Source organism: Lampetra fluviatilis, chromosome 3 (genome assembly GCF_964198595.1).
Source record: "Lampetra fluviatilis chromosome 3, kcLamFluv1.1, whole genome shotgun sequence".
Classification (NCBI taxonomy): Eukaryota; Metazoa; Chordata; class Hyperoartia; order Petromyzontiformes; family Petromyzontidae; genus Lampetra; species Lampetra fluviatilis.
This window is the reverse complement of record NC_136277.1, coordinates 26,631,895-26,701,907: the sequence shown is the minus strand read 5'-3', so window position 1 is coordinate 26,701,907 and position 70,013 is coordinate 26,631,895. Positions and strand designations below refer to the sequence as shown.

The window sequence follows — 70,013 nt, the reverse complement described above, 5'->3', positions numbered from 1 at the left end:
ACAATAAATGTGTTTGCCCTCGATTTGGAGCACCTGCCCACGTCTTTCATTTCGAGTGTGCAACATGTTACCCCTGTTGTCCCTGCTGATGTTGCCTCTGTTGCTTCATGACAGGGATAGAGATGATGCAGAAGAGATAGTGTTCCACAGGAAGCATCAGCAAGCCTAAGCACTCCATGTTACTTGTTTGGCAAGCGAGAAGAATCTGCAGCACTCAGAAGAAACCCAGGAGTAGAGCATATAACACTTTAATGATCATCCTCACAGCAACGGTGGTTTGGGAGTTTCATATATCTTGCAGCGATTCACCAGCCTATGCCTGCGAAGTGATCGATTACAAGCACCATGCGTACACTACACCAGGCACCCATTAATGGCTGAGCCGACCGAGCAAAAGGTTCAGAGTAACTCTCACGCACGCACATTAGCATGTGCGGATACTTGTGTGTGACATGGGAAGGAGGCAGATTGGTCGGCTCACAGACTGTCCTTGGAGTGAGTGCACTAACGTGAGCACCTGCGGTTCCAATTCTCCTCGGAACTCCCCAATTGCTGTGATGGAGTATTTGTGTGGCTTTGGGTCTGCACCCCAATCCGCATAGAGAATCGGACCAAAAAAATCGGACAAAAAAAATAATTGGACCAAAAAAATCGGACGAAATGTTTTTTTACCAAAAAAATCGGACCTACAAAATCAGACTCTAAAATCGGACCCGAAACTGCTTTGAAAAATAGGCGCAGAAGCTTGGAAACAAAAAGCTGCACAAATACGGTGCGAGGTCTTATTGGAGTAATTGTGTTGTCCACTACTCCCAGACGAATATTTTTTAAACAGTGCTTTACAGTCGACACTTTGTTAAGTCTAATTTCACAAAGTTTACATTAATCTCACGTAAAGTGAAAAGAGGCCGAATGGGCAGGATGCACCATAACACTTTAAAGACAGGCAGCTAAACAAATAGAGAGCTACCAAATGTCTGCACGTAAGCAGACATATTTGGCCCAGTTTTTACTCAGCAAACTGTCTGGGTATTTTAATGTAGTAACCGTCTAAGCTTTACTTGGCTTAATTTCATCCACTTCCAAGCTTGCCAGATTCAAATAGCATGAGAGAAAAAATACTAAGTTACAATGTTTCCTGGTACCTGTGTATACATGCGCAAATTAAGTAAATGTTCATCTACTTATTGAAAGCAGTGGTGGATTACATTTTGAATATTGAAAGAACACACTTGCCTTTAAAAAATATAACAATATAATTAGTTAATAACCACTAACATTACCGTTAGTCTTCTTGGTTATTTCGGTAAAGTCACGTAGAATGGAAATAACAAAATAATAAAAATAAAACATAATACAATAATTCTCACGACGTTTCGGCCACAACGCAAGCAGCCGTCCTCAGGTGAAGAACAGGTCTGTCATTCAGACTCTGTCTTATCGACAGACCTGTTCTTCACATGTGGACGGCTGCTTGCGTTGTGGCCGAAACGTCGTGAGAATTATTTTATTATGTTTTATTTTTATTATTTTATTATTTCCATTCTACGTGACTTTACCGAAAGAACCAAGAAGATGAATCCCTGCAGTCACGAAAGCTTTAAATCGAAATATTACCGTTAGTGTTTCCTCTAGGCACAAGATGTCATGACGTGCAGTGGCAATGGTCAGCACACTGTCCAAGATGCCAAGGATTGACACTGGACTTCGAATCCAGAGGTGGCTCGTTCGATCTCGCACCGTGACCGTTGAAACCGACGCGAATTTCACAAATACATCCGCTCTGTCCCACAAGCATAGACGAGTAAACCGCAGTTCGTAAATCGGCGGTGGTAGTGTATGGGTGGTATAATGTGTTACGCCTTCTCTACAAGATGGCTTGGACGTGTGGTCGGCCAAATTTATGAAGCTCTCCAGGAGCTCTCTAAAAGCTCCCTCTATTGGAGACCCTTCCACCAGCGGTGGCGTGAGCAAGCAATAATGAGGGGAGGTGATTGACTTGTATAGACGCAAAGTGGATGCGTAAACAATTATAACCCGTAAAACAAAGTTTTTCACTATAGAATCATTTATATGCGTGGCGGCTAGAGTCTCTCGTCTATGTCTTGAGAGGTTGGCTGCACATGTGGGTCAGATGAGGCATTGCACCGTTAAGCAATTGGTAATTAAATGATATTTTTGTCATAAAAGTGTAAATTTTGGAAAAATGTTCACGAACATTAATTGTCAGCTCGTTTGGATCAGGGAGTGGGTTAAACGAAGATTTGCCGGTCGTAAGGCAAGTGGTTTAATATAAGGATTATAATATTTAGGTTGTGTTTGTGGTTTTTGTAGATTTATATAAGGATTCTAAAGAGGGTAATAGAGCTTTCTGTAATTTAATTCGTTAGGGAAGTTCAACAATGTATAATTTAATGTTTTTGAATTAGGATTGAACAGGATGGTAATGTATTTGGTGAGGGAATGTGGGGTTATTGGTGGAATTAATTTGAAGTGTCATTAAATGTTCTCAGTGGGCTCGTGAATGGTTTGGAGATTGGAAGTTTGAATTATTATAAGGTGAGGGAGTTAGCTGTTGCCAATGTTGTTCACGTGACAGAACATGGAAAACATGAATGTAAAGGATATAAATTATGATGCTGGATTTTTTTGGAGGGTGGGGGGGGGTGGTAGGGTTTTTTTTTGTTACTTGTACACTTGTCAGGACAGCTGTAAGGAGCTGTATGCAGAGGTGATGGACTCGAGTCATGTGACTTGGACTCGAGTCAGACTCGAGTCATGAATTTGATGACTTGCGACTCGACTTGGACTTGCATAACAATGACTTTGTCCCACCTATGAAATGTGGACTCGAGTCATGTGACTTGGACTCGAGTCAGACTCGAGTCATGAATTTGATGACTTGCGACTCGACTTGGACTTGCATAACAATGACTTTGTCCCACCTATGAGATGTGGACTCGAGTCATGTGACTTGGACTCGAGTCAGACTCGAGTCATGAATTTGATGACTTGCGACTCGACTTGGACTTGCATAACAATGACTTTGTCCCACCTCTGCTGTAATGTTCCACGCCCAGTGGGTATAATTAACACTAACGGCTGGCACAGGTCTACGCAAACTCGTGCCCAGTGTGGGGGCCATTTCCCCTCACGGGCTAGTCGTGCGATTAACGTGCGAGTTTGAAGCCACCTCCGGACGCACTCGCCAGCCTTGGCGCCCTCTCCCTATTTTGTGTGGGCCCATAACCAGTGCCCCCACACTGTAGTAATAACGTAGGCCCTTATATATAAAAAAAAAAACCCTGAAAAACAAAATTCGTCCGGGTTAATCGTGCTCCTTTTTTTCAAATGCACTCGTTGAAACAAACCGTTTTGGTCTGAGCCCCCTGCTAATTTTGAGACGGAAAGCTAGTTTGACTTGGATGAGAATAACCCCCAATGTATAGATTAACTAGGAAAACACTTGTTGAAATCTTTGTTTCCATAAGTGTGGGCCAAAAAGAATAGTGCTGACTTTTTTGTTGTTTTGAGAATGGAAACAACTTTCACTGGCTTTGAGAATTGTGCTGGATCATTTAAAATGTTCACACAAAATTTTCAACACATAACCATATGAAGAAAAGTACGTTCCGCAGTTTGATTTAGAAGCCCAAGTCATACGTTACAATTGTAATAAATAATAGTGCATTTCTCAAAGTAAAACTGGCAACAATTAGACACCATGAAGTCAAGCAGTAAAACGCTCAAGCACATACATCACGCAAATATTTTTCCCGGTGATGGGAGTCTACCCCTCGGTGTGGGCAATGCAGCAAACAAACAATCGCAGCTGCTATGTCATGGAGTAATCCTCGACCATCTTTGCCCGAATCTGCTCGCATGTCATGCCAAAAAAAATCAGGAAGAAAAAATAATTCTTATCCGCGTATCTTGCGGCATTTGTTTCCTGGAGGTACAGTAACTTTCTCAGCCTTTTGAGTTCGGCTATCGGCGTACGTTGGAAGAAAACAAAAGAGGAGACGGTGGCGCTTTCATCCTCCAGACCAAGGGGGGCCTTAGCGCCGTGGCCAGCCTTGCAGACGGGACGCTGAAACTTGAACCACGTGAGAATGCGGACGCATGGACCCTCCAAAAGCATCCGTCTCCTCCAAAAGCCAGGGGTTGTTTGTTGGTCACTATCCACCAGCGTTCGGGCAGGAATGAAAGTCCTGTTCCTGATTTTCAGCGACAAACCACGTTTGCCCTGGAACGACGGCGGGTCGGTGCTAACGGTGGAGTATCCTGCGCGAAACCACCTGCAATTTTAACCCAGAAAAAACGGCTCATTGTGGAAGATTTTTACGAGGCGGACATGGTATGGGAAGGAGCTTCGCAGTTCATTAAAAGAAAACATCAGACAGTTGGCAAGCTTTGCTCGTAATCCCCTAGTTTCTAATTTAGCAGGTGGTCGTGTCTACCGCGTATCGTGCGGTTTCAAACGAAAGATACATCAAAAGGCATGCGATGCCTATTTTTACATTTTAAAAACACATTTGTAGGGCTTTAATATATCCCCTGTTGATTCTCCGATACATGGCACTATGCTGAACTACAATTCATTAACTGTGCCGATAAACTTACAGTGGAGAACCTTTCAGGGAATAAACACACTATTTGGTTATATCATAACTGATACAAGACATATGGGAACGAATCTCCTCTCTTTCTACATGCTGTAAAATTAAACCTCTTCTGGCAAACGATGCAAGGTTAAAGAAGAACTAAAACCAATCACTTCTGAGTTGGACCAACATTGCCGGTCTGGTTTCTGGCAAAAAAAAGATCGAGCCAGCCACGGTTCCCCCTTGGGGGGCTGGCGAGATGGGATTGGGAGGGGTGGGAGAGGGGTGTGTGTGCGTGGGAGAAACTTTTTACACATTAACATCAAAACATAGGCTAATACCCCTGGCAGAGACAATGCGTCCATATTTGGTCAGCCTTTGTTCTTTCGTTCACAACTTGGGAGATCTTTTGTACTTGGTTACTTGCAATCTTCATCTTGACAAATTTCATCACATTGGGTTCAGTGTTAATTCAGGCATTTTATTTATTGTGATTATTGTTATTTAAAAAAAGAGAATCTAAGATTGTGGATAAAATAAAAAGAACAACAGATGTTTTTGATTGAGATGTTTGCTTCCAAAAACCTTGAGCATCGTAAAGTGTAAACTGCGCATCGTTTTGTTTACAGGCATTTTGCATATTTTCCATCTGTATAATGCAGCAATTCATCATAATATACATTAAGTTGTTTCTAATAGGACAGATGAAACTGGAGCCTAAAGCTGTTTTGGGGGCCAACCTGTTTTGCAATTCATTGCTGCACATATATGTATGGATCCTGCACACTGCTTTTCAAATAAGAGTCTAGAATTTAATTTATTTTAACCTGAACATAAACTGTGGGTTCTGACCCCCGCTAATCGGAATTGGTAGAGAGGCGATCAGACTGTGACAGGTAATTATTTCCACGTGTGACCGGAAACCAATTTCATCGACTCCAGAATGATGAGTGGATTTGTTTGCTTCACTTGGCAAGAAAGCAATTAAAGAGGGGACAAAAAGGGAAACATCACCATTCCTTGGAATTTTATATGGCCCCTTCCTTTTCCGATGCATCTGCCATATCTTACACGAAACCATACTTTTATTGAAGCATTTAAAGAAGTGTACTTTCTAAAACAAATATTTCAAATGTCCCCCTCTAGTGGTGCTTCACTGGAATGTTTTCCATTTAGAAAAAAATGACCAAAACATGTAAAAGTGTTAACATCAGTGCCAATTCACTGCTGGATGAAGACCTCCCCACGTTCTGTGTCAGTCATGGGAGTCGATTTTACTATACTTCATCACACTGGTGGTTGGGGAAGGGGATGGTGGAGGAGGGCCCAAGACCGGTTTCAGCTGTGTGACCAGGATTCAAACCAGAGGTCGCAACCGGGTACCCGATACCTGTACCCTACCCGATACCCGGCTACCCGTACCCGGCCGGGTACGGGTACGGGTAGGCGTGAGTCACTGGTGAGTAACCGTTTGTCACTCATTTCGGTTTAGGGTACGGGTACGGGTAGGGTACGGGTACCCATTTGCGACCCTGGTGCGGCCAGGTACGGGTACGGGTAAGGAATCAAAACCCGTTTGCGACCTCTGATTCAAACTGAGGTTCACAGTGCACAGTTTACATCACTCCAGTCAAAGCGGGTTCACGTTCTATAGATCTCTTTACGTTAATTAGGCTGCATGGCGCTCTAGCAGAGTTTGACCCGCTCCTTCTGAGGCTGCGAGTTCAAATTCCAGTTGGAGGTCGACTAAGTCCATCGTGAATCCCTCCACGGTGGTGGTGAGCACAGGCCCATAGGCCCTACATGCGAAGGGGTCGGAAAACAAACAGCACGATTGAACGATTGAATGTGTAACATATAACCGTTGAATGCTTTTCTTGATTTGAGCAAAGTTGTAAGAATGTGGGAAAAGAGATGGTGGGGAGTGAATTCCAAATTAAAGCAGTGTGTGGAGAGAAGTTGAAATATGTGTTTTCGCCTGCAGTATGGTGGTCGAACAGAGTATGGGTGAAACAAAACAGTGATTCTGTTAGACCAAGTCCTCAACATCGGTGTATGGATCAACTATTAAAGTTCATGGCAACGGTGACGATGGCAGTAGCGACAGAAGAGTGAACAGGAGGCGACGACTGCTGGCGAGCAAACGACTCAAGTGAATCTTTGAGTGCTCGTTTATTAATCAACCTGACCACGAGGTGTCTAAAGCAAGCTCCCGGCCACAGGAATGTGGACATTCTAAATCGCTCGCCCAGAATCTCTTATAGAACACGGACACCGTCGAATTGAAATGAACACCGCTCATTTGAGACTGTGGACATACATATTTTTAAACATTAAAATATCGCGTTTCCCCGAGGTTACCCTGCCTTCTATTAAGATGGCTTTTTTTTTAAAGCAAGGTATTACAGAACATGGGTTTCCTGTGGACAAACTGTGCTCTCCTAATGAGGATACAACCTAATTGCAAACGCAGCATGACACTAATCCTTTCATGCATAGCAAAAACTTACCGCCCGCAACATTTTTTCTCGTTTTGTTCCAAGAGAAAATTCAGTTGACCACATCAACTTTGTGTCGACACATTTAAGGTAGCAGATCCAACGACAACAACGCAATTGTTTTAATCGCGCGACAAGCAAATACAAAAATAGAGTGCTTGGCCGTACAGGTAAGGCGCCTGTCCAGTCGATGTGAGAAGTGGTTCCCCTGTTGTCAGCAGGGCTCGATCGGTGCCAACAAAAACATATCTGGGTTTTCGTGGCCATGCTGGAAGAGACGTGAACACGTTTCCATGGTGTTGGTAAAAACCGAATAAACGCACGTCATACTTACTGTTCACACCATATAATTTGCCACGAATGCGTCTTTAATTATTAGACTAATTAAATGTGCTAAACTATGTCACGAGTTGTGCAAAGACTATATTTCATACTTGCATGGTTTGCGCTCGAGTGTATGTGTGTGTGTATATATATAAATCTCTGCAATGTAGAGGGGGGAATTTTTTTAATCCAACTAACATCTTGCAATACTTGCAAAGCAATTGCGGTGATCGAAAAAATGTACAGACGGATCATGAAAGGCTACGTTGCCAGTAAACACATGACAACATTTTTCTCATAGTATTCGCAATTATAATTTACATCCCTTTGCGAATCAGTTTCTGGATGAAGATCTCTTCGTCTCCGATTAGCACGGTTGGCTACGTATGGTGTGAAAGAAGTTCAACATACATACCTACCTATCTACCTCCCCATTCCATGTTGGTCCTGGTGGTTGTTTGACCATTTTTAATCACACTAATCAGTGAGGGATGGTGATGGCAGTCTTCAGGACTGGTTCAAACATAATTTGCCACGGATGTTAGCTTTGGCTCCGAATCAAATTCATATAACCGGGGATGAGGTTACAATGTGCTAACAACTGTGCCACTGCTACACTCCATTTTTACTTTTATATTTCATTTGATTCCAATGTTACTCTTTGGCCACTACTGAAACAGTTAAATGTGTGCTTAGTAACATCTCAGACATGATTTAAAGCAAACTCAATAAAAAGCAACCATAACGCAAATAATTGTGTATTCCTAATTTAGAAGCAAAAAAAAATGTCAATCAAAATATAACATTTAAATTAGAGTGGTATTTAGACAAAATGGGAAATTCACCTAAATGTTCACACATAGTTTCATGTAATTGTCCAATTACACAGTATATGCCTGAGCCATGTTTTAATGAACAGTTTTGTTACAAAAAATATATGATGTAAAATTGAATATATTGTTTACATGAAAAATGTCCCAACCATATTGGCGGCATTGCTACATACGTGGCTAAAATAATTTAGAAATTTTGTTTTGTTTAACATCAACCACAATTGCATACCATGTAAAATTACGTCGCATAATACATTCATACACATCGCATTCAGTCAATTTTTGTCTTCTTCTTCCTCCATTCGAGTCGACGAAGAACAGCTTAAATTACATAAAATGTTGGAATGCTTTGGCAAAAAAAAAAAAATTTGCAAAGAAAATACATAAAAATTATTTCCAGATTAGTGTGAGGTAGGTAACAAATCCACAAGAGCTTTGTGGGAGACGAACGTTCTGTTCTTTCTCACAGGCGTGCTTGAGGCCCCCTCGGTGTTGGGGTCGAGTGCCGGGTTGGCTGGCCAATCGTCAACGCGGCATCAACAAGTCAGACGCGGTTAGCGTCTCGGCCAAGTCTCTTCCCCACACTCGTTCGCGTAAAACCAAACATGCTTGTGGCAGCTCCCAGGAGCTGCCCGCAGCTCAAACGCGGCGGACGTCGATGAGCGCAAATGTTCATGGAGGAGCAGCGTTCCAAACTTTATTGCCGTGTCCGACCGTAATGTAGTGCCGCCTGCCTACCCACTCACTTACTGCTTCTTCCTTCGCCCGAAGCAATTTTTTTTTCCAATGGTGCTTATTGCATAGTAATATCGTAACGTCGTGCACATGTAAACACTTAACGCGCAGACATGCACACACCCATGGGCTGGGCAACAGTCTCATTCTTCAAATAGAAAATAATGACATAATACATGCTTTAATGACAAGCACTTCTTGATGACCGATTCGACACAAAACGGGAATTGACAAAATATGCCTGGCCTTTTTCAACAGAGTACCTCACCTTAAATTACGTCACGTAAATATTTAAATGGGGGTTATGAACACGGTCTGGTCCTTTTTTTATTTTCTTCTGGATGAAGGCCTCCCTCTTACAAGATCGGGTCATAGGCTGTGTTTTATGTAACACGCCCTGATTGTTCACCTCATGACATTAATCGTGTGCACACAGTATCACGCAGCTTTTTACCCACATTTCTAAAAACAGTTTTTTTTACATTTAAATACAAAGCGGACACATATTTCGCTCTACATTATTCTGATTGTTTAATTAAAAAAAACTCAGTCATCTTCTATCAAGAATGCATACTGCATCACAATGAGCGATTTCGTGGATGAAGCTTTACACCAGCTGAGATAAGTCACGTAGCGACACACACATCGGTTGTCATGCTTGGCAGATAGAGTCTATTGTCTTCCACGACCCCGAAATCCACAACCCCCCCCCCCGACAGGATCTGGTTACCTGGCAACCTCAGCCCTAAAATATCAGAATCAGAATGTTTATTAAGACTGGAGAAATACGATGAGCTAACAAGCTCACAAGGAAAGCCATTGAAAAGTTTCAGTTGTGAAAAGAAAGTGCCCGATATTACACACACGCTTGTGCATCAATCTAGAATTGTATCTACTTGTTTATTATGATATTTAATCGGTTAATGGACTTATGTACGATACTATTTAGTAAACCACTGAATAGCTGTAAGACCTTTTTCCCACAACCTAAATAATATATTTGGAAGCATGCCAGGCTGAGTTATGTCAAACATGGTGAGATAATAATCCAAGAACCTTGAGAACATGTTGGAAGGTTTGGGGTTCTACATATACTCTGGGGTATTTGTCAAATATATTTATATGTAAAGGGATTTAAGATTACTGTGAATTAGAGTTAGGGGTGAAGTTAAATAACAAAAATAAAATGTTTACACTGCACGCATTTGAGAAGTGGTGGAATCATTTTGCTGGATACTTGCAGATTCACGATTCAATAGTTTTATAAAAGATAAACAATATTAGCTCGAGAGTGATTATTTAAATCGTTGTTGTTGTTCTCAAACTCTATGTTTTATTTTACCAGGGTAAGGCCCACTGAGATACACAGTTCTTTTCAGAAGCGCCCTGGCCACAAACGATAGGTCAACAAAGTGGCTCATCATGTGGAAATGTATAACAGGAGCCACATACTCTGAATGCATGTTTATTCTAAATGTGGAGGGGGAAAACAAAGGACCTGGAGAAAAATAAATGCGACCACGGGGAGAACATGCAAACTCCAAATATACAGGCGTCAGGATTGGGATTGAACCCACAACCTCCTCCATAGCCGGCGATGTAGTTAACATCTCACAACCGTGGCGCCCCATTTTATCAACTCGCTGCTGGATGAGGGCCCTACCATGCCTATGCAGCTCTTGAAGGGTTATTTAAGCATTCTGGTCTGAAGGCGGGCAGTATGGATCTGTAAAGCATTGAAGTGCAGTACAAAGATTGATTGTTTATGCTTCAAAAGTTGTTGTTTTGGAGATTAAAAAATAAACGAGAGCCTTCAGAATTTTTATTAGCCCCTTCATGCAGCGTGATTTTGAGCCCTTTTCTTGTATTTGATCAAATCAAGATGGATAACTTTTCAACCAAAATTGACAACCTAAATGTTATCAGAAAATTCACGATAAACAAAATGTTTACAAATAACAACATTCTCAGCAAAAGCACCCCACAAATCATGTCATTAAAATACAATCTATCCTACCAGGAAATTAATTGCAGACGTACAATAAAACAACAAGCTCCAAAGCTTGCTCACAATACAAAGGCAGATGTTTAGAACATTTCACTATTGGTAACAAATAAATATTCAGTTTTCGGCGTACTTATGCCCCAAGGGCCTTATTATATAGTAGAACGCACTTAATGTTTTCCTGAAAGTATGCATCGGGTTATTTTTAGTCAGTGGCTATAAAACCAAACATTTAGTTCACGTACTGTTAAGAGTGTTATTGTTTTATCCTACAACACCTTGCTATTTAAACAGTTAGCGTATCAATATAACATTAATTGTAAGTTGTTTTATTTACAAATAAATATGGTATTGGAAACGTTTGTACAACATAACAAGCAACTGCTATCAAACTTTACTCAGAACGTTGTCATTGCATTGTCAAAGCACCAAGACTCCACATTGTGGTTTTCATTACTTTAATGATCCTAGGATGGGGAAAAGAGCATACGTACACTTCCTCACATTTTTGGAGCATGTGAAATCTAAAAGGGCATTTTTTATATGCAGAACACACCAAGTCTTAAACAACCTTCATCATCAGCCACGATCTATCCACTGCTGGAGGAGGGCCTTCCCAAAGGCCGTACATGCACATTGACTGTAACTATAATGATGCTGTTAGATTCACTCCTGTTGATCGGAATGTTACACAGCGGTACCATATTTACGACTGATAGCAATAAAGCCACCCATTATACAACGAATCTCAAATGCAGATACGTAGCTGCAGCGGAAATTCCTTGTACATGTTTACATGAAACATTGTAATTGTAACGCTGCGTGGTATACAATGGCACACTATACATATGCCGTACTAGCCACTGTTGGCAGACTCACTTTTGAAACAATCTTCATTCTAGAATGTTCTTTTGGGTATTTTGTAAAAACAAAAAAACCTCCACTACTTTGTAAATCCACTTCTGGATAAAACAGGAGTGGCACTTGCCCATTGGGGACTCGAGGTATAGTAATGATACACAAGGAGAGAGAAGACAAATGCAGACAAAAGAAGAGGCACTCTTTGGGACTTTACCGAAAGACCAATAGAGTATAAATTCATGCAGTCACGAAAACTTTAAGTCAAGATCAAAGAAGAGGTGTAGCAGGATGGGAGAAGATAGATGCAGCCAAGATAGAGGGGTGATATCGTATGCTTATTCGCATTTTTTTATCACTAGGGCCCCTTGATTTTTTTGAAGTGGAGCCTAAGTTTTTTTATTGGTTTTCTGCTTTTATTCATGGAGGTTGTTTGGCCATACTTTACCACGCTGGTGAGTGTGGGTTGTAAAAAGGGCCCCAGGACTAGTTGCTCAGATTCACTCGCCACTGATGATAAACGAATTTTGTTTTGACTATTTTTTATCTATACTTGGTAAGGCCCACTGAGCTGTATAGCTCTTTTTCAGAAACGACCTGGCCACAAATGATAGCTCAACGAAGTGGCTCAGCACGTGGAAATGTATAGCAGCCAAATACTCTAAACGCGTGTCGATTCTAAATGTGGATGAAATAACCGGAAGACCCGGAGAAAATTCCACGCGACCAGGGACAGGACATGCAAATCGCAAACATACAGGCGTCAGGGTTGGGATCGAACCCACGACCTCCTGTATACCACTCGAGGTAGTTGACATCTTGCCACCACGGCACCCTGAACATAGCGCCACTGATGTTAACCACGGCCAGGAAACAAACTTAGGTCGTAGCGCAATGTGCGAACCACTGGACCGATGCTGAGTTACTTGAGAAAACGTACCAACTTCCAAACTCAACAAATTACCATTCATGTCACAGTGTAGTCTTGATGCATGCCATAAATCTAAGTTATCTTAAACACATCAAGCTGTAAGTGTTTATGGTTTCTCATGAAAAATGGAATGTACAATTATTGTTTTATAAAAAAAAATGTGGTCAAGGAACACATTAATTTGTGTGCTTAAATCATTCTAATTATTGCCATTTATTTCTTAAACATTCCATCCACATCAACATTACCATATTTGTATCTACATCAGTGAATATAACGGTAATATGTAAGTGCGGAGTGTAATAAAACATTTATTATGAGGGCAAAACAGTGACAGTTTTCCTCAATTCTGAGTGGGTACCAGTCCCCTAGCCAAATAATTATCCATAATTGTGTGAAGCCATTCAAAAAGGCACCTGGGGGCACACTACAGTGAAATTGAATGGTAACCCCACCCATCACCTCCACCTCGCCATTTACCAATGCAACGCAACCCTATGGGCATTCTCTCCTCACTCCCACTCAACAAAGCCTAACACTACAGAAAACAAATCGAGTGAGAGAGAAAGCAAGGAATCAATTTAATTTGTTTTCCCACGTGCTGTAGGAATTTAGTTCCACACCAACTGCCCCCCCCCATCCCTTCACCAACCTTCACCCTCTTTCCTCCCACCCACCTCACTGGATAATCACCATAGATTACATGCCTATTTGCCAGAAGTGAATTTTCAGTGCTCCACCCAAAGCAGACCACAGCTGCATCTGCTAGGGGTTTAGATTCTGCTATGATGGATTGATTTAATTATTGCCAATGTCACATTTCATGGAATTTGGAAGGTCTTTTAAGTGCACCAATAGCCAAGTGTTGGCTGGGTCGTGATGACCATGATACCATGCGGATTATGTTAAGAAGTGGACAACCAATTCTAGTATTGTCTTTGGAAGTTCGGTATGTATCCATACTTAGCTCGAAGCATGAGTATCCTAAATATCTGAGTGTTTGCTTCTGCCATTTGAATTCCGTCTAGACCTCCTGGAAGTGCGTTCAGACAAGGATAATGGGGGGAAGTGGGGTGGGAGGGTCCAATTTTAGTAATTCATTAGAATTAATGTGAGTTTTCATGATGAGGTTTATCATCAGCTTGGCTCCATGGAGTAGGTATGACATAACGTACGTTTGGAACATGCAAACCCCCAATTGCACGATAAGACTGGTGGGTGTAATTAGGTTTACCAAGTCTTCAACTTACACAAGAAACATTGACGCCAAGATATACATTTTAAATAAATTCCTCTGACAATAAAAAAAAATCTACGTTGCAGATATATATATTTTTTAAATCAACCTTTCCTCCAACTTCAAATGTGGTTTTCAAAACAATGCAAAAATCATTGGACAATTTTCAGAAAAGGGTGCCAAAAAACAAGTGCAAAAAAATTCCATAAAAGGCAAAATTGCCAATTTTGCTTCAAATTAATTCCAAGGGAAAAATGAACGCAAACAAAACATCCTACTCATCATATACTACAACAAGGGGGTGAAAACATCATGTTCCAAAAAATAAATTAATAGCACACTTCCTCATTGAAATAACATCACGCATTCCTCCACTACAAAGGCAGTAATCAATAACACATTTTCCTAGCCTTTACGATAGTGAAACGAAATTTCCAATAAAAAAAATGTTGAGTGCTTATTTGCGTGAAGAAATGGCGTTTGTGTTACGTGGCAAAGTCGATTCGAAGAATCATGTTTAAGGAAGCGCCCACAACTAAGTGACCAAAGATATGTTTTGCTGGCTTGTTTTGTAAAATACACAAAATGAATCCAACAACTATTGAATTCCCTGTAACATTTTGTCCATCATCCACCCACACTCCCGAAACAAACATCTGCATTGAAACAGCTATTAGCAAAACAATATGCCATTTAAGGGCTTTTTCAAAAGTTTTCCAAAGGATGCTATTCATCAGGGTTGAAGGTTTATTAAAATGCTTTAATTTACGGCTTGTTATCTGATACATTGTCAACAATGTAATAAATGGAGTGGTACAATTCAACGATTTATTTTATCAGCAGGCATGTGATGATTCACAACCGTGAAATCCAATGAACTGCCATCATTTGAAGACATTCATACATATTTATCTCATTCTGTGTGGTTTTAATTATCCGTCTCCTCTGATCTGTAAATATTGCTCTGTTTTCATTAGATTCGACCAAAAGCAACATCACTTGCATGGACTGTAAATAACTGAGTCACAAATTGTGGATTTATTCTATGTAGTTTCACAATAATGAAACAATGCGTGCCGCTCCTTTGTCAGTCCAGTGAGGGCCTCCCCACACTGTGGTAATCATGGGGGATGCCGAACCATACTGAGCCACGCTGGTGAATGTGCGGGTTCGTGACGAGGGTGCCCAGGATTTGTTCAGATGACACGCACCGCTGATGTCGGCAGGTCGCTGGGTTCATCGAACAAGAGTTCGCAAACCACGGTGCCACTCACCTCTCATTTCTTCAAACACTGGTTTTTGTCTTTTAGTTTCGTTGTCCTTGACGGTTGGCTTGCGTACGGTGTGAAATAAGTTCAATGTACAGACATATATATTTAGACATACCTTCCTCTGGGAGCATAATTTAACATTTTATCGTTTGTTACATGCCCCTTCTTTTACATTTACCAATTATGTTTTATACCTATCACTGGCATATAACCAGGTCAGATATGACTTGCCACTCATGTTTGCCATTTGCCCGGAAATTAAAACAGGCAAACGGGTTCAAAGTGTAGTAGATTAACCACTCTATCAATGTGCCCCCTTGTTACATATGCCAACATTAGTAGCAAATTATATCTTAACCGGTCCTGGTACCACCCCACCCTGCCCCTTTTCTTCACACAAACCAGCGTGATGATGTATGGTCAAGTAACCTCCAAGACTGACATGGCGTGAGAATGGTTTCTTCCAGCAGTGGATTTACAAAGGGTTGCACGTAACATATATTTTATTTTGTGCCTGTTTTTCCATGTTTAAGAGCTTAAACAGTGTTTTGTATGGCAATACAAATAATAATATCTGTATTTAGATACATCTCAGAAGTAGTTCTGTGAGATCACCTTCTGGAGGCCTTTCTGTCACATGAGGCGATGCACTGCTGATGAGAATTCTCAACGTGAACGTCATCTCAATGATTCCCATAGCACAATTAGCATGGAAATATAAAAAAATGGGCAACAAATGTATAAATGTCAGCGCTATAATAAATATTAAACTTCATTTTTCTTTGGGCCTTCACTTGTTTCACCACATCCTTGATAATTATTATTCATCTTTCAAGAACTTTTTTTATGGAGGCGGAAATAGTTTAAAGTTTGCAAACGTGATTGCAAAAATAAATCAACATTTCTTTTCATATTTTTAAGTGTAATTGTATATGTGCACCTTTTACATAACCCTTGGACCGCTGGTTAAAATAACCATCTGCACACATCACACACAGGCCCTGTGACTATCGAGCACACTGCAGAGATATTTCCTTTATTAACCGCTTGCCGGGGGATATTTTGAAAGCTGCCGTGCTTCCTCGTGGCAGACCTTACTTTTGTTGGGGAGCACATAGCAGCAGGGACTCTAACCACACCCATATAAAAACGTTATTGGGAAACAGGACAATGCAAGATTATAATGACAATGTTATGCCAACAAACGTAATAAAGTTCCAAAGAACATTTGCACAATGGAACGTTGAGAAAAATATGGGCATTCACGTTTTATGAATGATAATTAATTAAATAGCGCCTGGATTGTAAAACGCACAGACGTGGAAAAATAAAATGGAATATAAGCTGAAAAGCGTGCAAAGCAGCACGGACAGGTATCTTGTTTGAATTACGGCTGATAGACAAGGAAGAGGAATATCTGGATTGGAGAAAAAACGCACGTCAGAGACATATTGTCTCAAACCTATGAAAAGGACACTGCCGCTGGTCGGACAGATAGCCTAGCCAGTGGTCGAGACTAACAATGGAGTGGCAGCCAAAGGAGAGAGAGAAAAAAAAGCCGAAAGGACGTTGCCACAGAAATGGAGCGATGAACGTGGCCTGTGTACAGGTGCTGGATTGAACATTGCACGTCGACACCACGAGAAATGGCGGTAACTTTGAGAAGGCCTTCATCAAGCAATAGGTGTAACATGACTATTGGTTGATATTAAATGACCTTCCTAAAATCTCGAAAAACATGAGGCCATTTTCCATAAACGTCATTTGCCTTCAAATGTCGTGTTTATGTTCGACAATTTGCAACTCACGAAATTATCATCACATTGTTTTAACTTTTGAAAACTACTATGATGTACGTATAAAGTGTTGTTTCAGCTGCTTCAAAAGAACGTTCCAGTTTAATTGAGGACAAGTGAGTGGTCATCTTGAAGTTTTAGAGTAAAATGAAAAACGTTTCCAACATTCGTTGATTGTTTCTAAGAATATGGGGCGAAAATTAAAGAGATACAAAAAAAAATAGTATCGGGAATAGTACCGTAGAGAAAAAACTAGCTACGTTAGTCACGTCAATAACACCTAATACAACACAGATCGAGTTTGAAACCTATAATTTACCAAAGCTGGTGAGGTTTAGTTTTCTGACAATTTTTTGAGGTCACATGTACATATTAATTTGAAAACCATTGTGCAAAACAGTCCTTAAATTTTAAATCAACCGAGAATAGTTTGTTTCAACATGTGAATACAAACATTTACAGCAACGTCTGTTTCAGCAGCAAACTTGCGGCCTTGCAATGAAGAAACTGTTCTTCATGGCAAGTCCCGTGGGCCACTATCGGCCCCTGGTGGCCTTGAGTGCGGCCCCCTGACGTGCGGCCTCCGACAATAAAGAAGTGTGAAAACAATCCCTTGCCGCGGGCGGTGTGGCGCGCCTCACACTGACGATGTCTAATCGGCAAGAGTGGGTCCCCCTCTGAAAATGGGTGAGGAACACTGCAACTGGCACATCTGAGCCAAGCCAGTGCGGGGGCCCTCACGGCACAGGTGGTGCCGAGCCGGAACCAAACCGTGGTACATTGGCCTCACAAGACATCTGAAAAAGGCTCGGGAACCAGCCAAGGCCAGGGACAGGGCTAATGATACATCATTCGTTGCGTGTGATGGTGGTCAATACGTACACCGTGATGACATTGGTAGCAATGAATCACATATACAAATATTGACTCGTTCATTGCAATTGATGTCAGTGGCGCACGCCTCTGCTTATGTAGTTGAAAAAAAGCAACTTTTCAACTTCATATTTGTCAGCTGGCTTGCTTCGCACGGCCCAGGAATTGCGTAGTTGTACAGCGGAAGAGAGGTACATGTCTCACCAGCAGAGTGTGGCCTTATATATACACACAACTAAATCAATAATAGATATCCAATGTAATTTATATGAATACATGAGTACATTAACCACCCCCTCTGGTCCTCACAGCTGATTGGCTCGCAAGTGACAACATCACATTTATCCATCAATTTAGGACCAAAACAGGAGATTTCGCCACAACTCTGGCTGTCGCTTGATGAGGCTGGTTGTAATTACCAGCGAAACGTAGTACTCGAATTCTAAATGTTGTGGGTTTACTCTCTAACACAAAGGTGTGCTGAACTAGTCACAAAATTGGCACGTTTTGTTTACGTGACAAAACTTACTAATTGGCTGTGTTTGGTGGTGGAGGGTTTAACGACACATTTATATTTACGCGATCTAACCCAAATTAACCTCTATTATAGTAATTATTGTTTGCGAAAGCCTACGTGTTAAACACACATGCTGCTGGATTGCATTAAATTATAGGCAAGGGCTTTCCACACACATGGCGAGGCTCATTCATTAGGCTACCCTAATTTATACAAAATGTAATATCGGCTGTCATAGTGGATGGTATTTGCCAGGGTAAACAAATGCTGCTGTAAAACATTAGCCCAGAATTCCCAAAGATTGATGGCTGAAAATGTAATTTCATTTTCTAATGGCAAAACAACTTCGTCGGTTTGCTTTTTATTTTAACCATAATCCACGTTGTCAGTACATAATAGATGGAGAACAAATGTTTCCTACTGCACTGAATAGACTCCATGAAGGCCAAGGTGGGCTTTTTCATGCTTTCTAAGGTGAAAAACGCATATGCATGCACTCCGTCTGTTCGTCAGGGCATGATGAATCCTGAAAGAAAAAAAACATCCAATATGAACCAAAGTTTAGTATTAAGTTGTGTTGCCGTTAGAGGCTTTCCGTAATTGAAAACCGGATCGTTAATCAAATTCTAGATTTGAAGCTTTCGTGACTGCAAGGATTCATACTCTTAGTTCTTTCGGTAAAGTCATGTAGGTAAAAAATGAAATCAAAGTAATTTTTATTATTATTTTATTTTTTATAAATTTTAATTTCATTTTTTACCTACGTGACTTTACGAAAGAACTAAGAGTACGTTGATGAAATGGTTGCCTAAAACTTGGAGCCCTGAACCAGCACCAGAAGGATCCACCTTGGTACCCCCAGACGCCCCCCCCCCCCCCCGGCCAAGGTGTCCCCTCCTGCGTGGAGCCACAATGTGAGCCTCAATGTCTCATCACGACCGACGGAGATACGTCTCCCTTCTTACCTGATGTGAGAATTACCATTGATATTGCCCATTAAATGCCGATTGCTTCCAATGCATGTTGGAAAAGCATTACATGTTCCATTACATGTATGTGATTTTTCTTCACTTGTTCCTTTATTAGACCACACAGCAGCATTTGTATAATACGCCACACTCTGCTGATGAGACTCAAAAAGTAGAAATCGGTCAAGCGTTAGATTCATCTTCTTGCTTTAAATCGAAATTTAAGCGTTAGATTGTTTGATCATATTCTTCTGCAAAACATAGGTGCGGAACGTGCCGATAGATCTTTACATGTTAAAAGAGATATCATTAACCACAATTCACTATTACAACACAATACATTTTGTACCATCCCATTAATACTTCAGAGTCTGTTTCATGCTCAAAGTCAAGTGTTCCATTGTCTGTGGTATTGCAGATAGTTTTATATCTTTTTTTGATATTACTATGAGTGCAAATAAATAAACTTCAGCTTTAATTTCCTTCTATGCACAGATTAGGTGCCTAACTTCCTCTTTATCTATACCTTCACCACATTGCAAGCTTGCCATATGTAAAACAAATTTCTGTGCATCCCTACATTGATTAATCTTATACCCTTTAAACAAATGTTGAATTTTTGAAACCAATTTTACTCTCCACTGTGCCACACCTGACCGGCATACACAAATGGCCCATTCTGTACGCAGTGCAGAAATTACTCAGACTAGTTCACGATTGCAAAGTGCAGGTGCAATTTGTAATCATTATATTTAACTTACATATAATGGGCCCTCTATTTAGAGGCACATGAATGAAAAAAATGATGATTATTATGAATGCACGTGCATATACCACAATGCCCTCGTGTAATGTAAAGCTGAGAGGGGGTGCACAGCAATGCATATCACATCCGAAAAAGTACCGAAGAAAACTTTTTTATCGAGTAAGGCACGTCTCTTTTAAAGCAAAGCGCGATACATGCCAGGACGTTTAGAACCAATTCAAAAGCAACTGTGATTGAGTACAAATGTTTATCTCGAAACAATGCGAGTTATGCTAATTATCCAAGAGATGTATCTTCACACGTCTGTGGCACACCTACACGGAATTTGGACCACACGCAGGAAAAAAAACCTTACATCTCTCCAACTATTTTTGTTGTCGTTGCAGCTATAGACATTTTAAGAACCCTGCCACAACACCTCCAAAGGAGTATGAGGACTTAACCACTTACCGACCTCTGCGTCCAAAATAAACTGTTTAATGTTTGCACATGCTATTAATTTAACCCCTCCACTGTGCTTATTATGAGCCAACAATGTGCAGGTGTGCTTGCCCTGAAAACACTGCGAACGGGAGTGAAATTTGCTGACGTTTTAAATGAATGCATATGGCACCACAGGTATCAACACAAAGGCAGCATTCTATATATAATGTTAGCAGGTGCACATTTAGCACCGATCAGTAAAAAATACACTAAACAGAACATGGTATATAAAATGTAAAAGGATCGAAAAAAATGCAAGATGATGCATGAGAGGCAAACCCAGACAAAGAGTGATGCAATTGAAACTTTACATTTTATTGGGGTGGGGGGGGTAACTAAGATAACCTACCCAACTAATAATGTTTGTGTAAACTAGAGAACATAATTATTTATTGGCCAAAGAAAGTTAAAACACCAGGGCCAGGCGACTACAGCATTGTGTACAACATACTCCTAAATTACACAAAAAACTCAAACATGTTTTTGTCAATAACACAGTGGCCTTAAAAGAAAAAATAAGTGGATCGTGGTAATGGCCCTTCTTCACAGCAGATAGAGGCTGTAGAGGTTGAATGACCCTAACTATCCCGATAGGTAGTGTGAGATACAGAGACCAACTCTACATCTCTGGCCACTGTTTTGAAGGCAGTGTGATTGATGAACGTGTTGAGTTATTTTTTTATTATTATTTGTGCTGGTGCACCGCTGCCAATATCACCAAATAATGTATCTCCTCTACACCACGTAGTGTGCCCCGGAAAAATGCAGCGCTGCTATGTGTCTACTCAGTTAATTTTTGTGTGACATTTGTTGCAAATGGTTGACATGCATGTGGGCTTGCATTTATTTGCTTTCCGTAGTTATTTCTAAACAAAATCCCAACTCAGGCCATTATAGCATGGCATAACAAGCACGTTTTAAATTATTAAATACTGTGGAGATAGTTAAATGATGCATTCCAAACACGTTCCAACGGTTGGCTAATGATATTTTTTGTAAATATGGCAGTAACAGTGACCTCTTACAACAGCAATGTGAAATATTAGCATTTTTAAAATATACCTGGTGCAAATAAAATAAACTTTTTTTTTAATGCATGAAATTTGGCGATGCAGCCTTTGAAGTGGTGCACAAAGCACAAGTTAAACGCCTTGCTCGTCAATAGCACTGCCTCAATAGGTGACGTTTTGGGTCAGTGGCCCTTATGAAGGAGGGCCTTTGCCCGATACGTCACCTATTATAAATGTTTCTCTTGAGTCGGTGTTATTGATGAACGTGTTCAGTATTTTTATGCATGGATCCTATTATCTTCCAATGCTCAAGAGAATGACATCAAAAGGAATAATGAATGCAGTGAGTTTTTTTTTTTAAAGGGTTACGTCAAGTGAAGTCACATACTGGTGCGCAGCAGAGCCCGCCAGATGCCATGAGATTACGGGCCACGTTTTTTAGAAAAATGGCAGACCAGTAAAAGGGGGGACTAAAACCAATTAACACTGGGCACTTATACACTTTAATTCCTGCCATTCCAATCACACTTAGGTCAGGTCTGACCCACGAAAATTAAATTCCAATGATAATACAGTTTTTTTTAAAGCTGAATGATGAAATCTGATTTGTGAGGCTTTCCATGTTCTTCGATAAATCTTTGGGTTTGCTTGTGAATAAATAACATGTCATCCGTGCACATTTTTTCTTCATGCGCCTCTAATGTCTTTAATCAGACCGTTCCTTTCGCCAAAATAATGTTCTGTAATTTCCCTCGCGGAACTTTGCACCGCAATTGTACAGACACTGCAGGAATTTCTTCCAAAAAGCGGCTTCCAATTTGGAATCTTTGCTCGGACAAAATAAACATGTTAAAACCCGTAACAGTTAATAAAAAAAAGCAAACATTTTATAGCCAACATCAACGCTGCATTCAGCCTTAATTGCGGCACGGCCGTGGCATCCCAAGAGCGGAACTTTCGCTCCTTTTTCGCCTCTGCTGCAGCGTCTAGACCCCCACAACCACGTGCAGAAAGCCTCACAGAGATCGCATCACATTCCGCAGTCAATCCGCGGACCCACCCCCAGGGGTGGGAAATTCCAAACAGACCAACTCACTTCGTTTCCGTAGCTACAGCGGTGGGCTTAACATTGTACACAGGGACAAGAACTGCATTAGCAACATAAATACCCGAACGTGAAGTGAAGCAGAGAGATATAATTTTCCACCGCTTGTTTTTAATTTTGTTTCTCGTGTGCTGCACAACTATGCAACGAGGGAAAAATCTTAACCAAACACTTAATGCGATGATTATGCCTCCGAGGTAAAATATGCGCTTGTTTAACATGCACTGTTTGCACAGCACAAAGTGTGAGGCATGTCCGTCAAGGCAATTGACTGCCAATATGAAGGGACTTATTAAAGTTATATTATACATTAAGACAGCTTACATCTGACCCGTAGCCAGCCACTCGAAAAATCATTTCAGGCCTCGTACAAGAGCAGCACTGATTGTTAACATGGCTAATGTGGTAGTTTATAACCGATCGCAGAATAACACGATTCCCTTCCAAGAGATGGCATTTGTTTGACTGTATGTAAACATTTTATCATCAACGATTGGCCGAAAGAAAAACTAGCATGTATAATCTGCAAACACGTAACTTTATAACTCAATTACTTTATTTTGAATTGAATTTTCATCGCAGCAATTTTCCAGAGCACATTGTTGCTACTCATCGCTATGGACTGCTGCCATCTGGTGGCTCTGCAGAATGCACGTGCACACTGAGATAAGCGATTACACTTTGTACGAGAGGACACACATTTAAATGCATGAAAATTAAATGTGCTGAAAACGTCGGTCAAACGAAGGGAAGAACACAAACATGAGCGTGCGTCAAAAGATTTTATGTTGTTGAAAGACAAAAAAACAAATCACTGTTATGATTTCGGGTGAGACACTGTTGTGTATTCATTTACAGTCGTGCATAATGACACAAGTAAAGCCACAAAATACGTCTGAAGCGCATGCCATCTTCTGCTGGAGAAAACTAAGTGCGTACCATTTAACGTCAGACACAGAACTTAAACCAAACCATATGGAATTTTTTAAGCGCAACGCTTGAAAAAAAGTTTGTAATCAACCCTTACAAGGTCGGACGCAGTGGCATGACATCATTTAGAAAACATCCAAAATTAAGAGGTCAACCTAACTTGACCTGTGCTTCGTTTCCACCCCCAAAAGCGCCCCCCCCAACCCCCTCCCCCCCACCACAACCCAGCATCCCCAGAAGTCCTTCGTGCAAAACACATTCGTCCTTGTGGTCAAAATACCAGAAAAAATTGAATGACTGGCCAGGGCCTAAGGCCCTATTCACTTTATTTCAAATTCCAAATGTCTGAGGTCCCAGAGTAAACCCATATTGTGTCTCGTATTATTTCACAACAGAAACAACTGCTCGTTGCTAAACAAGTTGTGCAGATGGGTTTATACTTACCGAATTCATGTTTACGAGCAAAAAAAAAATCAATGCAAGTATTGTTTCCTATGCAATTCGTCTCCAGTGTCCTCACACTGGCCAAAGTAACAAAAAGCGTTTTGTATGTATTTTGGCACCATCATCAATATGGTCTTAAAATTAATACCCACATGGCAGCCAAATCAAAAAAATACGCAAGCCATTTTGAACAGCTATACAATTTGTAAAATTAATTAACGTAATATAATACATTTTGGGCTCCTGAGACATTTTAGTTGAGTTCATGCCAGTGATATATGAAATTCATCATTTTAAAAAAGCTTTAAAAACATTGCGATGTATTATTATAGAAATAGAAGTAGCACCTATGGCATTGAATATTTAATAATCATTTTTAACAAGAAATGAAAAAACAACTACGTGTGTTCGTTTTGCTAACAAAAGCTTAATTACATGTACTGGGTGTGTACATATTCGATGCAAAATAACATCTTACTAATATACAAGAAGACATGGTACATATGACATAAACCAAAAACTATGCAAAAAATATTTTCGAAAATATGCTTTAAATGTAGCCGAGACAATAATTCCCACAACCGTGGTGACAAGAAACCATTACGATGATTAGCACGCGTTTTTTTGCGTGTACCTGAGATGCTGCTGCAAAGCTATTAGGTTACCCCGAATGTCATGGCAATTACAGTACAATTCACCCAATTGCCAACAAAAAGGAGTATCAATTTTCCACAACGACAAAAAAAATCAACGCAAATTAAGGGGCACGAATGCAAACCCCGTACAATTATTACCCGAGCGCGAAAAATGCACGGAATTTCTGCCTCTTCACAAATTGCACACGCAGACACTATGGTCAACAGTTGCATTCTCTGGGTATTCAACTGTGAAACTTTCAGTGAAGGAAAATGAAACCAAAAATATCATTCCCACGGTATCCATTCAGCCGATATTATATCTGCATCAGTCAGCATTGGTGTTAAAGAAAAGCCATTGCTTTTCACGTCTAAGTGTGGTCTCGTTTCAGAAATGATTCCACACACCTATGGGAACAAAACGTTTAATCTGAAGAAATGACCACGGTTTAATTTCATTATAGTTACACTTGCAATGAGCATTTAAATGCCCTGAAAATTAATCACGCATTTCCCATCTGACCAGCATGTCAACGGCAACGCATGTATACGCTAGTTATCCAATTAGAAGCTTTAAAGGCATGAGTACACACTTTTTTTTCTTGAAAAAGGCCAGCCAAAGTCAACATTTCCAAGTGAAATTAAATAATAATCGCCAATTTTACTTTGAAACTGACTGTGCAAAAATCAATAAGCTGAAAAACGACATCGCTGTTTATATATGAAGGATGGTAATTTTACATATTACTCTTTGTTTTTTTTCGGTAAAGTCACGTAGGTGAAAACAAAATAAAATAATACAACTAAATTAAATCACGACGTTTCAGAAGCAACACAAGCATCCGTCATCAGATGTGACCGCTCCAGCAGTCACGAAAACTTCAAATCTAGAATTGTATATATTATTGATAGTATTTGTGAGAATGCCTCCACAAGCGATGGCTTGTAGAGGCATTCATTCAGCAGTGGATTGATCATGATTGATGATGATATAGCACAAACAATGTATACAAGATGTACAAATTTTGAGAGTTATGTAGAAAAGGCATTCAAAATGTATTCGTTATTTCATACTGTTTCTATGTAGCATTTTACATGAAAATTATCATTCAGATATAGAATATGAAAATGGTTTGTATCTTTTTCTAAAAACTTTATGACAACCCTTCATATATGAATAATCTTAAGCAACTGGGTCCACAACCAAGCAATCAATGGCAAAAACTCGGTTGCATGCAACTGAATCGCTTATATGTGGACGTCTCTGCAATCAGTCGCTCACGGCTGCTCACAGTGGACACGCGCATTTTCCAAGTCATCTGCTCAGCGATATGTCCCAATGCAGTTGATCGCGTGCTGCACATTTGCGCACTTCGATTTGCTCGTTACAATGTTGAATACCACCGTTTAAAATCCTTTGTCATGCAACTGCCATTCAGTGAGTTGCTTACCTTGGTCTCAATATTGGCAATCCCATCCTTTTATTGTTATTATTTGCTGAAAAGAGATTCGTAGCTCATCGGATTCCTCCTCTTGCAGTCTAAATTAAAGATGTCGATTCTGACTACTGACTCTGATGCAGACAAAGCGGTTTTGCAGGTGACCTAAAGAGCATTTGGTTGTAGAAATGATCGTTCAGGTGTGGAAGCGGATTTATAGGTTTTGGAGGCAAATGCTTGTACTGAGCAACACTTGGCCTAAGCACATAATGGGTTATGGAGTTTGGCCACCTTCCTCCTCATTCATCGTATTCACATGAATTAAATAACTGAGCAGAGGCCCATGGCAGATACATTGATACCTCACTCCACTGATGTCATGCATGGATAGGAGTCCAACCCAGGTCGCCAAAAAATTATCGTGCAGTGCCCTAATTACTCTGCTACCACTACCACAGTAAGCCGTGTTGAATAATCTATGCTTGGCAGTTAGGGAATGACATGTACGTTCGCGTGTTGAACTTCTTTCGCACCATATGTAGCCAACCGTGCCAATCGGAGATGTAGGTGTGATGTGCTAGTGTAGCCCACTTGGCCAAACCCACTGGAGATTAGAGGGGTTGGAACTAAACTTCCACTTAGGGGTTTGCACCAGGTACCTCTTGTCAAGGTTTTCTGTCAAAACGTCCTGCAAGTGCAACCAAGGTTGGACGCGCTTACAGGAAAAAAGTGAGATCGCTACGCGAGAACATTACCTTACGTAAGCTGACCAAGTTCGCCGTGTATGCACACACACACACAAACTTCCCCGTCGTCAATGCCGCAACTTTAAAATCGTCATTCAAAGTGTTATTAATTTACTCTGAAAGCCGACGGCTCCAAGGGATATATCCACGTTGGCCACCCATCAACACGGCGTTGTGTCCTTATTTGGCTCCAAGTCGGCAAGCACATGCAATGGTGGCAAAGTGCGCTGGGAGCTTTTCTCTGTAGGAGGCAATAAAAGAAAACAAATATTAAAAGTGCGTGCAATGTTTCTTGTGTGAAAAATGCCCCATCTTGCAATTAGGTCGGTTTAAAATTGCTCGAACATTCCAGTTTGCACGACTCACTATATTTTTTGCTTTCAATTTACAAAACACAACAAATATGATTTAATTAAACTCAGCTAGCCAAATGCTCTCACACAGATTACACACATTATTAATAATATCAAGTGAATCATCAGCTCAGAGTGTAAATTACCCTTGACGAAGAACAGCTGCGTTGCTTGGCATGCAGTCGTTTGCCCAGAATTTATAAATATCCGAAGACGTCGACTTTCGTCATCTTGGCATCCCGTCGGTATCTTTGCCCCACCAGGAGAAGGTCTTGGGCTGCACACATAGTCCATGAATGGTTATTCCATAACGACACTTCAAGCAGCAAACTGCTAAGGGAGTTTTGATAATCCGAAATAAGTGTTCACAGTTGTGCTGAATGGCTCCCGGTATATATCTTTCCTGTTATGCTGCTTGCTGTCCGGAACAACGTCCGACATTTCGCTCTCCTTGCTGGGAGCTTTTTCAGCAACTCGTTTCGGCTGCTGAAGCAGCTCCCAGCATTTGGAGCAAAACGTTGGACATCATGACGAACAACGTGAGGAACAGCCCTCAAAACACTGGAAAGCTACAAAGGAGTTTGAATCCATAGATAGTTTTCTTGGGTTAGGTCGCGTAAATATTAATGTGTCGTTAAACCCGCCGCCACCCGACGCATCGACGTTTGTGACGTAAACAAAACATTCCAATTAGTTACTGGTTCAGCACACCAGTGTGTTGGAGTTTTAACGCTTGGGTTTTCCGAACCTCACAAGGTGCTGCTGGCAGGGGGCCTTCCCGAGTCTCCTTTTGTGAAAGTGAGGATCGGCAATGGTGCTTGAGGTGCAGCGACTGCTGGCCAACGATGACAATGGTGACCCATGACCTCTCTTGCAGGCATTGCCCAGCTTCAGGGAGGAAGAATGTAAACCCTGTGAAGGCCAAGAGCCCTGGACATGGAGGCTGCTTTCACAATGTCCCTGTAAACAATAGATCATCAAATGCAAGATAAATATCTCCCGACCATTTGGCAGTGATAGGCTATTCATGTTCAAGCTCAAAGCTCATGTCGGGTAGTGCCCATCACTCTTAGCAACCCTTGACCCATCGATGGAAGTTTTATATAGGGGGGGTCGATACTGATCATTGACACAATGATGCCGAATTATTTTCACATTTTATTGGGTAATTTTCTCCACATTTTATCCCAATTGTACTATGGGCGTCGATCCGTGAAGCTAAGTATATATTCAGAACGCCATCACAGCAGTGCAACAACTCATATGAGAGAACGGTCCACGGAAGTGGGTATCAAAGCGCTACCTCCGAGATCCATTGAAGTAGCCTCTGGTCCACACAAGGGAGGGCAGCACTTTCCCACAGTGTATGAGTGTAATGGTCGTCACACGATACTCAAACTGACACTTCATTTTTTGAGACGGAATTTTGCCAAACTAAGTGCAGAATCACTTCAGTGCGGATGTGCTACAGAAAATAAATTTTGCTGGATCTTTCATACGACCCAATACACAATGACATCACTAGCTATACTCTTTGTTTTTTTCGGTAAAATCACGTAGGTAAAAAATAAAATAAATGAAAACAACTGTGAAAGTGAGGATCGGCAATGGTGCTTGAGGTGCAGCGACTAAATTAGTTGTTTTCATTTATTTTATTTAGCTTCCAACATTGAAATCAAATTTACACACACACAGAAGAGTTGCATTTCAACAAAAAGCAAAACAAAAACACAGCATAACATTGAAGGAGCAAAGGATGATGGTATTTTTGTCATTACCTGCAAGGAGACTGCATTCGACTTTGCAGGTGACGGAGGTGGAGTCGAGAATACAATCGAAGCGTTCGATCGTCTCTCCGCGAGAGGCTGATGGGTCATCTTTTTGCATTTTGAATTTCTGGACTTGACACTGACCGACAAAACAAAACACAATAAATTCTAGATTTGAAGCTTTCGTGACTGCAAGGATTCATATTCTTAGGTTTTTAATGTTTTACCTACGTGACTTTACCGAAAAAACCTAAGAATATAAAACACTAATATTCCATTGAATAATATATTAAAATTAGTGGCGTAATAATAATAATTATGTGGGTTATGACGCACTTTTTTCCCTCCTGTACAGTATTTTAAAGCAAAAGTTGGCTTACGGGTGCCTCTTATAATCTGCTAGGTGTGTACATGAACATATCTGGACAACTTTATTGACACAGTACATACGTTTGGGGTGCGTCATAATTTCCAGAGGTTCTTGCAATCCGGAGAATACCATATATATTACTTATTACTTTATTAAGAAATACTGTTTCTATGACAACCGATGCACACGATGGAACCTTTGCAACTACTCTTACCTGCTTGCCCAGGAGAGGTACGGCCTAATAAGAAACAGTCCACTCTCCTCTTCGATGTCGCACAGTGTGCGAGTCAGCTGCTCCACCGCACGCATTCTTGACGTGCTCAGCTCGGCCATCTGCTTGGACCAGTGCCCGTGTCGCTGGAAATGCAGGACGTCCAACTGACAACCTCTCCCGAAATAATTCTCAGCAAAAGTACAAAAAACAGGAAAGCATCTTTCACACCTGTTTTGAAAAGTAGCTGATTGAAGAAGAAAAAAAACGCTCCCGACACGCATCATGCTTGTTTTCTTTATTGTGAATGGCCAGAGTACAGTACCTTGCTTTGCAGAGTTTCCATCCTTCCCAACAGCTCGCACACCGGCGGCGAGTCACTGTAATTCCTCGAGACGTTGTCCCGGATCCTCTTCATGTTGATGTGCTCGACGTAGCGTTCTGCCATCATCACCAGCCTCTTCCTTTGCGCAGCCACAATCTTCTCCATCGCACTCATCGCATCCTAGCGTCGGCAATCCGCGCGAGAAAAGAACGCTGAGGACTCCCTGTTTTTTTAATATTCATGGCCCCCCAGCACACACACACCTACCGGTGAAAATCGTCAGCAAGAATTATTGTCTTCTTGGTTCTTTCGGTAAAGTCACGTAGAAGGGAAATAATAAAAGAATAAAAATAAAACATAATAAAATAATTCTCACGACGTTTCGGCCACAACGCAAGCAGCAAGCAGCATTGTGGCCGAAACGTCGTGAGAATTATTTTATTATGTTTTATTTTATTTATTTTATTATTTCCCTTCTACGTGACTTTACCGAAAGAACCAAGAAGATGAATCCCTGCAGTCACGAAAGCTTTAAATCGAAATTCAAGAATTATTGGTCATGCGTTTACCTCACAATGGCCTCTTTGGACCTTCTCGTTGTAAAATCCTAGCCGTAGCTTTCGAACATTGTGCTCCATGTCGGTCCGGGTGAAGAAGACAATGGACTCGAAGATTTGAGTTGAGGTTGGGTCGTCAGGCGAGCAAGCGTTGTCTCCGAGTGCACTCTGCTCACAGTCAAACGCACACACACCACCATTAAGCACTTTCTATCCCAAAAATACAATTTGGATTGATGTAGCAAAAACAGTTTGATATATGGATCATTGTAGACAGTTTTACATCTAATATATATGTGTGTGTGTATATTCTTAAGAGGTAGTTGGTCGAAGAGCAGAAGTAAAGAGGAAGGACTTGTATTAGTTATGGAGACTGTCCAATATACATTTTTGACAATGACGAGCATTATTGGAATTTAAAGCAAAAATACCAAATAGCTTTGGTAATAATTGAAATAGTTGTAAGGCATGGAACCAACGGTTCTCATGCATGCAATGTCTTGCTATCTGCAACAGGATGCTCTTTGGCAGCCTGCTTCCATTGGACAGCCAACCCAAATCAACCCATGCTGGCCCCAGCTAACCTGATGTCTCCAAGAATGCAAGACAGATAACTACAGTTGGCAAAAAAAATTACGTTTCCATGATTTGCCGAGTTATCACACCAGTTGTGTAGGCCTTTCCCAGAATGAGTTCCGAGTAAGACTTTCCAAGAAATGCGTGTGCATAAAATCACAAGGCGACGGAGCAATGAATTCAGCTCGTGTGCAGATGCTCGATGGATTATTTCATCGCAGTGTCATGAGAAATTGAGACAGCTTGGGGAAGCATTTATCCGGTAGTGGATTGACCATGGCTGATGATGATGGCAAAAAAATGTCAAGGCCGCATGCTGACTAAAAAATACATGTTCATTTTTAAAGTTACATTTAATGTCCTGGCCACCCATCACATATTTTCGTGTCAAATATTTGGTGATGTATTTTCCATTTGGCCAGAATTCTGGCGTAGGGAATTTCGGCCCAGAGAATTTGGTTTGCAGTTCTAATTCATAGTGAGCTTGAGTAAAAAAAGAAACGATGGATACGCGCTTCTGGGATGGACACTCGAGTTATATAGCTCAGAGAAAGGCGGTTTAGGTGATCGGTGGAAGATGCAGGTAAGCACGTCACCCACTCCCCCCACAAGCCATCACACACCTCAAACAAATAACAGCAGGCCAGATTGGTGAAATACATGTCCGATTATATACTCCCCAAACATTGAAAAAATTAACAAACTGTGATTTTCATAGAAACAATTAGAAAACAATATTTGATTGAAAATTGTATTAAATAAATGCTGAACAGAATTATCAAATCAAACACTGATTAAAGAGGAAAGGGTGAATTGGATGACAAAAGTCACCTAATTTAAAGGCACTGTAGCTTCACAACAGCTAGTGTACATTCATATTCAAATACGACTGCTAATACTGTAGCACACATTGTGTTTTTCAGTTGGTTGGTATAAGTGCTCACGTTAAAGGAATTATGATCGCAGGAAAGATTTCCGGTCCACATTAAACAATTAAGAAGACTTTGGCAGTCACAATTTACACATATTAAACCCGGATACTCTACTATTTATATAATTTCATTTTAGTTTATATAGAAAACAGCTGCACAGATTGTTTTGTGGCTAAGTCTTTCTGACAGGCAACTTACCCTTTGCAGGGCACGTATCTGCTTCCGGAGCTCTGCGACAAGTTTCAAATTCCTCTCCCTCTCCTCGTCCAATTCCAGCTGTTTGCCCTCGAGTTTTTGTTCTCTGTGATAGGGGGAAAAAAGGTAAAAACATTTCATTTGGGCCCCAAACTTTCACAATCAAACTTAGAGACCGTAGGCTCCTGTTCCATACGTACGATTTTTTTTCTCCTTGCGATACAACCGAATCAGATCGCGCCACCTGCTATGACAAACGGCTCAGAAGCACAGTCATTAACAAAGAAAATGAATCGAAAGTGAAAGGTGTGCAAATAAGCATGGGAGAGATTCATCCTTGGAATTACACTGAGAGACAGGAAGAAGAACATGTGGATTAGAGAATAAGTTTACGCAGATAAATGGCATCATTAGAAATGTTAAGAAAGGCTTGGGCAAAAAGGGATGGAGATGGCCAATGGTCAAGAATGATGATGGAGAGGCAGCCGAGCAATAGAATGTGTCCATGAGGATGTCAACCCGAGGAGAAGGAGTGATGAAATCCGCTCGTGTGTAGGCGCTCGGTGAATTACTACATTACAGGATTATGAAAATTGGTGACGGCTTGGGGAAACCTTAATCCATGGATTGATCGTGGCTGATGATCATGACGATGATCAACTCCATCGCAGTCACATCTCACAGACTTTGCACGCAACTCACAGGAAATGCACCCGCTCCTGCAAAAATCCCTCTGATGATTGTGGCTCCTCGATTCCCAGTGCAGGGTAAACCACCTTCACATTCGAGACCGGGAACTGCTTAACGGAGTTCTCATCTGAGCTATCGCCAAACACCGAGGTAGATCTGAAAACTCGCTGCGTCGAGCCGAAGCTGGATATCATCTCCAGAGAGCTTGTAATTTTCAGGCCATCTTCCGTTACGTTCACAGAACCCTGCACAGACCCAGCATTTGGGAGCTCACAGTCACGATGAAAGCATGGATCTTCACACCCAAGCGTAAGGTCATGGGTGTCGTCTTCAAGCATCTTCCCTCTTTGTTGGGGTAGCGATTCCATTGCAATTGTGGCTTCATTCAGCAGACTGATAATGACTGAAATGGAGAGAAAGGTAAAGGTGAAAAATTATAAGAAATAGCCTTCCATAGTGTTTACGAGTTGTTCCTCATGATGTTTGGCACGATGGCCGACGTTTCACTCCGCGTACTGGGGAGCTCTTTCAGGAACTGCACGTGTAGCAAATACATTAGACGTTGTGCCAAATAATAATTACAATTTATGAAGCGCCCTTAAACAATCGTTCTCAGGGTGCTAAGCATGGAAAGGCAAATTTTTTTTATTATCAACCAAACACCGCGGAGGCAAAACCCCCGGTGACACGTCGGAGGGCAACACACGCGGCTATGAAACAAACCTCTTGCAGTGGTCTTCTACTCAACATTTGTTCTGTACCAACATGTTAGTGATGAGGGGGTAATTACCGCCGGTGGTTTCGTTGAGAATGGTCTGGATGGAACTGCTCATGGACTGAGCCTGAACAAACAGATCTTCAGCAGCTCCAACTGCCAAGTGCTGCACCACTTGAAGACCAGATGCTGCCGAAGCCATTTCTGGACAAGCAGATGGCAATTTTAACACGCAAAGTTGTACGTTTATTATCAGCACTTGCGCCCCCAAAAGTCTTTCATAGGCCAAAAAAGGCGATCTTTGTTTTTGTGTGTGTGTATCTACGTGAATGTATATATATATGTGGTTGTTTGTGTATATACATGTGTATGTATGTGGATGTGTGTGTTTGCTTCTTGTTTTCCAAAATTATTGACTGCAGCATTGCACTCGATAGCATTTCACACAATACATTAGATCGCGTTAATATAGATGTGTCGTTAAACTTGCCACCACCCAACACAGCCAATTAAGAAGGGCTTGCCAACGTAAACAAAACACGCCATTTCTTTTTAGTTCAGCACACCTGCATGTTGCAGAGTAAACCCACAAGCTTTACAATTCGAGTACAACGTTTCGCCCAGTAATTACAACGAGCATGATCAGGTGGACAGCCAGAGTTGTGGCAAAATCCTCCTGTTTTGGTCTTAAATAGAGGTGTTTCAGCTCGAACAATTGCATGTGATCAATGTGGTGCAACCCAGACCAATACAATCAGCACTCCCATTAATCACATCATGTATCTAGGCCTTAATGATCATCGTCAAACTGAAATAAGAGAAATTACCTTTTTCTGGACCAGAATAGACATTCGTCAATAACACTCCCCTCAAAGATAAAACAAAAGAGGATATACACTCAGTGACGTCTTGATCAATGGCCCTTCTTCATAGCACAGGAACAAAATTTGTAAAATCTGTACATTTGCATGTTGGCTTAGGTGACGTTCACTGACCCCTGTTGACGAGCAACTCCACCACATTGTCCTTGAGGTTCATGGTACAGCTGTAGACTTTGAGGAACTCTTGATACACAGGCTCCACAGCAGGCACGAGTGCCTCAGTCTTTCCATGCATGCCTGCTGAGCACAGTTTGTGAAAAATGAAATAATCATCGTGTGTGTGTTACTGAAAAATGAACACTGAAGACCAATGTAAGCTTAGGATATTGTTTTTTTAACCAAGTGTAACACGTATCCACTTACAGGAAGGACAGTCTTGGGCAAAGGGTGCAGTTGTTTCACCAGTCAGGGTAGAAGATGATTGCTCGTATTTAGTTCCTGCAGAGGAGCTATTTTCTCTCATGAGGGCATCACTCTTCATGTGTGTCCATGCATTCCAGGAACACACTGCTGTCTAAAGAGGGAGGGGTAAATTGAAGTAAAAGATCAACTGTCCAGAACTTACGCAACGTTCGCCGTGAGTAGCCCAGATAAACTTTTGAAGAAATCGCTGTTATTCTGCATATCCGCGAGCCAGATAACTTAAGCACGTGCTCGCATTGTGCGTGCTTGCAAGCCAGACAACGCGATTACGTTCTCGCATCGTCTGGCTCGCGAGCACATATAATGCGAGCACGTGCTCACATTATATGTTCTCGCGTTGCACGTGCTCACGTTGTATGAGCACGTGCCCGCGTTGTGCATGCTCACGAGCCAGAAAGCGGCAGTACGTGTTCGCGTTGTCTGCCTCGCGAGCCAAGCAACGCAAGCACCCCCACAGCATCTCCGTGTGTTTGTGTCAATTCCAGTTGGTCGCCATTTTAGACTGGGGGCCCATTTCACATCACGGGCTAGTCCGAATTCCTTGCATTAGAATTCAGGCCGAGGGTAAATTTAAGCAAAATATGTCATGAGCACAATCAAAAATGTGAACGAGCAAAAGGAACATTTCATTTTACATATACATTAACGTAAAAAAATTACATTTGGCAGTATTGAAATATTTTAGAGCTTTAACTCATAAGTTTTTTCCTGGGAAAAACCTGCCCAACTGGCATGGAGACTTGAGTCACCGGGAACTTTTTTTTTTGACCAACGTAATTTGTCCTTTGACTCGTGTTCTGCACAACTCGAGTGCACTAAAGTTGACTTAGAGTTGACTGTCCGTGAAAACTAGGCATGGGTGAGCACCTGTTAAGGTATCCTATATTGCACTGTACAGGGTATCATGATAGCCATATTAGCTGAGTGAAATGTGTAAACCAGCAAAACTGTATTCTCATTTGCCAGATAAGAAAAATTCAGTTTTGACTTTTAATGGCTCAGAATTCTCTTTTCCGTATATCTTCTGTCGATGCATAAAATGCCACCTGATGAATAAAGGTAAAGTCCTGTTTATGACCTTTTTAAAATTAAAGTAAGAAAACATTAACCATCATGTCTTCAATTCCTCCTCTGAAACTGATTGGTGGCTTATGGTATATAAAAGCATACTATTTTATATATTTTTACAAATAAACTTTTACATTGGTCCCCAACTGCAAAGCTGGCCACGGCATGGATCCCATTGCCAAAAATATTTAGATGGCCTCACTGCCAAAGGACAACTCAATAGATTTTTGGTGCAAGAAAATTAGCAGACCCAAGAAACAGTGCAATATTCAACACTCAAAGAATGTTGGCAAATACTGCGACGGCGATTTTAGTTTGAGCAGCCTGGGCCTGTCCAGAATATAGTAGAGACGCATGTGCTTCGGTCGACAATTTAGCCATTGCCAAAATGGTAATGAAACATAATGACAAAAATTAAAATTGTACTCATTCACCATATATTAAATTTAAATCACAAAAAAAATACTCCGACGTGATATCCGTATAAATTCAAACCATGCACATTCCACTTAAAAAGCAAACGTAACTACATTACTTCAATATTTTATATGAAACCATTTTTAAACATGTTTCCTAACAGCAGTTATTATAAACTTAAATGAAAAAAATGTGGCCCCTCAAGCTGAACATATTTAAACAGCCTTTACTCTTCATATGCTGGCCTAATGCAGCCACAAATATACGTTGCAGGACTGCACATTCGAGTGGAGGTATCAATGAGCAAATGGAGCTGTCGTGGTGAAATTGGGTAGCATGCTGGACTTGTAATCCAAAGATCATCAGATTTATATGAAATGATAGGACGAGTTTCTTAAATCCTCCACGTCCGCCCATCCAGAAGTGTACGTGGATACACCATGGTTAGTTGCAGTGGGGTAATGCGTGGATACGCCCACCTCTTCCAACATATCTGGTCGACGTGGAAGGGTGGCCCAAATACCCTCTAACGTTCACTCAGGCGGGGGGCCCTCCTGCCAGCAGTGGCATGAACAAGGGAATTAAAGTCAAACTTTTTTTTATTTTACCAGGTAAGGCCCAATCAGCCATATATGTCTTTTCCAGAAGCGACCTGGCCACAAATGATAGCTCAACGAAGTGGCTTATCGTGTGGAAATGTATAGCAGCCAAATACTCTAAACGCATCTTTTTAAATGTGGAGGAAAAAACCGGAGGACCCAGAGGAAAATCCACGTGACCACGAGGAAAACATGTAAACTCTGAATAAACAGGTGTCGGGATCGAACCCACAACCTCCTATATACCAGGTGAGGTAGTTAACATCTCGCCACTGTGGCGCCCCAAGCAATTGCAGGGGCTGACACTTTTTTTCTTTACATTTTTTTATTTATTATCAATAAGCAGCACTTCAGTTGGCCGTGACACGTGGTTAGGGGACCAAGGGCATATAAAAATGGCAGAGTTCAGCATCTGGGCAACAAAGGAAATACCTCGCATAGTACAAACGCGGTGTAAAGATCTGAAACAAATTTCACAGCAAAAAAAAGGGGGGCAAAGAGGGTGTTTATTTGTGCGAGGGGAACGTTTGGGTACAGTGTGCGTTTTTAACAAACTTTGGCTTCTCATAAAACACCTTATTGATCAACCAGAAAATTGTTCAGCTGAAATCTCACTTTTGGCCAAGCTCACGCCAAGGCAAGGAAAGGCATTCATATAGTTTGGCTCCAAAGTCTGCATGATTGATTTTTCTTCATACATGACAGCATTGATGAAAAAAATATTCAGAAATGAACACCAATGTTTGGAAACGATTAAAAGGCTTAGCTGTAGGGGCCAGTGCCAACAGAAGTCTCAAAGCCCCCGCCGAGAGAGACAGAGTCTCAAAGTATTTCATTACCACACTCTGCAGCTATCTGCTTCAGGCAAATTCCGAAAGCGTACATGTCATCGTTCCACATTTATACATGCATAACTTAAATCGGTGTTATTGGCGCACCTGTCAAAGTATTGCATACTCGCCGCATTTGTCGATCCCCCACTGCATTAAGGCCTACTCATGCTCTGTTGTTAATGGGGGGTTGTTCAGCCGGACTTTGCGACGTTTGGTCAGTGCGGGATGGTGAAGGGTGCCGGAGGGCTCAGGACCGGTTCAGATATCACTCGCCACCGATGTTAACCATGGCAATGAATCAAACTCAGTTCACCGGTTTCATAGCGTGGTGAGTTGACCACTGCACCACCGCCCCTGGCACCAAATGCAAACTGGCACCAATTTGCTCGAGCGCTTTGAGTACATTTGGCCAATGCAGTACGTTCCTCGTTCAGTTGGAAAGCACTGCCTTGTCATCACCGTGTTTCCATGATCAGACATGTGATGGAAGGGAACAAGTTCGACTCCTGTTTACGCAGAATGTGAAACAAATAAAAGATGGCTGATACGTGGCTGCGCGCGATGCTGCTGCTGCTGCTTGTACCTGGCTGTTTTCTGCCGACCGTTGAAAATCCTTCTGAGCAAACTTTTGAAGCTGCACCATCTGGTTCACTTTTTCCTTGAGACTGTGCCTCTCCTGGCAAGCAGACACCTCGCATCAGCACAATTAAGGCTTCCAACACAAGCCACCACCACTTTACCAAGGCACAGCGGTACATCTTAATGGGCAGAAGCCAAAAACAGGTCATTCAATTGTTGGCAGTGTGTCTAATCATACACGGCATTTCTTTTTGACTTCATAAAATTACTGCAAGTGAAACGGTCTTCTATTTTTATATTGTAGGCATGTATTTGCGTCTGCTAAAACAAAAATTTTGTAATTTCAGGTATTTTAAAAACTGCATTTACACTTGAAATCACAACCACATGGCCAGTGAGAGTTGTAGTGCTCGATTAATGTGCTATAAAAACAGAACATTTTTATTTTTCATAAAAAAATATCGCAATTTAGAAAGCATTCAAAACGTGCCTTTTCCCAGCTTGCGTTTGAGCATCGGAGTTCTTCTTTTAAAGCCTTAACTTCTCTTTGTTTGCTCTCCATCAGACCCGTAATTTCATTTTCTAATTCATGAACGCGTGCCACGGCCTTTTTAAAAAAAGAGAGAAAATAATATTAAGCATCGCACGTGCGCCACTTATTCCTTCCTTCGTTAAAATGCCAATTTTCCATAAATTGGTTAAACTCGTCAAATGTAAAAAAAAATGTAACTCCCATCATCATGTACGTGGTATTTAAGTGTAACAGGAATGTCATCAATACATGCGAGAAAATATCCGACTGAAAGGACCTGATGTTCACTGACAACTATTAATGGCCGTTCCCCAACGCTAAAGTGCACGGTCTTGTGACCTTTGGGAAAGTGTGTAATTGAGCTCTAGCGGGAGTGCTTGGTACACTAATTGGCACATTTTACAATTGCTTTCGTTGCTTCTCGCAAGCCGTCCCAGCCGCTGTGCAATTTAATCACAGCACTGTAGCGGTAATGAACATCTGCAGTTGACGCGTCGGCTAAGCCAAGCACCGTGGCGCTCTCGGAAAAGTACAGTAACTGGGATTCAGAATGTTCAATTAAATTCCCTCAATGGGGAACAAACCGAAAGGGCACTACTCGTGAGTACCCAATCCTTCGGGTCGTCCGCCAACCGAGTTGCCTCCTCTGGCAGACGCTCCTCCGCAACTGGACTGGGGTTGCTCCGTTCCGATTGGCTGCCCTCTTCACTCCTTGCACCCACGGCCCCGTGGCTTGTTGGGCTGCCCGATGGCTCGCTGCCGCACCTCGGGGACACCGCCGCCTCTCCCGGTCGGCCGTGGGTGCCCCCACGACGCGGAGTCACGCTGGTGGTGCTCGCCGGGCTTCCCAGCGACGGTGATATGTCGCAAAGAGGACTCTTCGGCGATTCTGCGGGAAGCCGAGAGTCGCCGCGAGGGCTGCTCTTCTCAGATGACTTTCTGTCCGGCGTTTTCTCTTCAGGCTTTTAGCACAACACGGTTAAATAGGAAAAAGGATTTGATTTAGATTTTTTTTGGGGGGGGGGTGGAATTTCAGTTTATGTTGGCAGCAATTTCTGGAAATACGTTGTTGAAAATGATGACCCGTGGGATTTCTTTACAATTTGTGATTTTCTCTGGTATTTTTAATGATCAAAACAACAATGCTCTACTGTTTTCTTCTGTCGCCCCAGACCAGAATAGCATTAGAGCAGATATTAAGGATGTACCTCATAACACATGTATGCTATATGCCAGATATTTAACTTTAGTGGAAAGCTCACCTAATCCATTGATTGCATTCTTTAATTGCATTGTTCATATTTTCTTAATTGAATCACACGAATAGCCGAATTTACAAAAAACATTATAGCACAGTACTGTCTTAGACATAGTTTGATAAATGGGTGTCCAGAATTTAAATATTTTACGTCCATATTATTGTTTGTGATGAAAATGTACTGCAATTCAACACAACCACGTTAAACTACCTACAAATGTAAAATATTAATCTCTAAATACGTCATTATTTTGTCTTCCCCACCCCCTTCCATCCCCCCAAGTTTATTCCAATTATTCTTTCAGCACCATGTCATGATACAAAGTATCCATTCGCATGGCAATGCATACCCCTCGCGTTACAGAATAGACCGAGGAAGCAGATACCACAGAACACAATCGTTAAGCACGCTTCCCCACACCCCTTGTAATGGAAACATATTCACCACATGGCAGTCAAACCAATACCGGAGTTGGAACTTATCCAAATAAAGTGAAAAACCCATTTTTACGTGATTTTTTTTTAGTGTGTGTGTATGGTCATTGGAAACCGAGCAGAGCCCATCAACTGGAGGCTACACTTGAGAACCCGATTTAATTATAGAATAGATACGCAGACAATAGGTTTTATTCATCTATCCGACTCTTCACGAACAAAAATTAAAGTATCCTTTGCAGTGACCAGTCATGGCATTATGGGAGTGAACGTCAGCAAGCGTTGAGGACAAGCAACGCTGGACCGGTTTCGACATGTACGTACTTCTTTCGCAGCCTACAAAGCGTCTCATCAGCAGAGTTCTGGCTTGCTTGACACAATGCACGATTTAATATCTTAACAACTTCCACAGAAGTGGGTGGAAAATGCCCCCCCCCGCTCCGCCGGTTACCGGCTGTCTTAAAAGCCCTCAAAAGTTCCGTTGGCCTCGTGAAGTAAATCGACGCACAAACGTCCCTTCCCCGGCCTCCACAAGCGCGTTTTTGGTTAACAATTCAGCCAACTTCAACGCAAATATTACACGGACCGGTGCACAATGCGTACGCTCTCCTGATTGTACTGCGGAACAAAAATCGAGCACTGTTCATGGCGGACTGGTGGCACCAGATAGCGCACACAATACAACACTGTACGTGTGTGAAACTAACACAAGTGTCGTGCACACGTACACCCCGTTTTGGCAATGCATCTCTGTGCGAAGGTCTAACCCCCCACGCTGTTTCGGGGTCATGGTGGATTATTTGACCGTACTGCAACCACGCCAGTTAGTCAAATCTGTAAATTATGTGTGTGTGTGTGGGGGGGGGGGACCCCCCGTAAATCATTGCAGGATAATAGCACGGACTGGAAAATACACGTTGGAAACAAGGTACATGGCTCTCGTGCATAGTGGTGGGAGGGGGTAAATAACCCGACCAGCAGTTCCTGAAGAAGGGCAGTTTGGTCCTATTATTTCAGATCACCATCGAGATAACGTGACCGACTTCATAGCCGCAATGATGCAGTGATGGACAACTGTGGAGCAGGTTGAAATGCAAGGTTCCAGGAATTGCAGAAGGATTTTGTTGTTGTTGGATATATGCACAATGTCTCTGGGCTTTTGTTTGTGTCCTGTTTGAAACTTATACTAGTCAGTGCAGGCTACAGGTGGGTAGGGGAGCAGTGGGTTATTCTGCAGATGTACGAAGCAATGTTGCTCCGCTGTCCAAACTGTCGGCCCCGCAGCCTATAACGCATGTTACATACATGGTGGTAGATAAAGGGGGGACATTCTGAGCAAGGCCGTAGCCATGGAGTCAACATTGGGGGGGACCAAATCTTCCAGGGGGTTTGGGGGTCCCCCCCCCCCCAGAAAAAAATATAAATTTAAAAACTAATTTCCTGCCTAAAATATTTAAAAAATCACTAACACATAGGATGGACTTTTTAATTTTTTACAATAATGTCTAATAGTATATTGTATTGCATTGCTCTGTTTTTTTCTTTTTTACCTTTTATTGTTTCATTGTATGTAATGGCAGAGATTAAGGATTAATAAAGTACAACCATAACCACAATCATATAAACAGAAATCTATTTAATAGCAATATATTGGGGGGGGACATTTTGAGCATATTTGTCCCCCCCCCCCCCCCAATATATATGATCATTACGGCCTCGATTCTGAGTAGCTTTGTGGCAGCGTGGCTCAGTGTGGTACTGTCGTGCACATGATATGAAATCCACGTGCACTGCACCACCGTGTGGTCAACAGCGGTACTGCTAACGTTTTCTTTGTGTGTGTGTAGAAAAAGAATAGAAAGTACGTAAAGTAATGAAATAAAATTAAATTGCAATCAACAGTATTTCCGATTGAAGGTACGATGAGACATGTTGCTGTTTAATTGAACAATTTACGTATATTGACCGTATATAAACACACACTTATTTTTCTATTTCATCTCTCCACAGTTAAGAATACAGTAAGATACAAGTACAAGATTTCAACAGAATGATGCAATTTTGTAAACCTCCCAAATTTTCTCCAAATCAATGCCTGCCATACCCCCTCTACTTGACGCTATTCACTAATTCCACTTCGAACGTACACAATGCACAAGCTATATAGCTTCACGTTGCGATACCATCCAGGTCAACCCAACAAACTGTCTGAATGTAAGCAATTGCAACAGCTGATGCATGCATGCCTCTCGTCTGGCCAGCAAGATCCCCCAGTGGGTGCAGTATGCCGGCACTGACCTAACTAATGCCACATGTTCCCAAACTTCCCTCTCATTACTGCTTCGCAGGAGAAGGCGCCAAGAGAACAGACAAGCAGGCCCTGTGAATTATGTGCCCGGTTATGTGCCCTTTACAATGGACGCATTATCATCGTGTTTTTTTTGTTCTTCCACGGCATTGCGTTTAACGCAACAACAGAAAAAAAAATTGCTGGCACTAAGGGGGCCCCGTAGAAACTGGGGGTCAGGCAAATTGTTGCACGTACCGATGGCAGTGGAATGGGCTGCTCGCACTCCGCTCGTAAAGCCAGAGGGGACTCTTTCCCGGCATCATCTCGGCTTTCATAGACTTGTGGTTCTGCCAGGGGCAAGGACACGTATGAAATAAGACTCCTTGGTGAGTCCTTGTACCTTCAACGGCATTCTCCTTCGTGCCCCTGTGCGTTTTTTTATTAAACGCAACCAGCACCAGCACCGCCGATCACAAAACAGAGCCAGCAGAGATGGGTCTTTGCAGTCGTACAACTGTTCCTTTGTTATTGGTTTAACCCAGCACATTTAAGTATTGTTTGCTATTTTTTAAATTCACGGCTGCACACAAAACTGCAACGGAGTATATTCGCTTGCCGCTTGCAGAGAAAGGCAACAGTCTGCGGGACGAACTGTAATGGTCGAAAGAGAGAAGGATTGAAGTCACCAATTCACGTGGGATTTGAAGTTCAGAAGTCAACGTTTAGACGCATTACGGCCAAGTCAAAAGATTGCTCAAAATTCCACACTATATGCGATCCATATAATGGGTAATTTTTTTGAATACAGTACTTTCAAATGTCACCAACAATTTCACTGCACTGGAAACAAGAAACAAGATCTTTATTTGTTCTTCCCACAAGCCTTCGTTTTTTTAAACCAGACAACTGAAGTAAAAACTCCCCCCCCCCTTTCCCCCACACACGAAATGTATGCAAGGGTTTTTTTTAATGTGTGTGCTTCTGCTCCTTTTGACAAAGTGCGACTTTCAAACGAGGCACGCTGCACTCATTCGCAGCTCGTTAGGGCCCCATGGTCCTGTACAACCTCAGTTAGAGGCTCTGCACAAACAGCCTCGGCAATAATGGAACGTAAACAACTGCCAGCGTGACTAATCCATTTTATTTTGCGACTGTACGGTCTGAGGGGTCGTAATTGCATTTAGTTAGACAAACACCCTCCACTCCAGCGAGCAGGGGGACACTGTTCATGCACTCCTCAATCCCTCCTTTAAAATCCACAGGCGGTTCGCATCCCCTCAATCCTGGGGTATGTGGCAATAATTTTCATCAGCTAATTCGCACAAATATTTTAAACTGCTCCTTCCTTAAAGCTGCAATAATTGCAAGTAATTGGACCTCTTGAGTACGGGGCTGATGACGCAAGGACGAGGGGTTAGTTTCGCCTCTCGTTGCTCAGACAGGCCTGCCACAAAGTACTTCTCAAAGTACACCAGATGCATGCACATGACTTTAGAGAGACGGAAGGACAACACATTTTCACATGCAGAAAAACGAACAACAAAGATGCGATACTATGGGGATAAAAAACCCACTGAGGAATGTCGTGAAGTTTACACGAAGACACGCGATCACGTTTGTATTTTTCAACATTAAGCGTACAGTAGTGCAAGCAAGATGATCCATTACAAGAAGCATTTGACAATTTACAAAAAAGGTCTCGAGTTACTAACCATAACCAATACGGTACAGGTGAGCATGTGGAATCAGTAAAATTAATTACCTGCATTTTTTTTTACAGTTGATTAGCACTGCCAAAATATCCTCCCCTAACTTCCCTAAAGAGTGCGACTATGCCGTACTAAAAATGTAGAAGTAAATTGCACTTGAACTGCATGGCTATTCATCACTTTTCATCCCTATTACCAAACAGTGGGGAAGGGGGGGTGGAGTGGTGGCGCGGTAGTTAGCGCACTCCACTACGAACCGAGCAGGCTGAATTTGATTCCCGTTTGTAGCCAACATCCGTGGAGAGTGATATCTGAACTGGTCCTGTTTGCCCACCCATCACCACCCCACAATAATCAGTGTGGAAAAGTATGGTCAAACAACCGACATGACCGATAGAGCATAATTTGGCCTTCATCCGGCAGTGGATGGCCAAAGTACCTGTCCATTACTCAAATGTTATAACAGTACTATTATTACATTGTGCTACACCTACTGGACATTTTCCCTCTATATCCAAGTGGAAAATGTGTGCATTAAGCTCTCCGATGTGGCTCTGGGTTCTAACATCATGTTGGTCAGCAGGAGGTGCTCTCAGGATGGGGAGCGAAACGTCGGACATCCTGTTGAACAACGTGCGAAACAACCCCGATAACACATCGGACAGCTGTGCAGCACAACCGCGAAAAATATACGACGCAGGACATGCGTGATGCATTTAAATAATTAAAACTAAAACTATTTAAAATGATAAGCTCAACGAAGTGGCTTGTCGTGTGGAAATGTATCACAGCCGAATACTTTAAACGCGTGTTTCTAAATGAATAGAGAACAACCGGAGAGTCCGGAGAAAAATCCACGTGACCACTGGGAGCTCATGCACATTCCAAATATGCAGGCGTCAGGGTCGCCATCGAGTCCACAACCTCATTTATACCAGGTGAGGTCGTTAACACCTCTCCTGTAATTTCTAAATCCTCGTGCATACTTGAGGAGTTACACCTCAACAGTGCAGCTGTAGTTGTCAATCCCCCATTTCAACAGAGCACGTATTTTACCTTCAGGATGCCATTTTGCAGTTAACACTTGACCTGTGTGCGGAAATGCCCCGACTGCCTGCTGAGACAGAAACAACTGTCAGAAAATGCAAAAACCTCTGCTGCCCGTACTTTGTGCGAGCAGTTTGAACAAAACACAATCGGAGGTTTGAATTACCTGTTGGCATGGTCCAACCTTCAAAGAGGAGTGTGGCTCTTGCAAAAATGTTAACATCATACTTCTGACTTATTGATCTTACTGGTGGCTGAGAACAGAATTCACCTTGATAACAGCTTATGCAGCATGACAGGGTGCCCAGAAAGTGTTTAAACCGAGTGAAAAATACTATACTGTTATTATTGCTTATTTTGTTAAATGCTTACAAATGCAACATATTATCAACTGACGTAGGACGAATGCACTGAAGGATTTTGTATATGTTACAATAAACGTTTTTGTTTTAAATACTGTGGACTATTACAAAACACGTCTGTGTGTAGTAGCTTGCAATCCATTCACTGTCTATTGACAATTAGATCACAAACTTGCAGTTATTTTAGAACATTAGGGGGAAATATTGATTTGGTAAGAGTCTACAAGTGTGAAATGTATGAAATACATGTAGCCGTGTTGTATCTCTGAAATGGTCCGCGTTCAGGTAAGAGCTCGCCACCTGGTGGATAGTACTTGAAATGACGCCTCGTTTTAAATTTGACAACGTTTAATAAATAAGATGGACACACATTTGTGAACAATAGAGGAGGAAGCATGTATAGTCTGTCAACGCGGTAATTCAATTCCAACATTACTCGTGAGATTCGGAGATCGTGCACGGAATGTACAAGATAGCACGAATATCGGTGTTCATGGCCACCTTGAATCACAAATGTCTGATGCGTAATAACATTTAATAGTAGGCTGGCCTGATTACAGTTTACACAAGAGAATATGTCATTACCGTTTAATGATGCTCTTCTGCTTGCCAATTTCCACAAACAAAACTCTTAAACATCATCTCACAGATGAATGCATTGTCCCTAATGACTCATCTGAAATAATTTTCTGCAAGTTCTAAAAGTGAATCGCTTCATATCCCGACAATGGGTGCACTATATTAAGTCAATAGTATCAGATTATTTTTTTTGCACCAGTAGTATTTTATTACCGTGCTTTATGCAGTATTTACGCTAAATGGGCGAATGTGAGTTTCGGCAAAATATACGTTTTCTACATTTTGTGTAACAAAGCACCATGGTTCAAATTACATTTCCTCTGTTTTCCTTAAAGCTGCTTCTGGAAAAGACGACCCTATGTCGATCTGTGAATTGCGGTAAAGAGTTCCACACTTCTCAACGGAACATATCTAAATTTAAAATAAAATTTCTAAATAAAAATTCAAAATAAAAATGCTGTCGTTTCTCCCCAAATTTGTGCCATCGGCATCATGGCACGAGGCGATGCATTCATTCCGATCTCTTGCACAGCAGTGCGGAAGCGGATACTCCAGGAGCTAGCTGTGATATGGAAGCGGATATCACAGGAGCTACCTCTGTGGTCTCTTCAAGTGACATCTGGTCCACTCAGTAATGAGACAGCACTTTCCCACCTACTCTGCCATAAGGGAGTATGGAATGTCACGTGAGAGTAATCCCTATGTTGACATTTTCTGAGCTAGAATTTAGCCATGTTTTGTTTTATGAGGTTACTGGTGACCGGGCTGAGACAACTAACTCACTATGCTCGAGAACTCAGTTTAATTACTGGCGGTAAAATAAACCTGCATTCGAACCCAGCATCTCAGCGGTGCCCAGTGCAGAACGGTGACCTCCGAGTAACCCCGGTTACGTCGTCGAAATGCTCATTAACTCAAGACTTCAAACGCATTTACCACCACCTAACTCAAATCCATGGATGAGAATAGGTTTTCCCCTTTTTTCGGGCAACAAATAGGTGTTAAGATATTAAAACACCTACCTGACACTTTTTACAAGGAATCATGTCTGCATAAACCACAATACTTGTGGTCAGAATGCAAACAAAAAACTTACTCTGATAATATATGCATTGTCTTTGAAACTGATTGGTCCACACCAGAGACAGCTGTCTTTTGAGCCTCGTCTCAAACGGTGTTAGACCAGAGGATGCCAAAAGGCCAGAAAAAAGGGGAAAACCTATTCTCATATTTTGGTACTGGCAAAGGAGGTCCCATGATGTAAAATCTATGGCTTGGTAGCATCACGCATGCAATGTGGTGGTCACAAGACGCCCATATGCAAGGCACGATGGGAGCCATATCTTCCTGCTGTTTGTGAGCACACCTTTGCGTGTTGCTCTTTGCATTACCTCCAACTGCTTGGCCTGCTCCTCTGCCAACCGCGTGAGGCTCTCCACTTGGGCTATAGCCTGGCGATGGGCCTCCTCGGTCTCCTGGGCCCGTGCCGCGGCTGTGGCCACCTGCCGCTGCAGAAGAGTTCTCTGCAACTCCCAGTCCTGCTGACACGTCTCCAGCATTCTCTTCACGATCGGCACAAGAAACAAACAAAACAAAGTCCCCGAAACATCGTAAGACGAGTCGCGAACAGAAGCATCTGCTTCCAACATTTGGCATCTGAACTGGGCTGCCCTGTCGATTTTAATCCGGTTTTGCACAATGTTAATGTCACTGTTCCAAAATCAGTTTTGTCGTGGAAATTATTCACAGTCTTAACTTCTGGTAATATTTACGATTCCTGTTCTTGGTACTGCGATTATTGCAATTCACAAAAGGTTTTAAAAAAAACGCATTTTTTGTATTGACACCATAAGCAACTTGGTATCAAATATATGTTTTATTCTTGACAATATTTGAAATAGATTTCATGCTCCTCGATTTTAAAAACAGCAGAATTATTTAAGTGCAACTTATTCCGTTCGGTATTAAAAACACGACAGTACGGCACAGTACAGTGCTGTGTTTAATCATTACCTTTGTGGCAGCAGCATGGGTTCTGAAATGTTGGCTCTCCAGCGTTTTGATTTCATTCTGTTTCAAAAGTGCCTTCAAGTTCTCATCGTTCTGCTCCATGCCTTTTGAAAAACACATTGTAAACGTTAATGGGGTGGCTCATATAAAAATAAATAACTCAATGCATTCCAGTTGCCTTAACATTGATTGTATTTGGCTCCATTTAATTTCACTTTTAAAAAAAGTACCAAGAAACAACGCACCCTTGTAAGCTGCCAGAAGCTTTTCAGTCAGCTGGTTAACATCATCCTTGGCCTGATTCAAGGATTTTTCTATCCTCTTGCGCCCTCTGGTGGCATCGTGGACAATAAACGTGCACTTCGGTACGGCCTTGTACAATCCACAACGTGCAATCTCTCAAAGGAAAGATATGAGTCACGCTTTTTTGCCATTTTATATGCGCTGTAAAACATTCAGTTAATATGAGGCATGCAACAACGCGTTAAATTCTACATGCATCGAATTGTGCAAGAATCGATTATATGTAGTGTAGGCAGATCATATTTTAAACTTTGTCGAGACTATATTATAATGTTTAAGCAAACAAAATTGTATTAAAAACAATAAACAATACAAACTAGACCATTACAACGATCCAAAAAGCATGGATGCTTAAGTAAAATTGTCACCCAGAATCAAACATGTAAATTAATTGCCAGAGCAGTGAATTGTTACATGTCTGGTTAATATGACCGTACACAACTAATTGCATTTGAAACTCCTTAAAAGAACACACATTTTACAGAAGATAATAGTTTGAGCATTGTCGAACGTTACAATTCATTATCCACTGCCATTAACCGAGCAATGCCATGCATTTTCCAACTTTAACGGTCACACTATATAGGTTAAGAAAGTGCCATCGCCCGTGTTCCAACTAAATAAACAAAGCACACCACCAAATCCCAGTAAACATGGAGCGTTTGGCCATCGTTGGGCCTAATGGCTCAAATCACATTACCAACGTCGCATGTTTCCTGGGATGCACTATCGCCCAAGCAACGTCAAATTTCTCTGAACCGAATATACTACGAAGAAAGCTCGACACCACACACAGCACACACACGTCTCACGACATTATTTCAACGACCAGAGTTGCAAATGAGCTCACCGGAAGCTTACTAAAAAGGATCATGCCATGATTTCGATTTAAAGCTTCTTTCGTGACTGCAGGGATTCATCTTCTTGGTTCTTTCGGTAAAGTCACGTAGAAGGGAAGTAATAAAAGAATAAAAATAAAACATAATAAAATAATTCTCACGACGTTTCGGCCACAACGCAAGCAGCCGTCCTCAGGTGAAGACCAGGTCTTAGAGTCGCGGCATCTCTTCAGAAAGGTGAGGGACTCGATTAGCTGAGCCTTCTTATCACGGAGCTTGTTGAAGGCTCTTAAAGTTTTATGGAATCCCACCCCGTGGTGGCGGTTAGATTTCGATTTAAAGCTTTTGTGACTGCAGGGATTCATCTTCTTGGTTCTTTCGGTAAAGTCACGTAGAAGGGAAGTAATAAAATAATAAAAAATAAAACATAATAACAACACAAGCAGCCGTCCTCAGGTGAAGACCAGGTATGTCGAGGCGACAGTGTCGCTTGCGTTGTGGCCGAAACGTCGTGATAATTATTTTTTTATGTTTAATTTTTATTATTTTATTACTTCCCTTCTACGTGACTTTACCGAAAGAACCAAGAAGATCAAGCCATGCTTTAGAGTCTATGAAGTAATTGCAAGCAGCAGTCTATTCCGCTACATAAAACATCTACGTATATAAGTTAATTATTGTTGGGTCAAATACCAAACATTACTGCAGCACACATTCCCATCACACATACAAGTGGTAATAGCTTGATGCTTAAGAAGGACTTGCAAGGAGGCATCCTTCTTTGCCTGTACAGGAAAAATGCACACATCTGGGTCATGCAGAAAGCTATTACATCCATCAACTACGACCTCATGAATGTTTGTCATTGTCTACATCAGTAAATGCTGAAAAGTTTCCACCAACAGCAAAAGTTGCTTAAAATTCAGACACACTCAGACACCATTTCTATATAGGATCGATTAGAGTGAAACATCCCAATTCTGCTGATATTAGGGTACACTATGGGGAGATCCTATTCCCTCCTGTTGTATCGTGCATGTTATGCTAATCCACACAGCGTAGCATGGGTGAATTCAGATCATAGATAATGCCAACGGATCACTTCCTTCCTGGCCAATTCAAGTCTGCTTCAATCCACAGGGAATACCATTCATGAATGTGCCACCCCTTCCAGGTGATTCTTCTCATCTATGCTCGAGCGGCGCAGATAATAGGATGAATAATATACTCGTGGGAGATGACTTCTGGATAACATCTGGTTGGGTCAAATTCCCAGGTACGAACTAGTAATATAATTCACTTGCTACAATTTCTGGGTTTTGTGTTTTATCACCGATTTTTAAAAGTGTATTTAATACAATTAAATAAATGTGCGGATAATAGGGAGATCCGTGAATCAACCTGCGGGGATGGATAATCGGAAGAGCGGGTAATAGGACAGCAGTTAATAGGCGTTTTACTAAATTAATGAATGGATGTGAAATATATTTGTAAAAGTAGGTTTACTTTTTTGTTCCTTTTGAATCAAGGATGCTCAGATAGGACATCATCTCCTTACTAAGCTCAAGCATCCTCTGGGTCGCATTCTCAGCAGAGAGCAGTGCTTCCTGAACCTGATGTAAGATCACATTGATGACAAATGTTACTTGATGGGTAAAAAAATGACAGTTGTGAAAAGCTCTTCACATATACAGTACAATAAAAAATTATTAAAATTCATTACAGTTCGCACAATGTATTGTTAATAAGCAGACAAATTATCAAGTACATTTCAAACAAGAAAATCGTGTGTACAATTATTTTCCATTTTTTTATATTTATAAGCGTGTAGAATGATTACAAAAATGCAGGTGCAATTACATTCTCTGCAGGGACTGAAATCCCATACCTTTTCAGTGGAGTCGTCAAAGTCGAGAACATCTCTGTCAACGGTCTCTTCATACTCCGAAGGAAAACGTGAATTCTTACTGAAGAACTGTGTTTCAGTGCAGAGTAAAACACACGGCCGCAGAATGACGCAACAATTCATAAACCATTTGAAAAGCGAAAATCAAACACTGACCATACTGCACAGCAGCCCTGCAGCGTGACCTTCACATTTTAAACACCGGACATAACGAGTAACGATGTGATGACCTGTTTTTGTCGATCATACATTTTGCTCTTGGGGCCGTCCATAAATGACGTCATACGATTTTGAACGATTTTTTACCCCCCCCCCCCTTCGTCACACGGCGTCACAAAAAGTCAGACCCCCCCCCTCAAATAGGACGTCACAAAGCTCTGCCGCCTCCTAAATAATACATGCTTCAAATCGCTTTAAACTAATGTCATTGTAGTGCGTATTTAATGTGGCGCTTCACTCTATGTTGTAGGAGAAAACATTTATTATAAAGTATATTTAATTAAGTAGAACGTGTTGTCTATATGTATTTAAAGTTGCGCATTTTGATGTGACGTCACATTTCTCAAACCCTCCCCCCCTCGTCACACATCGTCACGAATGTCTGACCCCACCCCCCCCCAGGTGCGTGACGTCATTTATGGACGGCCCCCTAGTTCTCATCCCCTATGTTTAAGGAAAGGCTACAATGCCCATCGCTTAACTGATAAGAAAGAGGGGCTGGGGTGGGGGCTCATTTGCCTTCAGCCCCCCCCCGCCACTCCTCCCACTTCCCCTCCTTCGATGCTGCATATTTGCAGTATCGTATAATTTCATACCGTATGATTATATATCGCAATGGAACGCAGCAGAGCCTAAGTCAATCATTACTCCGACCATTTTGGTCAGTTTTAGTAAAAATCAACTCTCACTCAGTCATTTTCCTGCTGTTGCTACAGTACTTTCCCGTCCTCGCGTATCACAAAGGGGGATTCACCTCCTGCAGCTCGGTCAGGACCTGCTCTTGTTGATCACAGGTCTCCTGAAAGCCCACGATGAATACGGTCACCTGCTGCTCGTACCTCTTCCTGTCCAGCACGTTCGACAGGAGGCCCTCCAACTGATCCTTGCAACACACACGACACACACAGTCATACTCTTTGGTTCTTTCGGTAAAGTCACGTAGGTATAAAATAAAATAAATCACGACGTTTCAGGCGCAACACAAGCGTACCGTCATCAGGTGACCATCAGGTGACGGACGCTTGTGTTGAGCCCGAAACGTCGTGATTTATTTTATTTTCTACCTACGTGAATTTACCGAAAAAACCAAAGAGTGTGGATTCCTGCAGTCACGAAAGCTTCAAATCAAGATTGATATTGGTTGATTGTTAAAATAGTATTGCTTGTTGGATTATGCAAATGTAGTGTCTTTAATCAATCCACTGCTGGAAGAAGGCCGCCCCATGGCGTGCGGGGTTGTGTGATCGTACATCCGTCACCGCACCTCCGATTAGCACGGCTGGGAAGTACGGTGCGAAAGAAGTTCAACATACACACATACTGGCCAATGTATACATATCAATATTTAATTAAGGAAAAGTTAAGGACATGTCGTAAGAGTGCATATGGATTGAGAGCCTTACAGATGCCAGTTATTTCGGTGTTATGTTGATCAATATTACATGCATCTTATGTGTTTTAAGTGTTGCAAATACCAGGTCCTCCAGAAACTTCATGCGCGTCCTGCTTTTATACGAATCGAAAACTTGCCGGCTACTCTCTTCGTACGCCTCCACAGTCTTTAAAGGGGCATGTCACAAAATACCAGAGGTGGGACAAAGTCATTGTTATGCAAGTCCAAGTCGAGTCGCAAGTCATCAAATTCATGACTCGAGTCTGACTCGAGTCCAAGTCACATGACTCGAGTCCACATCTCATAGGTGGGACAAAGTCATTGTTATGCAAGTCCAAGTCGAGTCGCAAGTCATCAAATTCATGACTCGAGTCTGACTCGAGTCCAAGTCACATGACTCGAGTCCACACCTCTGCAAAATACTACAAGCAGAATTGTTAAGTCATGGGTTTCATCCACATTCAACAAATAGTCTTGATTTAGATAGATTAATGCAACAAATACAATACGGGAAACAATCTGTATTGTTTACGTAATGTATAGATGGAATGACACGAAAATGATGTATACAACAGTGGGACATGGACATTTATCACACGTCCCAGAAAATACAACATTCGATAAATACCCTTCAATTCATGAGATATAAAAATACGCTGGCGAGGATTTGCACATCGTACACAGTCACACACACACACGCATATCTCATAAAATCACACGGTATCTATTTTCATTGGCATCGTACCGCATCAACTCTGCACTTGATGCGTTCCAGCTCTTCCTTTGTTTCATTCAGCTGCCTGTTCTTCTGACCATGAGTCACGCGATGGAGGACATTCTTCACCTGCGTGTCGCTCAATCTCTGCTCCTCCGTCTCCTGCCACTCTCTCGCCTGCCTCCGAAGGGGACCTCCCGAGCTGGGAGCTTCACCAAAGTAGATCGTCTGCTGACGCAAACGTTGCAGGCCCGTTCCTTCTCTCGGCTGCATGTTCTGACTGTTCAGCCTCATGGGTCTGAGCTTTGCACGGAGCTTTCCACTCAGCACAGCCCCACTCTGACGGCTGTCCATCATCCTGAGCGTTCACCAATTTATATTTGGCGAACCTTAACGAATTGGCTGTGTCGGACGGTGGTGGGTTAACGACGCATTTATATGTACGCGATCTAACCCAAAAAAAAACGTTATTATGGAGAAGATTGGTCGCGAAAGCCTACGTGTTAAACTTATTTATTATTTATGATTACATAATAGCAAACTATGAAGTAATACACTTCAAAAAATTTGTTTCAATAATCAAAATAATTGAATGTGAAGTAATATTTCAACTTTACACCACTGATGTGTAATTGTTCAGATAAAGGAAACAGCAAATCGGTCGCTCGATTTCAACTATACAAAAACAACAACAAAAATTGCTGTCCAACTGGCTTGAGATGTCGCACAAGTACCACAGCAGAGGGCACGCGTGTTGGTACGGTCAAGTGTGTATTGTTCCGAACGTGGTTTGTTGATGCCAATGTGCACTCACCCATGCGCTAAAGTTAGTGTTGATGTTGCCAAGACGACGGCACGCGTCACTGTGTCTACTCGATCGGAAACTTTGAAACTTTGTTCAACCATTGAGCAATTATTTATACACGGATAACCGTGACGTATTTGTACACACACACACCAATTTTTTTTTTACTTCGGACTGAACAATGTCCCTCCACGCTTCAGGGGTGTTAAAACGTATTTTAATATTTTGTGTTCCCCAAAATTATTATCCAAAATGCTGTATATAATGTTCTATTAATATATACACACAGATACAATTAGTGTAGAAGCCAAATAACCAGACAATTCATACTAGTATTTGAATAAATGTCGGTGAAATGTACAAACAATGGCGATGTTTAACACTTTGATGATGTGGGGCAAACAAACGTGGTTGTTTAGTAACTGCAGCTACATATCAATAACATTCCTTTCCTTTGTTAATGCTACTCCCTGCACCCCCCCCTTGGTGCTGTTGATCCTGCATAATGCATGGGCATAATATGCCTTTGAAACCCCCCCCCGCCCACCTCCTACGCATTTACCATGAATATGCTAAATTCCTCTTCATATGCACATTCTTTTTTGTTAAGGCGCTCTTCCACCTCCAACCCAGTTTATATATAAGCTCCTAGCTTGGTAGTGTCTCATTCTTCACCTGAAGACGGCTGCTTGCGTTGTAGCCGAAACGTCGTGAGAATTATTTCATTTTATTATGTTTTATTTTTATTATTTTATTACTTCCCTTCTACGTGACTTTACCGAAAGAACCAAGAAGATAAACGTGATGTCCATTGTGAAAAATTCTGTTGCAGCATTTTAAAATGATCAACACCAGATGGCGATACAGGCCGTCGATTAATTGGTCAAAAACTGTTTGTGCAATGGAGATTTCCCTCCCTCGTTGAGTCCATCTCGACAAAAACGATGTTTTCATTCTAGTCAGCTCATTCATTATAGCCAGGTCATTCATTATAGCCAGGTCATTCATTATAGCCAGTTTCATTCATTATAGCCAGTTTCATTCATTATAGCCAGATCCATCTTCTTGGTTCTTTCGGTAAAGACGTGACTTTACCAAAAGAACCAAGAAGATGAATCCCTGCAGTCACGAAAGCTTTAAATCGAAATATAGCCAGATCATTCACTATAGCCAGCTCATTCATTATAGCCAGTTTCATTCATTATAGCCAGTTTCATTCATTATAGCCAGATCATTCATTATAGCCAGTTTCATTCATTATAGCCAGTTTCATTCATTATAGCCAGTTTCATTCATTATAGCCAGTTTCATTCATTATAGCCAGCTTCATTCATTATAGCCAGATCATTCATTATAGACAGTTTCATTCATTATAGCCAGTTTCATTCATTATAGCCAGCTTCATTCATTATAGCCAGTTTCATTCATTATAGCCAGTTTCATTCATTATAGCCAGTTTCATTCATTATAGCCAGCTTCATTCATTATAGCCAGGTCATTCATTATAGCCAGATCATTCATTATAGACAGTTTCATTCATTATATCCAGTTTCATTAAATATAGCCAGGTCATTCATTATAGCCAGTTTCATTCATTATAGCCAGTTTCATTCATTATAGCCAGTTTCATTCATTATAGCCAGTTTCATTCATTATAGCCAGCTTCATTCATTATAGCCAGGTCATTCATTATAGCCAGCTTCATTCATTATAGCCAGGTCATTCATTATAGCCAGTTTCATTCATTATAGCCAGTTTCATTAAATATAGCCAGGTCATTCATTATAGCCAGTTTCATTCATTATAGCCAGGTCATTCATTATAGCCAGTTTCATTCATTATAGCCAGCTTCATTCATTATAGCCAGTTTCATTCATTATAGCCAGTTTCATTCATTATAGCCAGTTTCATTCATTATAGCCAGTTTCATTCATTATAGCCAGTTTCATTCATTCTAGCCAGGTCATTCATTATAGCCAGTTTCATTCATTATAGCCAGTTTCATTCATTATAGCCAGATCATTCATTATAGCCAGTTTCATTCATTATAGCCAGATCATTCATTATAGCCAGATCATTCATTATAGCCAGTTTCATTCATTATAGCCAGATCATTCATTATAGCCAGTTTCATTCATTATAGCCAGTTTCATTCATTATAGCCAGGTCATTCATTATAGCCAGTTTCATTCATTATAGCCAGTTTCATTCATTATAGCCAGATCATTCATTATAGCCAGTTTCATTCATTATAGCCAGTTTCATTCATTATAGCCAGATCATTCATTATAGCCAGATCATTCATTATAGCCAGTTTCATTCATTATAGCCAGATCATTCATTATAGCCAGTTTCATTCATTATAGCCAGCTTCATTCATTATAGCCAGGTCATTCATTATAGCCAGTTTCATTCATTATAGCCAGTTTCATTCATTATAGCCAGCTTCATTCATTATAGCCAGATCATTCATTATAGCCAGTTTCATTCATTATAGCCAGCTTCATTCATTATAGCCAGGTCATTCATTATAGCCAGTTTCATTCATTATAGCCAGGTCATTCATTATAGCCAGATCATTCATTATAGCCAGTTTCATTCATTATAGCCAGTTTCATTCATTATAGCCAGATCATTCATTATAGCCAGATCATTCATTATAGCCAGTTTCATTCATTATAGCCAGATCATTCATTATAGCCAGTTTCATTCATTATAGCCAGCTTCATTCATTATAGCCAGGTCATTCATTATAGCCAGTTTCATTCATTATAGCCAGTTTCATTCATTATAGCCAGCTTCATTCATTATAGCCAGATCATTCATTATAGCCAGTTTCATTCATTATAGCCAGCTTCATTCATTATAGCCAGGTCATTCATTATAGCCAGTTTCATTCATTATAGCCAGGTCATTCATTATAGCCAGTTTCATTCATTATAGCCAGCTTCATTCATTATAGCCAGTTTCATTAATTATAGCCAGTTTCATTCATTATAGCCAGGTCATTCATTATAGCCAGTTTCATTCATTATAGCCAGGTCATTCATTATAGCCAGTTTCATTCATTATAGCCAGCTTCATTCATTATAGCCAGTTTCATTCATTATAGCCAGTTTCATTCATTATAGCCAGTTTCATTCATTATAGCCAGTTTCATTAATTATAGCCAGCTTCATTCATTATAGCCAGCTCATTCATTATAGCCAGTTTCATTCATTATAGCCAGTTTCATTCATTATAGCCAGATCATTCATTATAGCCAGTTTCATTCATTATAGCCAGTTTCATTCATTATAGCCAGTTTCATTCATTATAGCCAGTTTCATTCATTATAGCCAGATCATTAATTATAGCCAGTTTCATTCATTATAGACAGTTTCATTCATTATAGCCAGGTCATTCATTATAGCCAGTTTCATTCATTATAGCCAGGTCATTCATTATAGCCAGCTTCATTCATTATAGCCAGTTTCATTCATTATAGCCAGTTTCATTCATTATAGCCAGTTTCATTCATTATAGCCAGCTTCATTCATTATAGCCAGTTTCATTCATTATAGCCAGGTCATTCATTATAGCCAGGTCATTCATCATAGCCAGATCATTCATTGTAGCCAGATCATTCATTATAGCCAGTTTCATTCATTATAGCCAGATCATTCATTATAGCCAGTTTCATTCATTATAGCCAGTTTCATTCATTATAGCCAGCTTCATTCATTATAGCCAGTTTCATTCATTATAGCCAGGTCATTCATTATAGCCAGGTCATTCATCATAGCCAGATCATTCATTGTAGCCAGATCATTCATTATAGCCAGTTTCATTCATTATAGCCAGATCATTCATTATAGCCAGCTTCATTCATTATAGCCAGTTTCATTCATTATAGCCAGTTTCATTCATTATAGCCAGTTTCATTCATTATAGCCAGCTTCATTCATTATAGCCAGCTTCATTCATTATAGCCAGTTTCATTCATTATAGCCAGCTTCATTCATTATAGCCAGATCATTCATTATAGCCAGTTTCATTCATTATAGCCAGCTTCATTCATTATAGCCAGTTTCATTCATTATAGCCAGTTTCATTCATTATAGCCAGTTTCATTCATTATAGCCAGCTTCATTCATTATAGCCAGCTTCATTCATTATAGCCAGCTTCATTCATTATAGCCAGTTTCATTCATTATAGCCAGCTTCATTCATTATAGCCAGCTTCATTCATTATAGCCAGCTTCATTCATTATAGCCAGTTTCATTCATTATAGCCAGTTTCATTCATTATAGCCAGTTTCATTCATTATAGCCAGCTTCATTCATTATAGCCAGCTTCATTCATTATAGCCAGCTTCATTCATTATAGCCAGCTTCATTCATTATAGCCAGCTTCATTCATTATAGCCAGGTCATTCATTATAGCCAGTTTCATTCATTATAGCCAGGTCATTCATTATAGCCAGTTTCATTCATTATAGCCAGCTTCATTCATTATAGCCAGGTCATTCATTATAGCCAGTTTCATTCATTATAGCCAGCTTCATTCATTATAGCCAGCTTCATTCATTATAGCCAGCTTCATTCATTATAGCCAGCTTCATTCATTATAGCCAGCTTCATTCATTATAGCCAGCTTCATTCATTATAGCCAGGTCATTCATTATAGCCAGTTTCATTCATTATAGCCAGCTTCATTCATTATAGCCAGCTTCATTCATTATAGCCAGCTTCATTCATTATAGCCAGCTTCATTCATTATAGCCAGCTTCATTCATTATAGCCAGCTTCATTCATTATAGCCAGGTCATTCATCATAGCCAGGTCATTCATTATAGCCAGTTTCATTCATTATAGCCAGTTTCATTCATTATAGCCAGCTTCATTCATTATAGCCAGGTCATTCATTATAGCCAGCTTCATTCATTATAGCCAGCTTCATTCATTATAGCCAGCTTCATTCATTATAGCCAGCTTCATTCATTATAGCCAGCTTCATTCATTATAGCCAGCTTCATTCATTATAGCCAGCTTCATTCATTATAGCCAGCTTCATTCATTATAGCCAGCTTCATTCATTATAGCCAGCTTCATTCATTATAGCCAGGTCATTCATTATAGCCAGTTTCATTCATTATAGCCAGCTTCATTCATTATAGCCAGCTTCATTCATTATAGCCAGTTTCATTCATTATAGCCAGCTTCATTCATAATAGCCAGTTTCATTCATTATAGCCAGCTTCATTCATTATAGCCAGTTTCATTCATTATAGCCAGCTTCATTCATTATAGCCAGGTCATTCATTATAGCCAGCTTCATTCATTATAGCCAGGTCATTCATTATAGCCAGCTTCATTCATTATAGCCAGCTTCATTCATTATAGCCAGCTTCATTCATTATAGCCAGCTTCATTCATTATAGCCAGCTTCATTCATTATAGCCAGCTTCATTCATTATAGCCAGCTTCATTCATTATAGCCAGCTTCATTCATTATAGCCAGCTTCATTCATTATAGCCAGGTCATTCATTATAGCCAGTTTCATTCATTATAGCCAGCTTCATTCATTATAGCCAGCTTCATTCATTATAGCCAGTTTCATTCATTATAGCCAGCTTCATTCATAATAGCCAGTTTCATTCATTATAGCCAGCTTCATTCATTATAGCCAGTTTCATTCATTATAGCCAGCTTCATTCATAATAGCCAGCTTCATTCATTATAGCCAGCTTCATTCATTATAGCCAGCTTCATTCATTATAGCCAGCTTCATTCATTATAGCCAGGTCATTCATTATAGCCAGCTTCATTCATTATAGCCAGGTCATTCATTATAGCCAGTTTCATTCATTATAGCCAGCTTCATTCATTATAGCCAGTTTCATTCATTATAGCCAGGTCATTCATTATAGCCAGGTCATTCATTATAGCCAGTTTCATTCATTATAGCCAGTTTCATTCATTATAGCCAGGTCATTCATTATAGCCAGGTCATTCATTATAGCCAGTTTCATTCATTATAGCCAGTTTCATTCATTATAGCCAGTTTCATTCATTATAGCCAGCTTCATTCATTATAGCCAGTTTCATTCATTATAGCCAGTTTCATTCATTATAGCCATTTTCATTCATTATAGCCAGGTCATTCATTATAGCCATTTTCATTCATTATAGCCAGGTCATTCATTATAGCCAGGTCATTCATTATAGCCATTTTCATTCATTATAGCCAGGTCATTCATTATAGCCATTTTCATTCATTATAGCCAGGTCATTCATTATAGCCAGTTTCATTCATTATAGCCAGTTTCATTCATTATAGCCAGGTCATTCATTATAGCCATTTTCATTCATTATAGCCAGGTCATTCATTATAGCCAGTTTCATTCATTATAGCCAGGTCATTCATTATAGCCAGTTTCATTCATTATAGCCAGCTTCATTCATTATAGCCAGTTTCATTCATTATAGCCAGGTCATTCATTATAGCCAGTTTCATTCATTATAGCCAGCTTCATTCATTATAGCCAGTTTCATTCATTATAGCCAGGTCATTCATTATAGCCAGGTCATTCATTATAGCCAGGTCATTCATTATAGCCAGTTTCATTCATTATAGCCAGTTTCATTCATTATAGCCAGGTCATTCATTATAGCCAGGTCATTCATTATAGCCAGTTTCATTCATTATAGCCAGTTTCATTCATTATAGCCAGTTTCATTCATTATAGCCAGTTTCATTCATTATAGCCAGTTTCATTCATTATAGCCAGTTTCATTCATTATAGCCAGTTTCATTCATTATAGCCAGTTTCATTCATTATAGCCAGGTCATTCATTATAGCCATTTTCATTCATTATAGCCAGGTCATTCATTATAGCCAGTTTCATTCATTATAGCCAGGTCATTCATTATAGCCAGTTTCATTCATTATAGCCAGCTTCATTCATTATAGCCAGTTTCATTCATTATAGCCAGGTCATTCATTATAGCCAGTTTCATTCATTATAGCCAGCTTCATTCATTATAGCCAGTTTCATTCATTATAGCCAGTTTCATTCATTATAGCCAGGTCATTCATTATAGCCAGGTCATTCATTATAGCCAGGTCATTCATTATAGCCAGTTTCATTCATTATAGCCAGTTTCATTCATTATAGCCAGGTCATTCATTATAGCCAGGTCATTCATTATAGCCAGTTTCATTCATTATAGCCAGTTTCATTCATTATAGCCAGTTTCATTCATTATAGCCAGGTCATTCATTATAGCCAGGTCATTCATTATAGCCAGTTTCATTCATTATAGCCAGTTTCATTCATTATAGCCAGGTCATTCATTATAGCCATTTTCATTCATTATAGCCAGGTCATTCATTATAGCCAGTTTCATTCATTATAGCCAGGTCATTCATTATAGCCAGTTTCATTCATTATAGCCAGGTCATTCATTATAGCCAGTTTCATTCATCATAGCCAGGTCATTCATTATAGCCAGTTTCATTCATTATAGCCAGGTCATTCATTATAGCCAGGTCATTCATTATAGCCAGTTTCATTCATTATAGCCAGTTTCATTCATCATAGCCAGATCATTCATTATAGCCAGTTTCATTCATTATAGCCAGTTTCATTCATCATAGCCAGGTCATTCATTATAGCCAGTTTCATTCATTATAGCCAGGTCATTCATTATAGCCAGGTCATTCATTATAGCCAGTTTCATTCATCATAGCCAGATCATTCATTATAGCCAGTTTCATTCATTATAGCCAGGTCATTCATTATAGCCAGTTTCATTCATTATAGCCAGTTTCATTCATTATAGCCAGTTTCATTCATTATAGCCAGTTTCATTCATTATAGCCAGTTTCATTCATTATAGCCAGTTTCATTCATCATAGCCAGGTCATTCATTATAGCCAGTTTCATTCATCATAGCCAGGTCATTCATTATAGCCAGGTCATTCATCATAGCCAGATCATTCATTATAGCCAGTTTCATTCATTATAGCCAGTTTCATTCATTATAGCCAGGTCATTCATCATAGCCAGATCATTCATTATAGCCAGTTTCATTCATTATAGCCAGGTCATTCATTATAGCCAGTTTCATTCATCATAGCCAGTTTCATTCATTATAGCCATTTTCATTCATCATAGCCAGGTCATTCATTATAGCCAGTTTCATTCATTATAGCCATTTTCATTCATCATAGCCAGGTCATTCATTATAGCAGATCATTCATTGTAGCCAAATCAGTTACAGAGACAATGCATATATTATCAGAGCATGTGTTTTTGTTAGTATGTTCACCACAAGTACGTGTGGATAATGCAGACAGGATTCATTGAAGAAGGATTCTGTTTGGTATTTTAACATCTTAACACCTGTTTTATTGCCATAAAAGGTAAAACCTATTGTTATATGAAATACATTCATTGAAACAAATACTGTGCAACAGACCACAGAATATGAGATACAAATTAATTTACAAATTGACCGTGAAAAGCCATAGCTTTTAATCCATTATGGATATATATATATATTTTTTCTCTTCAGCAAAATAATCATTTTCATGTAACTAATGGATATTAATACCATGAACTGTGTATTTATTCAACCAAAGGAACTGTTTAACCTCTTACGATACAGCACTGCTGCAACTCTTATTGTGTGTTTTTCACAGATGCATCCTATTGTCCACTGTTTCATGGATAATTATATTATTTTGTGCATGTCTGTCATCCATTTGCTATACATTTAGCAGATTGTCCACTTAGGGGCCGTCCATAAATGACGTCACGCGATTTTTGACGATTTTTGACCCCCCCCCCCCTCGTCACACGGCGTCACAAAAAGTCAGACCCCCCCTCAAATATGACGTCACAAAGATCTGTCCCCCCCCCCCAAAAAAATATAAAACATGCTTCAAATCGCTTTAAACTATTGTCATTTTCGTGCGTATTTAATGTGGCGTTGCACTCTGATGTTTAAGGGGAAAATATTTATTGAAAAGTCTATTTAATTAAGTAGAACGTGTTGTCTATATTTATTTAAAGTTGCGCATTTTGATGTGACGTCACATTTATCACCCCCCCCCCCCTCTCGTCACACATCGTCACAAATGTCTGACCCCCCCCCCCCCCTAGGTGCGTGACGTAATTTATGGACGGCCCCTTATTAAATCATAGATGAGAAGTCACGTGGCAAATGTATCCTATTATCTATGCAGGTAGAAGTTGTTATCACTATTTTCAACATATGCAGAGGAAAAAAATACTTCTCATTAAACGTGTGTTTTGAGGTCCCTTTAGACTCACAACGGGACAAGCCTTGCCAGCAACGTATAGACATTCCATATGAACAACAGCCCTGAGTGTGAGCATGAGTGTAGTGTGATAACAAACGTGAACATTACAACAGATTTATACACGTACAATATTTCACAACAACAAAATCAACGGCCCTGCCACCCGGAGATACTGATGCACACCGACCACCAGATAGGCAGCTTGTAGCCTCACTTTTCAACTGCCTAAGCACATCTTCTTGGTTCTTTCGGTAAAGTCACGTAGAAGGGAAGTAATAAAATAATAAAAATAAAACATAATATAATGATTCTCACGACGTTTCGGCCACAACGCAAACAGCCGTCCTCAGGTGAAGAACAGGTCTATCGAGAAGACAGTCTGAATGACAACCCCAGGCTTGGAGCGTCTTTTTAAGCTGGGTTGGAGGGGGGGAAGAGCGCCTTGACAAAATAATTTGCATATAAAGAAGAATTTAGCATATATATATAAGCTGGGTTGGAGGTGGAAGAAGAGCGCCTAAGCACACTTTATCTCATTTAGACACGGATATCATCGAGAATTTAAAAAACGTGCCTGATGCCCAGACACAACTTTCCAGTGATTCGCATAAATCCCCCGTGGCCAATTGGCAAAAAGGCATGACAAAATGAAATCACGGTTGTTGAGTTGAAAACGGCTGAGGGCGCAAGCCCTGCAATGTATTCCACGAGTGGAGCTTCCTCGAGCGGAGAGTCACGGGAGCACCCACACTTTACCCCACCGCACACAAGCTGCTGATCGCTTGCGGTGTACCCATTTGTACAACTGGTTGATAGAGATGGGGAAGGCGGGTGGGGGTTATTAACAAGTATAACCCGTAAAAACAAAGTTTTTCACTATAAATCCTGTATATGCGTGGCGTCTAGAGTCCTCTCGTCCTCTGGCTTGAGATGGCTGCCACCTATGGGTCAGATGATTGCATTGCACCATTAAGCAATTGGTAATTAAATATAATATTTTTGTCCTAAAAAGTGTAAAATTTTGGAATTTCTTTTTTCACGAACATTAATTGTCACGCACAACGAGTCTGTGTGGAAAATGTCAGTTCGATTGGATCACGGGAAGTGGGTTAAAAAACGGCCGAAAGATTTGCACGGTCGTAAGCAAACAAGTGAACTTAATATAAAAGATTTAAAAATAGCCCATCGGTTCAGTTTCAGTTTTCAGTTTCATTTATTAGGTATAGCCCTGTGAGCCATTCGGCTCTTGAATCGGGTGCAACCGCAACAAACAAAAAAACAAAAACATGAACAAGAAAACATCTTAAAGTGACTATGCGCAAACAGAAAAATCCAGGAAAAAACTGCAAAGTCTTCCAGAAAAAAAGCACCGTACACAAACGCTGTGCAAAAAATCCCAGTGGGATGCAAGTCAAACAACAACAACAACTGCCTCTCCCGGAGAACGAACCGGAGACCGCATGCCACTACTCGTTACACCGCAGAAGCATCCCTCATACGAATTAAACGGCAGTGGGCCTATTTAAATATATCAGATTGCTTCCTCAATCACGTTGCTCTAATTCCTTTCCAAGTATGACCTAACCCAACGAGACTGCATGTTCGCATGTTCCCATCACCTACGCACGGACCAGGGTTTGTTAACCGGATCAAAAGGAAGCCCTCTCCGTTCGCAGCAAACGCTGTTCAGTTAGTTTACGAGCAATGCGAGGAAGAAAAAAAAATACACCTCTTGACGGAGTGAAGGGACAGCTCTAGCAGTCAGCCGTAGAAGAAATGAGAGCCGATTGCTTTTGCAGCAATAAGCAAACCATCTCATGCAGGTCCGTACATTCCAGAGGATAATGCACAAAACAGAGATGGGAGACGCATCTGGTTCCAGTTAAGAGTAGCCTTGGGAAATGGTTGGGACCCTGATTCAGAGCCAAATATACACAGAGCTATACTACGTATTTAATGTTGTTCAATAATCACAATGACCGCTCTACTCCTCTGCTTGTTCCGCAACACAACGCTGCAATGTTTACAATTAAAGTCGTGAATGCTAAATAGTTTTGACTGCTTTAAATGTCAGCTGTTATAAATGTCACGTTAAAAAATTTCGCGTTCAAGAAATATATTGTGAGGTCATTTTTAGCGAACGTCATGTTTTAATTATTAAAATATATTTTCCAGTAGCACTTACGTACGTTTATCTTTAATACATCACATCTGTATTCATTTAGATAATTAATTTAATTCAGTAAATCATTAACATCTTATTCTTCGTTTGATTTCGCACATTTAGAGGCCTTTATCAATCCACTGCTGGATGAAGGTCCCCCCCCCAATCCGTGTCGGTCATATGGGTTGATTTACCATACTTCACCACGCTGGTCAGTTTGGGTTGAATGAGTGCACAGGATCGGTTGCTAATATCACTCGATATCCACTGATTTTAGCCGTGGCCGGGAATTGAAGTCAGGCGACTGTGTTTGCACCGCAGTCCACTGCGAGCCAATGCGTCACCGCTCCACCCGTAATTCGGTGCAATTACCTTATACAACGTCTCTGCGGGAAGCCCGCTGTTTTTTCCCTGCCAGTTCGTCCTCCTCCACCTTCCAAAGGGCACCCCTGGTGCTGCTGAATATAAATCATCAGGGATGGAGAAGGCACGCGAGTTCGCGGTGTACCAAATATGCGTGGGCCGGGTCTTGTGCACGTGCATGCAGCGGTGGCGTTGTGAACCCAGAGACCTGGATTCTCTTCCGAGCCACGACTAAGATGAGTGGAGAACAGTGATACCACCGGAACCGATTATGTGCACGAATCAGCCCCCAAATGTAGTCTCCCATCATGATCTCGTTATACTGTCCTTGAACACATTGCGACTTAAGGCACCACAGAAGGTGGGAAGTGACTTGATGGTTGATAAAGCACACCACACAAACAACAGACTCAAATTCCAGTTTCGAGCACGGAATGTGTGCGATAAATGTTTTTCAATTGTTTCCAAAAAAAAACTCATCCGAGTCTCAACACTCATTTTAAGGAGGATCCTGGCCTGGGATATTTGGAATTCTTTTTTACGCGTGGGAAGAGACTAGTGTCCAGAGAAAGTCGCCGCATTAGGAATAAGATCACTCGATCTCTGCACAACATCGACAACCTATTTTCTGTCGTAAAGGTGTCTTGCATGTCGTCGTCACACATATGCTCCTTCCTTCGATAGATCCACCAACGCCGCCTTCGAAGTCCAATGGGTAATACAGACATGCACCACCACGCCAGTTGATATGTAATACAAAATACTATACACTTTGTCAACCCACTGTTAGATGAATAATTTTGTAACCATACTTCACCACTCTGGTTCACTGCCGATGAATATAACAACAATGTGCAGCTGATCTGTCAACTGCTGGGTCAATGGCTCCTCACGGTACCGGGGGGTTGTTAGACCATACTTCATCATGCTGGTCAGTGCAGGCGAGTAATCCAGCAACACAATGTCACTTCCATTTGGCACATAGCGTAGGATAAAAAAAAAACTTGGGCAGGTTATTTAGTTATTATTATCATTGTCCATTGCTATATTATTCCCTTTAACAAGTGAGACGAAGCAGTTCAAAGCTGTATTCTCATGACGAAATAAATCAAGCAGACAATGTGTCTCCTTCGCGTATCCCATCTCCCCAAATAAAAAAAAAATACGATTGGATCGCCCTATTTGCTGTTCTGCGTTCAAGGATCATTCCATCAACCCCCTTTCTCGCCAGCCTCGGGTCATGCACTACACGAGCAGAATCGAAGCCTCCTTTTTCTGACTTAAAACTTTTGTGACTGCAGGAATTCATGTGCTTGGTTCTTTCGGTAAAGTCACGTAGATAGAAAACTAAAAATAAATATAATAGAATAAATTTTAAAATATTGCTAATAAATTGAAAATAATAAAAGCAAAAACCCACAATAAGAATAATCACCCCACACAACCCCCCACCACCACCACCAGTTCGTTATCTCATCGTAAACGTCGTCGCCATCTCCTTCCAGACACGTGCGCATAACGGGGAAGGAATGCGAAGACTTGCACGTTCCAATAAAACAACAATAACAAACAAAAACTACTCTCGAGTTTCTGCTGATGGTCGGATTTGTGTTCCTCGTTGCTGTCGCGGAGTTGTTTTTGATTGCAACGGTTTCTGCTTGGCCTGGAATTCGCTTGCTCCGTCGTGGCTTTCATTTCCGCTTGTTACTCGTTTAAAAATGACATGAAATTAGAGTGTAGGCTCATGTGACAAAAAAAAACCTCAAAACGCTTGTCAATAACACTGCCTTAAAATACAATAAAAACATATAAATCGGCGACATTTGAAGAAGGGCCATTGACCGAAACGTCGTCGATTGTGTATATTTTTTCGATTCAGGCAATGCTATTTCCTTCTGATGACGATCGCTTGTGTTGTGATCGAAACGTCGAAGTTTTTGGTTATTTTCTTTGAACCATCTGCGTGACTTTACCGAAAGACCTAAAGAATATGAATTCCCGCAGTCACGACAGCTTTAAGTCAAGATTCAAGGTAATGCTATTGACGACGACTGTTACAGCGATACAACTCAGCTGCTCCTGACGCGGTTAACCTGGGCTTGACCACCTCAATGTGAACATCGTAGTCGTTGCCCTGCATCCACATCAGCCGCACGAAAGAAGAAGGAAATTGAAAAATCTGCTGAGTTTTTTGCGTTGTCGATTGTGCTTGTGCACCACAGCCAACGCAGCATCCCATAAATAACATGCGAAACACGTCAACTGTATATGCGCACGGACTGTAGTCTATCACGCAAGATTGTTTTACGAAGGCAATCTAGCACGCTGCGAGTCCTGTTATGTTTAGCTGTTGAGGACGTTTATTATTGCGCATATATTATTTATAGCGGAGAACTCACATGGGATTTCATTTGCAATGCGTGTCCCAGTACTCGAACGAAGTTAAAACAACAAGGTAAGGTGCTCAAGTCAATTCCTGAAGGAGCTCCCAGCACATGGAGCGAAACGTCGGACATTGTGCCAGCAACATACGGTACAACCCAGACAGAGATTCGAAAGCTGGGGAGCACAACTGTGCACACCTGGGCATTAGTGTGTCCACAGTCTTCACACGATTATTAAAATAAAATAAAACACTGTAGAGTGTATTTATTGCTCCTCTGAACAATGCTACGCCATGCCTTGGCAAGATTAGATCTCTTCTTCTTGGTTCTTTCGGTAAAGTCACGTAGAAGGGAAATAATAAAATAATAAAAATAAAACATAATAAAATAATTCTCACGACGTTTCAAGAAGATGAATCCCTGCAGTCACGAAAGCTTTAAATCGAAAATTAGATATCTTGTCAATGTATCACAATTGTATGACGATAATCTACAAAGACTTGCTACATCTAACAAGCTGCGCAGTAGACACACGCCACTATCGTGGGATCCGCATGAAAGCCAAATAAGTTCACGAACGCGGGTGTGTTGGCTTTGACTGCTCGTGAATTCATTTAGAATGAACGTGCGTTTCGAGTAGTTGGCTGCTCTAAATTTCCACATTGTAAGCCACTTCGTTGAGCTTTCACTTGTGGCCAGGTTGCTTCAGAAAAAGAGCTCAAAAGCTCAGCGGGACTTAATGGTAAAAAAAAATGTAATAATTGTTTTTTACTTAAAATTGTGGTAATTAGCTTGATGCCAACAAATTAAACCACTTATGTTTATTAATGGCAACGTTGGGATGCTGATATTATTTTTTTGGCAACTGAAAGGCCCCAATGGAA

At 41.0% G+C, this 70,013-nt stretch overlaps 3 protein-coding genes and 2 long non-coding RNA genes across 6 annotated transcripts; all 5 read right to left on the bottom strand.

Annotated features, from left to right (window-relative positions):
* Positions 1-28,087: 28,087 nt before the first annotated feature.
* On the bottom strand, positions 28,088-33,011 carry LOC144950160 (uncharacterized). The gene is made up of 6 exons (XM_078880231.1): positions 32,300-33,011; positions 30,606-30,761; positions 30,037-30,216; positions 29,715-29,857; positions 29,140-29,269; positions 28,088-28,321 (listed from the first exon to the last, which is right to left on the bottom strand). The coding sequence occupies exons 1-6, from the start codon at positions 32,435-32,437 to the stop codon at positions 28,088-28,090; spliced, it is 981 nt and encodes a 326-aa protein (XP_078736357.1). The 5' UTR covers positions 32,438-33,011.
* A 1,566-nt stretch (positions 33,012-34,577) lies between these two features.
* On the bottom strand, positions 34,578-38,641 carry LOC144949600 (uncharacterized). Its single transcript, XR_013640291.1, has 3 exons — positions 38,506-38,641; positions 34,946-35,096; positions 34,578-34,822 (listed from the first exon to the last, which is right to left on the bottom strand). It is a non-coding gene; the product is annotated as an uncharacterized LOC144949600 (long non-coding RNA).
* Positions 38,642-38,949: 308 nt separating this feature from the next.
* LOC144950153 (uncharacterized) lies at positions 38,950-48,825 on the bottom strand. The gene is made up of 6 exons (XM_078880217.1): positions 48,727-48,825; positions 48,105-48,275; positions 45,782-45,839; positions 43,272-43,363; positions 39,642-39,995; positions 38,950-39,108 (listed from the first exon to the last, which is right to left on the bottom strand). Exons 1-6 carry the CDS (start codon positions 48,823-48,825, stop codon positions 38,950-38,952), a joined length of 933 nt encoding a protein of 310 aa, XP_078736343.1.
* Positions 48,826-49,018: 193 nt separating this feature from the next.
* On the bottom strand, positions 49,019-52,826 carry LOC144949593 (uncharacterized). 2 transcript variants are annotated; one of them, XR_013640289.1, is made up of 4 exons: positions 52,745-52,826; positions 51,754-51,840; positions 51,372-51,478; positions 49,019-49,054 (listed from the first exon to the last, which is right to left on the bottom strand). It is a non-coding gene; the product is annotated as an uncharacterized LOC144949593 (long non-coding RNA). The 2 variants fall into 2 exon arrangements; XR_013640290.1 differs by lacking the exon at positions 52,745-52,826 and adding an exon at positions 52,021-52,085.
* Positions 52,827-53,402: 576 nt separating this feature from the next.
* Positions 53,403-54,490, bottom strand: LOC144950142 (uncharacterized). Its single transcript, XM_078880207.1, has 2 exons — positions 54,129-54,490; positions 53,403-53,549 (listed from the first exon to the last, which is right to left on the bottom strand). The coding sequence occupies exons 1-2, from the start codon at positions 54,453-54,455 to the stop codon at positions 53,403-53,405; spliced, it is 474 nt and encodes a 157-aa protein (XP_078736333.1). The 5' UTR covers positions 54,456-54,490.
* Between the last annotated feature and the right edge of the window lie 15,523 nt (positions 54,491-70,013).

Bases quoted from the DNA above. Each gene is read 5' to 3' on its own strand.
- LOC144950160 (XM_078880231.1), bottom strand. From the start codon at position 32,437: ATGAAATGTTTTTACCTTTTTTCCCCCTATCACAGAGAACAAAAACTC. The intron at 30,762-32,299 runs GTAAGTTGCCTG...GACTGTGAGCAG, and splicing joins AGATACGTGCCCTGCAAAGG to AGTGCACTCGGAGACAACGC. The intron at 28,322-29,139 runs GTAATGACAAAA...TATTGTTTACAG, and splicing joins CGAATGCAGTCTCCTTGCAG to GGACATTGTGAAAGCAGCCT.
- LOC144950153 (XM_078880217.1), bottom strand. From the start codon at position 48,825: ATGGAGCAGAACGATGAGAACTTGAAGGCACTTTTGAAACAGAATGAA. The intron at 43,364-45,781 runs GTAAAATACGTG...TGCCCCTGGCAG, and splicing joins TGCAAAATGGCATCCTGAAG to AACCACAAGTCTATGAAAGC. The intron at 39,109-39,641 runs GTACTCACGAGT...TTTTTTAAAAAG, and splicing joins CGGACGACCCGAAGGATTGG to GCCGTGGCACGCGTTCATGA.
- LOC144950142 (XM_078880207.1), bottom strand. From the start codon at position 54,455: ATGATGGACAGCCGTCAGAGTGGGGCTGTGCTGAGTGGAAAGCTCCGT. The intron at 53,550-54,128 runs GTACGATGCCAA...GCCCCTTTAAAG, and splicing joins TCAAGTGCAGAGTTGATGCG to ACTGTGGAGGCGTACGAAGA.